At 46.9% G+C, this 71782-nt stretch overlaps 3 protein-coding genes and 1 pseudogene across 4 annotated transcripts; all 4 read right to left on the reverse strand.

The window, feature by feature from the left end:
• Window positions 1-23355: 23355 nt before the first annotated feature.
• LOC147972520 (uncharacterized) lies at window positions 23356-28851 on the reverse strand (annotated as a pseudogene). The gene is made up of 4 exons (XR_015603553.1): window positions 27545-28851; window positions 25056-25932; window positions 24790-24943; window positions 23356-24305 (listed from the first exon to the last, which is right to left on the reverse strand). The product of XR_015603553.1 is annotated as an uncharacterized LOC147972520 (transcript).
• Window positions 28852-35888: 7037 nt separating this feature from the next.
• Window positions 35889-37221, reverse strand: LOC125556525 (uncharacterized). Its single transcript, XM_048719242.2, has one exon. It carries the CDS (start codon window positions 36993-36995, stop codon window positions 36099-36101), a length of 897 nt encoding a protein of 298 aa, XP_048575199.1. The 5' UTR covers window positions 36996-37221; the 3' UTR covers window positions 35889-36098.
• Window positions 37222-39831: 2610 nt separating this feature from the next.
• Window positions 39832-42815, reverse strand: LOC125510274 (rop guanine nucleotide exchange factor 1). Its single transcript, XM_048675413.2, has 5 exons — window positions 42446-42815; window positions 42218-42334; window positions 41549-42096; window positions 40984-41331; window positions 39832-40777 (listed from the first exon to the last, which is right to left on the reverse strand). The coding sequence occupies exons 1-5, from the start codon at window positions 42666-42668 to the stop codon at window positions 40346-40348; spliced, it is 1668 nt and encodes a 555-aa protein (XP_048531370.1). The 5' UTR covers window positions 42669-42815; the 3' UTR covers window positions 39832-40345.
• A 5391-nt stretch (window positions 42816-48206) lies between these two features.
• ECH2 (enoyl-CoA hydratase 2) lies at window positions 48207-56011 on the reverse strand. Its single transcript, XM_048675414.2, has 12 exons — window positions 55774-56011; window positions 55660-55682; window positions 55469-55574; window positions 54243-54319; window positions 53974-54046; window positions 53447-53486; window positions 52434-52506; window positions 52204-52354; window positions 51821-51891; window positions 51187-51360; window positions 51007-51090; window positions 48207-48434 (listed from the first exon to the last, which is right to left on the reverse strand). The coding sequence occupies exons 1-12, from the start codon at window positions 55840-55842 to the stop codon at window positions 48398-48400; spliced, it is 978 nt and encodes a 325-aa protein (XP_048531371.1). The 5' UTR covers window positions 55843-56011; the 3' UTR covers window positions 48207-48397.
• Window positions 56012-71782: the final 15771 nt, after the last annotated feature.

Raw genomic sequence — 71782 nt, forward strand, 5'->3', positions numbered from 1 at the left:
TCCTCTCGCGGTCGCTCCCGCTCATAGCAGCCCGTCCTCAGTCTCTGGCGCGCTAGGTGGGCCTTCGTCTTTGGCTGATCTCGACGCCATCACGGTAATTACATGTCGCACCAACATATATATATATAGAATATTGCATTTTCATTGCCTTTCGGATGTTTTATGCCATAGAAACCCCGTGCATCATACTCTACTTGATAAAAGGCCAGAAGGTCGACGTGGGAAAGGGGATGATATTGAACCCCTTGAAACCCACGTTCCACAACCAGCCGATCCCCGCTGGGCACTTCAGGGTTAGCTTGTCCAGTGTGAAATTGGGGCACGAGGCATTGCCTCCTCCAATACAGCATGTGGGAGAGGATGACGAGACCCCGCCGCGGATTGGAAGCTGCAAGGGTTGGGTGCTGCTATGGTCGAAGAATCTTATTCGTCTGGAGCCGGCCGAGAGCACACCAATAACCACACATCAACAAGCATGTGCGGAGACCACCACCCCGCCTACGCAATTACCAGCTCCTGTAGTGCCGAGTGAGGGCGGCGGACGACGTGATGAAGGGGGTGCAATAGTACTGGCTGATGTAATCGGTCCTGTAGAACAGAGAATGGATGATGAGACGGAGGTCGACCCTATGGATTTCCTCAATACAAATGCGTATGACTGTGACATAGATATGATGAGTCAACCATATGACGAATCGGGCTATCAGCATGCTAATGAGGATATGGATGATACGCCCGGGCAGGAAGGTCGTTGGAAGGATTGCAAAAAGTCTCTCTTCATGAATTCCTCACAGGAGACGCCTGAAGATGTCGCCTCAACACAGGCTCAACTAGCCGGGGGTCGTACAGTGCTTAGCCCGGGAACCCTGGGGTAGGGGTTAAGGAAGGGTCTGGAAGGTGTGCCCAAGAAAAAGGAGAGGAAGAGATCGGGGAAGATAACTGCCTCCAAACAAGCCAGAGCACAAAGCAGCCAGACGATGCATTCTAAAGAGCGTGTACCCGTGAAAGGTGCGGCCATGTTCCATCTCACGGGCGAGCCGATGCTACCGCCGAAACCGCTGGAGGCACTATCAGGGGATCTCAGGAGACTGCACGACCATGTGCTGTCGACTGAGAAAATCCTACTAGCCTCAAAGGATCCAGGATATCCGACATACGCGGCTCGTGTGCCTGAGGGGAAGTGCTACGTCGAGACACGGCCCGCGGAGGTGTTCTTCCTGCGGTTTGACCATATCTTTGAGATGTTTCTGACAAGGCGGCTCGATTTTACAATCGTCCGCCTTTTTGTGCTACATATGAGCTCCGTCATGAAGAGTGAAGAAGTCTCGCAAATCTGTGTGGCGGATCCGTACTACATGCACGAGTCTTTCTTGAGTCTCGGCGACTTTGAGCGTGAAACTACTAGGGAGTACCTCCAAAACTTCATGGTACAGAATAAGGACCAGGAAATTGTCCTCGTGCCTTATCATCCAAAGTAAGTCAGTTCCGGACAACCCTTTCGTACATTTCAATCATTCCTTCTCTCTCATATGGGGAATAATTTGAGGTGTCTTTTCCCCGCAGCAACGGGCGCGCCATCCTTATCGTTCTTTACCCGCAAGTCTCTCACGCCGTGTATTTTGACCCTTCCAGAGACTACGAGAAAAAAGACTACACCCACATAATGAATAATCTAGATGATGCTCTCCAAGGCTTCAGCATTAGAGGTGGCCACATGCAGATCAGGAAACAAAGGAACAAGAAGATGGGTTTCGCGCATAAAACTAACTTCTCCTGCATCCATGTCCCAAAACCAAGCAGGAAGGATGGATTCTACATCGTCCATCTCATGATTCAGTCCAACACGGATCACCAAATGCTTCGCATGAGAAGCAGAAATGATGATCATATCCACAAGTGGCTAGAATCTCATGGAGAAGCGGATTATAAACTTAGAGATGACTTCTTTCGCATCCAAAGCGACATTGCGACGATCATCATGAAAGAAGTCGTCGATGAGAAGGGGATATTCCACCACGGCCCTATATCGCGAGCTGACGTCCGAACTCGCATAGGCATGCAACGTCTAGACCTCACGCCGTTCAAGAAGCTAGGGTCCATCCTCGATGATATGGAAGGATGGAACTTCTAGTGATTTATGATGCCGATGATGATGATATGTGTCGGTTGAACTTGTATACTTTTTGTAGCGATGAAACTTTATGATGTCCATGGTCCCTGCCGAACTTGCGTAACGCTACTTTGTTAGTTTGCGTACGATGACCTGCGTACCTCTAGTTAATTAATTTGCTACTGTATGTTGCATCTAGTTGCTAACCCTTTCTTTTTCGGTGTTGCTCTAGTATATTTTGTTGCATATATATGATTGTACATCCTCTTCATGAACATGCATCTCTAACAGGTACCTAGTTTCTTGATGGCGAGATGGATGTGCTATGTCGTGTACAAAGGAAAGGTTTCGGGGGTGTACAACGAGTGGCATGAGTGTCAGGCGCAAGTGAATGGGTTCTCGGGCGCCAGCCATAAAGGCTTCAAAAGCAGACAAGAAGGAGAAGCTAGTTACTTGAGGTTCACGCTAGCGCGAGAGAGAACTCGTAACCGCCACCTCATGTACTGCATAGTTCCGCTCTCACTCATAGTGATAGCTCTTCTCGCGTATACCTTTGTTTAGATGGATGACGTTGTAGTTGCAAGTATTCGAGACTTGCATGTATCGCTATTTTCGAGATGATGACAAGATACCACTTTGTGCTGGATGATGATTATGATGAGACTATTTGTATGTATATGATATGATTACATTTGTGATCTCGCAGGCATTTGTATGTGTATGATGATGACATTTGTATGTGCTAAAGATTCTTCTATAAAGTCTGTTCAAATACAAAACAAATATGCCGAGAAAAACAAAAAACTACTAAAATTAGCAGTAGCGAGTGGAGAAAAGTTAGCAGCAGCGCGGTAGTAGCAGTAGCGCGCACAGGAGAAGCGCGCTATAACTATTAGCAGTAGCGAGCTTCCATTAAGCGTGTTGCTGCTACACTTGTGTAGCAGTAGCGCTGATGAGCACGCGCTACTGCTACGTGTTAGCTGTAGCGCCTTATTAGTAGCACCGGTCCCCGCGCTACTGATACACCTAAAACCTGCGCTGCTGCTAACCTTTTTCCTAGTAGTGCACCTTAGTCTTGATCTTAAGAACCCTGCGGTCTCCTCACGCATTCCTTCTCTCTATTTTCTCTACAAACCGCCTTTGGAAACACTACAAACACTGTCCAATGGAAAGATCAGCGGATCAATCATTAGTTCATTACGTATTCACATTCCTGACGCCTCTAAACCCACACTGTCCTGTTGTCCACCTTATTGGTGAGAGTGCCACATGGGCATGGAAAACTGCCGAGAATAAGAAACTTGGGGCAAAACTTTGACGGGTGCATGTGTACAGGATGTCGCTCTGTGTCAACTTGGGTTGGATGTATTCTATGCAAGAAAAGATCATCGTGGCACATAGCACCACTCAAATTCCGCATGGCCGGTGTGTATCATGAAGATGATTTTTCGTAGACGGACACCAAGTGCGAAAAATCTGAATCACAACACAACTTATGGTGGTTGTCTTCAATTAATCTTCAGGACATGCACATTGATTGCCTTACAAGCCGAGGTGTTTGTTCAAGCTTTTCTTTTTACAAAAAAGCTGCAGCAGATTGCTGATTTTCATTTTTCATTGATGAAGAAGTAGGTGGAAACAGTTACAAGGAACAGAAACAGGCAAAAATAAAGTAACAGATTGCCAAGCAAGGCGCTGGGGGCCATGCCCATGTACACCGGCTCTAGAGCTCACTTGAGGGCAGCTCAAAGAAACTAGCCATTGGAGGTTGGAGCCAGGCCAGCGAGTAGCCACGCTTCCTCTCTGATTCTTCCATGAACTTGTGACACGGAGCTAGCTCCTGGGTTGAAGATCCGCTCGTTACACTCCTTTCAGATGCACCATGAGACCAGGAGGCAAGTCGCCTTCCACATCCCACTGCTAGCCCTCGGCAGTGCGAGCTATATGGAAGTTGCATGTGAATTAATTAAGTATATGTAATTTTCTACTATGTGATCTTTCGGACCCTCTGGTACTAATAATAGTTCATCCGTGGTCGTCTGTATGGTTCAGAGAAGGAAGTATTTCCGGTGCCGAGTGCTCGTGCGCACAATACGTTGTTCCACGTCCACGAACAAGCTAGGAGTAGGCTGATCAATGATCATGTCACTTAATTCTTTGTGAGATCGATTATTACCTTTACAATTTCCTCTAACGTTCCTCGTAGCTGTCTGTGTACTCTTGCAAGTGATGATGTGCAAGCAAAAGCAAAGAGGAAAGGCAAATAAAAGGTTGGTCGAGCTGTAATAAAGAAATTGATGCGTGGTGACACCCACGAGTGCAACTCGTCCGTGCTCGTCAAACCATGAAGAATCATGCCATTGGGTAGCGCTCAACTCTCTACTTGTGTCTAGATGCAAAACCAATGCTAGGAGGTGCTGCCCAAAGCGGCACCGGAAAGTGCAGTGGATCGTCAAGAAGGATTGAGGAACCATAACAAGGAGGACCTTTTCAGGACTTCAGAACTAATCGGTTCATTGAACAACGAGATGGTCGTCAGGTGTAAACATGCACATTCCCAATGCCTCCTAAACCCACAACTAATTCGGACTTTTGAATGAGTTGGGTAAAGCATGAGTTGAGGACGCCACCAATGCAGTATTAAAATAAAAAAATCATGCGGCCTACATCGATCCCATGTCTAAGGCCTAAATAAGCCTAGCTGTGAAGGCGAGTGTTGAAATATATTACCCGCCTCCCTCCATCAATTCGTACTCTTGGATGAGTTCGCTGAAGTATGAATTCAATACCACCCCCCACCCCCCACCCCCCACCCCCCCACCCGGGCATGCAAACATGCACATGCAGGCTCACCCGCGCACTCACCGACGAACACATACATATTTATTTTCAACGGTGCAACAATATTTTACCGGAGGACCTAGCTAATAAACAAAGTAAACTAGATTGGGTTATATAGCCTGAAGACCCCTAGTATAATCTATATATAGTTCCATCCTAAACCAGATATTGCACTCATGGTGTATTAGCCTTTGGGTGCCGGGAATAATGAGACTTTAATCATGTCTGTTACAAGAGAGGGGATTAGAAAGTCGGGAAGATTATCATGCCATTCCTCAGAGAATTATCTTGTGTAACTTGCTCGAGCAAGTGAATACACATCGGCATTGCTCTCCCGGGCACAATCCACTGTGGTCGCCCTACCGAAAGAGCTCATTGTCTCCCGGCAGTCATCGGTAACCATGGCTCTAGATGCTGGATACTTCAATGGATCAAGGATGGCTTGTACAATCTTAAAAATATCATATTCTATAGGGGAATAATGAGACTTGAAAGTGTTGTTGACTGTTGAGGCCACATACATGACAAGGATATTATGTTTTCTTAAAAAACAAGATATCATGCACAATATAATCACATAATAACTATTTTGTTTTAGTACACGGGTGGATATAACGCATGAGCATATTTGCTTTGGTGGAGCATGGTTCAAAACTGGGACATTAAATTGTTAACAATCCAAATTTGCGTACAAAATATTAGCTAATCTCAACGAGGCCTTTCAGTTCAGTTGCATGGACCGAATGGAGTGCTAGAATTGTCTCGGATTTTTTTTCTAAATTAACTGTTACAAGTTGTATTAGTAAGACCATTCGATCTATTATCTCTAACTTTATAAAAGGAGCCATTCAAATGCAAACAAACCTAGAAACTATCAGTAACCAATCCATCCTAGGGTAAGCCAATGTTGTGGAGGCATGAAAAGCATTAATTCATCGAATTGGAGTTCCATGAGCTTAAGCATCATGAGCAGACATATCTTCACAATCATGGAACGAATTCGTGACGGCATGTGAGTTCATCTTGAATCTATGAGGAAAAATGTTAGAGGAGGTCATGGTGTCTTCTTTGGCGATCAGTTGGCTCTGATGACGGATGTTGACTTGTCGTCCTTTAGGTACTCAGTGGAGCACATTAGATGGAGATAAGTGCGCACCAAGAAGACCCCTTCTTCGTCACCCATCTGCAAGCCACACCACATGGTCCGTCGCCATGTCTTCCAGCAAAAAAAATCCTCCATAAATGGATCCTATCTTAAGAGGGTTACAAAGAGTGCCTTTGACAGACCCAAACTTCACCGAGCCATCAGGACTGGCAAATGGTAAACGTCCATAGATGTTTTTTTTAACTGGCAGAGATAACATATTTTGTGCTTTTGTGTTTGTATGCACCTAGCTTGATTCACCTACTTTTTGCTCTCGTTCCATTTCAGTTCTGAGAAAATGCTTGGGTTTGGATTAGAAACACTTTGATATTAATATCTATGTGGATCATGTTGTCCCCGGTATTCGTAAAGTGATGATAAAATTAAGTTGCAACCATAAAAAGAAGCCAGTCAACAAACTTTTAATCATTACATGGACTCCCTTGGTTACACAAATCTTGACGTTTTTTTAATATAGTAATTGTCCAAATTTGAAAACTGTGACCATCAATATTTCAAATAGCCCCCCCCCCCCCCCAGCGACGGGCGACTTGGGCGGCCACGCCAACCCTAGGCTAGCGCCGCCGCCGGCCACCCACCCCTCTCTGCCGCTGCCGGAGGACGTCGCGGGGCAAAGCCGCGCGGCTGACGGCGGCGGCAGGGATCCTTTCTCGCGTCTTCGGGCGGCTCTCGGGCACGGGCAGGGGTCTCTTGTTGGCCGGCGCGTCGATCTGTGAGCGGGGCCTGGTCCCGGCGGCTTCCGGCTTCAGCGGCGGCGTCGTGGGGCTTCGCGTGCGGGCGCGGAGCTGCGAGTAGGTGGATTTGGGCGGAGGCTTGGGGCGCGGGGCCTCACGCACATGGGGCGCGGCGATGCTCGCTGGCTCGGCGGCGGCGTCCCGTGGCTGGCGGCGCTGGTGTGAAGGCCTGGGCACGCGCGGCTGGCCAGGTGACGCGTCGTGCGCGGTCGGTGCCGGCCCTGCTACCCCATGTTGCCCCAGATCTGGCGGGCGGCGGCGTTTCACCTGCATCCCTCCCCTTGTTCGCGTTTGCGCGGTGCTGGTCCTAATGGCAAGATCTTGTTCTGGCTGGTCCAACTTGTACGGGGGAAGGGAAGGTGGAGGGAGTCCAAGGATCACGGCGATGGTGCTCTGCCCCATTTTCCTGGTAAGTTGGGGGTGCTCTTCTCCCCTCTCGTGGCCTGCGACCGCGGACGGAGGTGTGCCAGGGCTTGGATCTTGAGGCGATTTGGTCATGTTTGGCTCCTGGAGAAATCCTTGCAAAAACTGCTGTTGATGCCGGTGACGGCGGCGCCATTTTTGGTGTCGTTCACCTCCTTGGGGGCGTTGCTGAGGAGTCCAGTTCACCCAAATCCCTCGAGAGTGTCTCCGGGCGTAAGCCCAAGATCTTGTTTTGCTAGATCGGACGACGGCGGCGTCATATTCGTCGCTACCTTCTTGGAGGCGTCATCTTGGAGACCATGGCTGTTGGTGGTAACCGACGGCTTGCGTGTGTGGCGGTTGTCGGTGGAGTGTGGTTGATGTTCATGGTGTTGCGGCCGGCTTGGGGGTCGACGGTGGGTCTGTGCTCTTCTTCGGCGATGTTCGTGCTCGAGTGCTTCTTGGTGTGTCTCTGCTAGGCGGTGCCCTGCGATTTCGCCGGTGGCACACAGGTGCAGTGGCGTTGTCTCGGCCTCGCGTGTCCTTTTGAATGTACCCCCGACACAGGTGGTGTTGTGGCGTTGTGCAGTCTCGGATGCGCAGTGCCTTTCGATTACGTCGACGGTGCAGTGCCGTGGTTTGGTCTGCTTGGCGATGCCCCTCGACGACGCCGGTGACACACAGGTGGCGTGGCGTCGTCTCGGCCTCGCGTGACCCTTTGAATGTGCCCCGTGATGCAGGTGGTGTCGCGGCGTTGTGCAGTCTCGGTTGCGTGGAGCCTTTCGATTACGCCGACGGTGCAGTGCCTTTGTTTAGTCTCGGCTGGCCGATGTCGTTCGGTTACACCGGCGGTGCTCTTTTGTTGTGTTGTGTTGTGTTTTCCTTTCTTGTTCTCCCCCTGCTGTGTGTGACGTCTTGTGTGTCGTCGGTGTGTTGTGTTGTTTTATTTTATCTCTCCTTTCATGTATCCCTTGTACCGTTCACTTGAGCCCATCTTGCGAGGCTGCAAAGCCTTATAGGCAAATGAATACAATTCAGGTGGGAGAGTTCTCTCCCTCCCCGATGAAAATTCAAAAAAATATTTAAAATAATATTTTGACTAGATGTGTTCAACTTTATATATCACTACTAGTACATAATAGACCATCGTAGACAACTCGAGATGCCCATTATAGATATGTATCTATGGCATTTGTTTAGCTGGGTCGGTCATACGAAGGTCCTTCCCAATATGCCAAGGAACCGTCTCCAGAAGGACTTCCGCAATCAGCTCGAAATATGTGACACCTGTAAATAACACAGTTTGCAAGAGGTTTTGTAGATGAGCCGTCTGGAATGACACATGTCAGATGGGAGCATCTAAGTTTCATGCTGCCTTCCAAAATCTTTAAAGCTCGCAGTTATTTCCCAACTGTCGTATCTGTATATTGGGGACGCTCCTACGAGTTGCTAATAAATTCTTCTTTTATTGCTTTCAGTATAATATTACCTCTGTTTCGAATTATACATTTCGTATATTTTAATATAGACTACATAAGCACTGAAATGAGTGAGCAAATAGGCTAAAACATGTCTACATACATTTGATCAAGTAAAAAAGTGAAACATCTTATAATACAGAACGGAGAGAGTGCTTAACAAGCCATTTTAATCACAGAACGAACTTTTTTATTTATTCTCATTCAAACATAGCGAAGAAAGTTTTACAGAAGTAGTGTCAAAAACGCTCTTATATTATGGGACGGGGGGAGTAGTTGATTAGTACAATATTCCCTAGAGTTGGAGTTGGCTGATTTGTTGGTTCCGTTGTACTTTTGCTTTTCTTTGCACACAACATTTAATATATAAAAATTATCATAGAATAATTGTTCTACGGTTTCGGTTTCGGGGTCAAAAAAGTATATAGTTGATTCAAACATCAACAATATGACAAAAACAAATCACAAGTACTAGACTAGATGTACAGCAACAGATGCTATGAACACGGGGTATTTTTAACTTGTGAATTATTGTTGCCTTTTGCCTTTGGCTTATCATGAGGTACTTCCTCACTTCGTTGTTTTTAAATCCAGTGAGGTAGTTAGTACACTGGAGAGTTTTTCTGCCGTCAGATACTGACGATGTAGATATTGTACCCTGTAGAACTATATCATGCGAAAGTTGATCGAATTCAGGGAGCTGGTCAATTTGTTTATCTGGCCGATGCCTTTTAGCCGTCCCTGATCAGCAGGCGCACGTATAGCTGGTTGATCGTGATAGACCCATTTGGATCGTGGTAGGCTAGATCTTTCCAGTAACTTATCTTCTTTGGGTGCGGATGAGCTCGATCCAGAGCCGGCCATGATGATGTAGGGGCCGGTGATGGCAGAGGGATTGAAACGGAGAGGTGGAAGTGGTGCTTCCCGTGAGCACTGTGATTGCCCTAGATCGGAAGGGGATTTCGGTGGGGAGTCTGGCGGCGCGGTGAACCTCGTACCGTGCGCCCCGGCCCCCACCTCTTTATATATCGCAGGTCACAGGGACCCACCAACCATAGAACGGTTGGGCGCCCATGATCAGGGCGCGAATAGATCAGGGCCCGATGGGCCATTGAGCCCACTCGGTGGAGAGATCAACCTAACATTCTCCCCCTTGATCTCAACTTTTACTTTTAACCTTATACTTTCTAGTTTATTTGTTTCATCACATATTGGTACATAGAGCATGTTTCATCGTCACAGCTTAATTGCCGTTAGAATCATACAGCTACAACATACGTTATGATCAGAAACAAATTCTGTTCCTTTTGGGCCTATCCAGGAATCATAAGGCTTTCTCTTAAACCCATGCCAGCTATGTGTTCCTTGAACACATTGGGTGGTAAGCCTTTCGTTAGCGGATCCGCAAGCATATCCTTTGTCCTTATATGATCGAGACTTATAGTTTGATCCTGGATTTTATCTTTCACAACATAATACCTTATCTCTATTGTTTTGGCAGCATTACTCGACTTGTTGTTGTGAGCGTAAAATACTGCGGGTTGGTTGTCGCAGTACATCTTTAGTGGTTTGTGAATACAATCTACCACTTTCAAGTCGGGTACAAATTTCTTTAGCCATATCGCCTGCCCCGTGGCTTCGAAGCATGCTATGAATTCTGCATACATCGTGGATGATGCAACTATCGACTGTTTGGAGCTTTTCCACGAAATAGCTCCCCCAGCGAGAGTGAAGACGTATCTTGACGTGGATTTTCTATCATCTCTATCCCCCGCAAAATCTACGTCTGAATACCCTTTTATCTCTAGGGAATCAGTTCTCCTGTATATTAGCATGTAGTCCTTCGTGCCTTGCGCATAACGCAATGCTTTCTTTACCATCTTCCAGTGCTCCATGCCTGGATTCTCTTAATATCTACCGAGTACCCCGGTGATAAAAGCTAAGTCAGGGCGAGTGCACACTTGTGCATACTGTAAGCTGCCAACTGCCGAAGCATATGGTACTGCTTTCATTTGATCGATCTCGTACTGGTTCTTGGGACATTGGAATTTCCCAAAACTATCGCCCTTGACTATAGGAGCAGGTGTGGCTTTACTCGCATGCATATTATACTTTTTAAGAACCTTTTCTAAATATGCTTTCTGCAATAGTCCTAAGACTCCATTGTTCCTATCTCGATGAATTTCTATGCCCAAAACATATGATGCTTCACCAAGATCTGTTATGTCAAAATTTGAGGATAAGTATTTCTTTGTTTCTTGTAGTAGACTAACATCACTACTAGCAAGCAGGGTATCATCCACATACAAGATTAGGAAAATATATTTCCCATTTTTAAACTTTGCATAAATGCAATTATCCTCAACATTTTCTTTAAATCCAAAACTTTTAATCGTTTGATTAAACTTTAGATACCACTACCGAGAGGCTTGTCTTAATCCATAAATGGATTTCTTCAGGCGGCATCCCATATTTTCCTTGCCTTCCATGATAAAACCCTTAGGTTGTTTCATGTAGACATTTTCTTTTAAGTCACCATTTAGAAATGTCGTCTTAACATCCATTTGATGTAACTCTAAATCAAGATGAGCAACTAATGCCATTATGATTCTGAAGGAATCCTTACATGAGACTGGAGAAAATGTCTCATTGTAATCTATCCCTTCTCTTTGTGTAAATCCTTTTGCCATGAGTCGTGCTTTATACTTTTCTATATTCCCTTTAGAGTCATACTTAATTTTGTAGACCCATTTACAGCCTACTGTTTTGGCTCCTTTAGGAATTTCCTCTAAGTCCCAAATATCTTTGGAACTCATCGATTTCATCTCGTCTTCCATTGCCTTCATCCACATCGATGAATGAGGGCTTCTCATGGCTTCTTCATATGAGGTGGGATCTTTTTTCATATGAACCATTTATGTGTTATAAACTTTAAAGTCAGTAGAAATAGCTGAATTTCTTGGTCTTGTAGACCTTCTAAGGGCCTCAGTTTCTGGCACGTTCTGTGCCTCAACTTCTGGCACTTCTTCTAAAATTTGCTGTTGCACCTCCCTTTCATGCTCAACAACGGGTTCAGTCGGCTCCTGACGGACAGGTTCCGGGTCTACCCCCAAGGTTGTCATGGGTGGAGTTGCAACTGGTAGTGAGAAAAATGGCTCCTGAATCATCGGATTAGGTGCATGCACCCTCTTCTCCTCAAGATCAATTTTCCGAGCTACCAAGCTCCCCCTCATCATTTCGTCCTCAAGGAAGACTGCATGTCTTGTTTCTACAAACTTTGTATATCTGTCTGGGCAGTAGAAACGAAAACCTTTTGATCTGTCTGGATAGCCAATGAAGTGGCAACTAACTGTTTGGGGATCTAACTTTGCAATGTTTGGATTAAACATTTTGGCCTCAGCAGGGCACCCCCACACCCTGAAGTGTTGTAGGGAGGGTACCCTTCCTGTCCATAGCTCGTACGATGTTTTGGGCACCGACTTGCTTGGTACTCTATTGAGAATGTGAATGGCGGTTTTAAGTGCCTCCATCCATAATCCCAATGGCAAGTCGGAATAACTCATCATGTTGCGCACCATATCCATAAGTGTACGGTTGCGCCTTTCGGCTACTCCATTTTGCTGAGGTTCACCCGGCATTGAATACTGGGCAACTATGCCAGTCTCCTGTAAGAACTTTGCAAAAGGTCCAGGGACTTGGCCATATGGAGTGTGCCGACCGTAGTACTCTCCCCCACGGTCGGACCTTACTATCTTTATTCTTTTATCATGCTGATTTTCAACTTCGGCTTTGAATATTTTAAATTTATCCAACGCTTCAGATCTTTCTTTGATTGGATAAATATAACCATAGCGAGAGTCATCATCTGTGAATGTTATGAACGAGTCATATCCATCCACACTTTTCACCGGAAATGGTCCACAAATGTCGGTGTGGTTTCTAGTGTGCTTGAGCTATGGATTGCACCTTTTTTAATTTGTTTTATATACTTTCCTTCAATGCAATCTACACATTATTCTAAGTCTGAGAATTCTAACTGTGGAAGAATTTCACTTTTGACTAATCTTTCTATTCTCCCCTTCGAAATATGGCCCAAGCGACAGTGCCATAATTTCGATGAGTCAAATGTTCTCTTTCTTTTCTTTTGTTCTTTATTCGACGCAGAAACATGTTCATTCACATTGCATACAGAATGCACTTCTTCACGAAGTGATAACAGATAAAGCTCATCATGTAGTAAAGCATTACCAACATAAGCATTATTATACCAGATGGCACACTTGCCATGTCCAAAATAACACTCATAATTTTCTTTGTCCAAACATGGAACGCTAATTAAGTTTCTATTACATGAAGGAACATAAAGAATATCTCTAAGTAGAAGCTTGAATCCATCAGCTAACTCCAAGGAGATGTCGCCGACAGCTTCAACTTCTGCTTTTATTCCATTGGCTACTTCAATGCCTCCTTCTCTTCTTAGCGTACATTTTAATCATTCCTTCTCTCTCATATGGGGAATAATTTGAGGTGTCTTTTCCCCGCAGCAACGGGCGCGCCGTCCTTATCGTTCTTTACCCGCAAGTCTCCCACGCCGTGTATTTTGACCCTTCCAGAGACTACGAGAAAAAAGACTACAGCCACATAATGAATAATCTAGATGATGCTCTCCAAGGCTTCAGCATTAGAGGTGGCCACATGCAGATCAGGAAACAAAGGAACAAGAAGATGGGTTTCGCGCATAAAACTAACTTCTCCTGCATCCATGTCCCAAAACCAAGCAGGAAGGATGGATTCTACATCGTCCATCTCATGATTCAGTTCAACACGGATCACCAAATGCTTCGCATGAGAAGCAGAAATGATGATCATATCCACAAGTGGCTAGAATCTCATGGAGAAGCGGATTATAAACTTAGAGATGACTTCTTTCGCATCCAAAGCGACATTGCGACGATCATCATGAAAGAAGTCGTCGATGAGAAGGGGATATTCCACCACGGCCCTATATCGCGAGCTGACGTCCGAACTCGCATAGGCATGCAACGTCTAGACCTCACGCCGTTCAAGAAGCTAGGGTCCATCCTCGATGATATGGAAGGATGGAACTTCTAGTGATTTATGATGCCGATGATGATGATATGTGTCGGTTGAACTTGTATACTTTTTGTAGCGATGAAACTTTATGATGTCCATGGTCCCTGCCGAACTTGCGTAACGCTACTTTGTTAGTTTGCGTACGATGACCTGCGTACCTCTAGTTAATTAATTTGCTACTGTATGTTGCATCTAGTTGCTAACCCTTTCTTTTTCGGTGTTGCTCTAGTATATTTTGTTGCATATATATGATTGTACATCCTCTTCATGAACATGCATCTCTAACAGGTACCTAGTTTCTTGATGGCGAGATGGATGTGCTATGTCGTGTACAAAGGAAAGGTTTCGGGGGTGTACAACGAGTGGCATGAGTGTCAGGCGCAAGTGAATGGGTTCTCGGGCGCCAGCCATAAAGGCTTCAAAAGCAGACAAGAAGGAGAAGCTAGTTACTTGAGGTTCACGCTAGCGCGAGAGAGAACTCGTAACCGCCACCTCATGTACTGCATAGTTCCGCTCTCACTCATAGTGATAGCTCTTCTCGCGTATACCTTTGTTTAGATGGATGACGTTGTAGTTGCAAGTATTCGAGACTTGCATGTATCGCTATTTTCGAGATGATGACAAGATACCACTTTGTGCTGGATGATGATTATGATGAGACTATTTGTATGTATATGATATGATTACATTTGTGATCTCGCAGGCATTTGTATGTGTATGATGATGACATTTGTATGTGCTAAAGATTCTTCTATAAAGTCTGTTCAAATACAAAACAAATATGCCGAGAAAAACAAAAAACTACTAAAATTAGCAGTAGCGAGTGGAGAAAAGTTAGCAGCAGCGCGGTAGTAGCAGTAGCGCGCACAGGAGAAGCGCGCTATAACTATTAGCAGTAGCGAGCTTCCATTAAGCGTGTTGCTGCTACACTTGTGTAGCAGTAGCGCTGATGAGCACGCGCTACTGCTACGTGTTAGCTGTAGCGCCTTATTAGTAGCACCGGTCCCCGCGCTACTGATACACCTAAAACCTGCGCTGCTGCTAACCTTTTTCCTAGTAGTGCACCTTAGTCTTGATCTTAAGAACCCTGCGGTCTCCTCACGCATTCCTTCTCTCTATTTTCTCTACAAACCGCCTTTGGAAACACTACAAACACTGTCCAATGGAAAGATCAGCGGATCAATCATTAGTTCATTACGTATTCACATTCCTGACGCCTCTAAACCCACACTGTCCTGTTGTCCACCTTATTGGTGAGAGTGCCACATGGGCATGGAAAACTGCCGAGAATAAGAAACTTGGGGCAAAACTTTGACGGGTGCATGTGTACAGGATGTCGCTCTGTGTCAACTTGGGTTGGATGTATTCTATGCAAGAAAAGATCATCGTGGCACATAGCACCACTCAAATTCCGCATGGCCGGTGTGTATCATGAAGATGATTTTTCGTAGACGGACACCAAGTGCGAAAAATCTGAATCACAACACAACTTATGGTGGTTGTCTTCAATTAATCTTCAGGACATGCACATTGATTGCCTTACAAGCCGAGGTGTTTGTTCAAGCTTTTCTTTTTACAAAAAAGCTGCAGCAGATTGCTGATTTTCATTTTTCATTGATGAAGAAGTAGGTGGAAACAGTTACAAGGAACAGAAACAGGCAAAAATAAAGTAACAGATTGCCAAGCAAGGCGCTGGGGGCCATGCCCATGTACACCGGCTCTAGAGCTCACTTGAGGGCAGCTCAAAGAAACTAGCCATTGGAGGTTGGAGCCAGGCCAGCGAGTAGCCACGCTTCCTCTCTGATTCTTCCATGAACTTGTGACACGGAGCTAGCTCCTGGGTTGAAGATCCGCTCGTTACACTCCTTTCAGATGCACCATGAGACCAGGAGGCAAGTCGCCTTCCACATCCCACTGCTAGCCCTCGGCAGTGCGAGCTATATGGAAGTTGCATGTGAATTAATTAAGTATATGTAATTTTCTACTATGTGATCTTTCGGACCCTCTGGTACTAATAATAGTTCATCCGTGGTCGTCTGTATGGTTCAGAGAAGGAAGTATTTCCGGTGCCGAGTGCTCGTGCGCACAATACGTTGTTCCACGTCCACGAACAAGCTAGGAGTAGGCTGATCAATGATCATGTCACTTAATTCTTTGTGAGATCGATTATTACCTTTACAATTTCCTCTAACGTTCCTCGTAGCTGTCTGTGTACTCTTGCAAGTGATGATGTGCAAGCAAAAGCAAAGAGGAAAGGCAAATAAAAGGTTGGTCGAGCTGTAATAAAGAAATTGATGCGTGGTGACACCCACGAGTGCAACTCGTCCGTGCTCGTCAAACCATGAAGAATCATGCCATTGGGTAGCGCTCAACTCTCTACTTGTGTCTAGATGCAAAACCAATGCTAGGAGGTGCTGCCCAAAGCGGCACCGGAAAGTGCAGTGGATCGTCAAGAAGGATTGAGGAACCATAACAAGGAGGACCTTTTCAGGACTTCAGAACTAATCGGTTCATTGAACAACGAGATGGTCGTCAGGTGTAAACATGCACATTCCCAATGCCTCCTAAACCCACAACTAATTCGGACTTTTGAATGAGTTGGGTAAAGCATGAGTTGAGGACGCCACCAATGCAGTATTAAAATAAAAAAATCATGCGGCCTACATCGATCCCATGTCTAAGGCCTAAATAAGCCTAGCTGTGAAGGCGAGTGTTGAAATATATTACCCGCCTCCCTCCATCAATTCGTACTCTTGGATGAGTTCGCTGAAGTATGAATTCAATACCACCCCCCACCCCCCACCCCCCACCCCCCCACCCGGGCATGCAAACATGCACATGCAGGCTCACCCGCGCACTCACCGACGAACACATACATATTTATTTTCAACGGTGCAACAATATTTTACCGGAGGACCTAGCTAATAAACAAAGTAAACTAGATTGGGTTATATAGCCTGAAGACCCCTAGTATAATCTATATATAGTTCCATCCTAAACCAGATATTGCACTCATGGTGTATTAGCCTTTGGGTGCCGGGAATAATGAGACTTTAATCATGTCTGTTACAAGAGAGGGGATTAGAAAGTCGGGAAGATTATCATGCCATTCCTCAGAGAATTATCTTGTGTAACTTGCTCGAGCAAGTGAATACACATCGGCATTGCTCTCCCGGGCACAATCCACTGTGGTCGCCCTACCGAAAGAGCTCATTGTCTCCCGGCAGTCATCGGTAACCATGGCTCTAGATGCTGGATACTTCAATGGATCAAGGATGGCTTGTACAATCTTAAAAATATCATATTCTATAGGGGAATAATGAGACTTGAAAGTGTTGTTGACTGTTGAGGCCACATACATGACAAGGATATTATGTTTTCTTAAAAAACAAGATATCATGCACAATATAATCACATAATAACTATTTTGTTTTAGTACACGGGTGGATATAACGCATGAGCATATTTGCTTTGGTGGAGCATGGTTCAAAACTGGGACATTAAATTGTTAACAATCCAAATTTGCGTACAAAATATTAGCTAATCTCAACGAGGCCTTTCAGTTCAGTTGCATGGACCGAATGGAGTGCTAGAATTGTCTCGGATTTTTTTTCTAAATTAACTGTTACAAGTTGTATTAGTAAGACCATTCGATCTATTATCTCTAACTTTATAAAAGGAGCCATTCAAATGCAAACAAACCTAGAAACTATCAGTAACCAATCCATCCTAGGGTAAGCCAATGTTGTGGAGGCATGAAAAGCATTAATTCATCGAATTGGAGTTCCATGAGCTTAAGCATCATGAGCAGACATATCTTCACAATCATGGAACGAATTCGTGACGGCATGTGAGTTCATCTTGAATCTATGAGGAAAAATGTTAGAGGAGGTCATGGTGTCTTCTTTGGCGATCAGTTGGCTCTGATGACGGATGTTGACTTGTCGTCCTTTAGGTACTCAGTGGAGCACATTAGATGGAGATAAGTGCGCACCAAGAAGACCCCTTCTTCGTCACCCATCTGCAAGCCACACCACATGGTCCGTCGCCATGTCTTCCAGCAAAAAAAATCCTCCATAAATGGATCCTATCTTAAGAGGGTTACAAAGAGTGCCTTTGACAGACCCAAACTTCACCGAGCCATCAGGACTGGCAAATGGTAAACGTCCATAGATGTTTTTTTTAACTGGCAGAGATAACATATTTTGTGCTTTTGTGTTTGTATGCACCTAGCTTGATTCACCTACTTTTTGCTCTCGTTCCATTTCAGTTCTGAGAAAATGCTTGGGTTTGGATTAGAAACACTTTGATATTAATATCTATGTGGATCATGTTGTCCCCGGTATTCGTAAAGTGATGATAAAATTAAGTTGCAACCATAAAAAGAAGCCAGTCAACAAACTTTTAATCATTACATGGACTCCCTTGGTTACACAAATCTTGACGTTTTTTTAATATAGTAATTGTCCAAATTTGAAAACTGTGACCATCAATATTTAAAATAGCCCCCCCCCCCCCCAGCGACGGGCGACTTGGGCGGCCACGCCAACCCTAGGCTAGCGCCGCCGCCGGCCACCCACCCCTCTCTGCCGCTGCCGGAGGACGTCGCGGGGCAAAGCCGCGCGGCTGACGGCGGCGGCAGGGATCCTTTCTCGCGTCTTCGGGCGGCTCTCGGGCACGGGCGGGGGTCTCTTGTTGGCCGGCGCGTCGATCTGTGAGCGGGGCCTGGTCCCGGCGGCTTCCGGCTTCAGCGGCGGCGTCGTGGGGCTTCGCGTGCGGGCGCGGAGCTGCGAGTAGGTGGATTTGGGCGGAGGCTTGGGGCGCGGGGCCTCACGCGCGTAGGGCGCGGCGATGCTCGCTGGCTCGGCGGCGGCGTCCCGTGGCTGGCGGCGCTGGTGTGAAGGCCTGGGCACGCGCGGCTGGCCAGGTGACGCGTCGTGCGCGGTCGGTGCCGGCCCTGCTACCCCATGTTGCCCCAGATCTGGCGGGCGGCGGCGTTTCACCTGCATCCCTCCCCTTGTTCGCGTTTGTGCGGTGCTGGTCCTAATGGCAAGATCTTGTTCTGGCTGGTCCAACTTGTACGGGGGAAGGGAAGGTGGAGGGAGTCCAAGGATCACGGCGATGGTGCTCTGCCCCATTTTCCTGGTAAGTTGGGGGTGCTCTTCTCCCCTCTCGTGGCCTGCGACCGCGGACGGAGGTGTGCCAGGGCTTGGATCTTGAGGCGATTTGGTCATGTTTGGCTCCTGGAGAAATCCTTGCAAAAACTGCTGTTGATGCCGGTGACGGCGGCGCCATTTTTGGTGTCGTTCACCTCCTTGGGGGCGTTGCTGAGGAGTCCAGTTCACCCAAATCCCTCGAGAGTGTCTCCGGGCGTAAGCCCAAGATCTTGTTTTGCTAGATCGGACGACGGCGGCGTCATTTTCGTCGCTACCTTCTTGGAGGCGTCATCTTGGAGACCATGGCTGTTGGTGGTAACCAACGGCTTGCGTGTGTGGCGGTTGTCGGTGGAGTGTGGTTGATGTTCATGGTGTTGCGGCCGGCTTGGGGGTCGACGGTGGGTCTGTGCTCTTCTTCGGCGATGTTCGTGCTCGAGTGCTTCTTGGTGTGTCTCTGCTAGGCGGTGCCCTGCGATTTCGCCGGTGGCACACAGGTGCAGTGGCGTTGTCTCGGCCTCGCGTGTCCTTTTGAATGTACCCCCGACACAGGTGGTGTTGTGGCGTTGTGCAGTCTCGGATGCGCAGTGCCTTTCGATTACGTCGACGGTGCAGTGCCGTGGTTTGGTCTGCTTGGCGATGCCCCTCGACGACGCCGGTGACACACAGGTGGCGTGGCGTCGTCTCGGCCTCGCGTGACCCTTTGAATGTGCCCCGTGATGCAGGTGGTGTCGCGGCGTTGTGCAGTCTCGGTTGCGTGGAGCCTTTCGATTACGCCGACGGTGCAGTGCCTTGGTTTAGTCTCGGCTGGCCGATGTCGTTCGGTTACACCGGCGGTGCTCTTTTGTTGTGTTGTGTTGTGTTTTCCTTTCTTGTTCTCCCCCTGCTGTGTGTGACGTCTTGTGTGTCGTCGGTGTGTTGTGTTGTTTTATTTTATCTCTCCTTTCATGTATCCCTTGTACCGTTCACTTGAGCCCATCTTGCGAGGCTGCAAAGCCTTATAGGCAAATGAATACAATTCAGGTGGGAGAGTTCTCTCCCTTCCCGATGAAAATTCAAAAAAATATTTAAAATAATATTTTGACTAGATGTGTTCAACTTTATATATCACTACTAGTACATAATAGACCATCGTAGACAACTCGAGATGCCCATTATAGATATGTATCTATGGCATTTGTTTAGCTGGGTCGGTCATACGAAGGTCCTTCCCAATATGCCAAGGAACCGTCTCCAGAAGGACTTCCGCAATCAGCTCGAAATATGTGACACCTGTAAATAACACAGTTTGCAAGAGGTTTTGTAGATGAGCCGTCTGGAATGACACATGTCAGATGGGAGCATCTAAGTTTCATGCTGCCTTCCAAAATCTTTAAAGCTCGCAGTTATTTCCCAACTGTCGTATCTGTATATTGGGGACGCTCCTACGAGTTGCTAATAAATTCTTCTTTTATTGCTTTCAGTATAATATTACCTCTGTTTCGAATTATACATTTCGTATATTTTAATATAGACTACATAAGCACTGAAATGAGTGAGCAAATAGGCTAAAACATGTCTACATACATTTGATCAAGTAAAAAAGTGAAACATCTTATAATACAGAACGGAGAGAGTGCTTAACAAGCCATTTTAATCACAGAACGAACTTTTTTATTTATTCTCATTCAAACATAGCGAAGAAAGTTTTACAGAAGTAGTGTCAAAAACGCTCTTATATTATGGGACGGGGGGAGTAGTTGATTAGTACAATATTCCCTAGAGTTGGAGTTGGCTGATTTGTTGGTTCCGTTGTACTTTTGCTTTTCTTTGCACACAACATTTAATATATAAAAATTATCATAGAATAATTGTTCTACGGTTTCGGTTTCGGGGTCAAAAAAGTATATAGTTGATTCAAACATCAACAATATGACAAAAACAAATCACAAGTACTAGACTAGATGTACAGCAACAGATGCTATGAACACGGGGTATTTTTAACTTGTGAATTATTGTTGCCTTTTGCCTTTGGCTTATCATGAGGTACTTCCTCACTTCGTTGTTTTTAAATCCAGTGAGGTAGTTAGTACACTGGAGAGTTTTTCTGCCGTCAGATACTGACGATGTAGATATTGTACCCTGTAGAACTATATCATGCGAAAGTTGATCGAATTCAGGGAGCTGGTCAATTTGTTTATCTGGCCGATGCCTTTTAGCCGTCCCTGATCAGCAGGCGCACGTATAGCTGGTTGATCGTGATAGACCCATTTGGATCGTGGTAGGCTAGATCTTTCCAGTAACTTATCTTCTTTGGGTGCGGATGAGCTCGATCCAGAGCCGGCCATGATGATGTAGGGGCCGGTGATGGCAGAGGGATTGAAACGGAGAGGTGGAAGTGGTGCTTCCCGTGAGCACTGTGATTGCCCTAGATCGGAAGGGGATTTCGGTGGGGAGTCTGGCGGCGCGGTGAACCTCGTACCGTGCGCCCCGGCCCCCACCTCTTTATATATCGCAGGTCACAGGGACCCACCAACCATAGAACGGTTGGGCGCCCATGATCAGGGCGCGAATAGATCAGGGCCCGATGGGCCATTGAGCCCACTCGGTGGAGAGATCAACCTAACATTCTCCCCCTTGATCTCAACTTTTACTTTTAACCTTATACTTTCTAGTTTATTTGTTTCATCACATATTGGTACATAGAGCATGTTTCATCGTCACAGCTTAATTGCCGTTAGAATCATACAGCTACAACATACGTTATGATCAGAAACAAATTCTGTTCCTTTTGGGCCTATCCAGGAATCATAAGGCTTTCTCTTAAACCCATGCCAGCTATGTGTTCCTTGAACACATTGGGTGGTAAGCCTTTCGTTAGCGGATCCGCAAGCATATCCTTTGTCCTTATATGATCGAGACTTATAGTTTGATCCTGGATTTTATCTTTCACAACATAATACCTTATCTCTATTGTTTTGGCAGCATTACTCGACTTGTTGTTGTGAGCGTAAAATACTGCGGGTTGGTTGTCGCAGTACATCTTTAGTGGTTTGTGAATACAATCTACCACTTTCAAGTCGGGTACAAATTTCTTTAGCCATATCGCCTGCCCCGTGGCTTCGAAGCATGCTATGAATTCTGCATACATCGTGGATGATGCAACTATCGACTGTTTGGAGCTTTTCCACGAAATAGCTCCCCCAGCGAGAGTGAAGACGTATCCTGACGTGGATTTTCTATCATCTCTATCCCCCGCAAAATCTGCGTCTGAATACCCTTTTATCTCTAGGGAATCAGTTCTCCTGTATATTAGCATGTAGTCCTTCGTGCCTTGCGCATAACGCAATGCTTTCTTTACCATCTTCCAGTGCTCCATGCCTGGATTCTCTTAATATCTACCGAGTACCCCGGTGATAAAAGCTAAGTCAGGGCGAGTGCACACTTGTGCATACTGTAAGCTGCCAACTGCCGAAGCATATGGTACTGCTTTCATTTGATCGATCTCGTACTGGTTCTTGGGACATTGGAATTTCCCAAAACTATCGCCCTTGACTATAGGAGCAGGTGTGGCTTTACTCGCATGCATATTATACTTTTTAAGAACCTTTTCTAAATATGCTTTCTGCAATAGTCCTAAGACTCCATTGTTCCTATCTCGATGAATTTCTATGCCCAAAACATATGATGCTTCACCAAGATCTGTTATGTCAAAATTTAAGGATAAGTATTTCTTTGTTTCTTGTAGTAGACTAACATCACTACTAGCAAGCAGGGTATCATCCACATACAAGATTAGGAAAATATATTTCCCATTTTTAAACTTTGCATAAATGCAATTATCCTCAACATTTTCTTTAAATCCAAAACTTTTAATCGTTTGATTAAACTTTAGATACCACTACCGAGAGGCTTGTCTTAATCCATAAATGGATTTCTTCAGGCGGCATCCCATATTTTCCTTGCCTTCCATGATAAAACCCTTAGGTTGTTTCATGTAGACATTTTCTTTTAAGTCACCATTTAGAAATGTCGTCTTAACATCCATTTGATGTAACTCTAAATCAAGATGAGCAACTAATGCCATTATGATTCTGAAGGAATCCTTACATGAGACTGGAGAAAATGTCTCATTGTAATCTATCCCTTCTCTTTGTGTAAATCCTTTTGCCATGAGTCGTGCTTTATACTTTTCTATATTCCCTTTAGAGTCATACTTAATTTTGTAGACCCATTTACAGCCTACTGTTTTGGCTCCTTTAGGAATTTCCTCTAAGTCCCAAATATCTTTGGAACTCATCGATTTCATCTCGTCTTCCATTGCCTTCATCCACATCGATGAATGAGGGCTTCTCATGGCTTCTTCATATGAGGTGGGATCTTTTTTCATATGAACCATTTATGTGTTATAAACTTTAAAGCCAGTAGAAATAGCTGAATTTCTTGGTCTTGTAGACCTTCTAAGGGCCTCAGTTTCTGGCACGTTCTGTGCCTCAACTTCTGGCACTTCTTCTAAAATTTGCTGTTGCACCTCCCTTTCATGCTCAACAACGGGTTCAGTCGGCTCCTGACGGACAGGTTCCGGGTCTACCCCCAAGGTTGTCATGGGTGGAGTTGCAACTGGTAGTGAGAAAAATGGCTCCTGAATCATCGGATTAGGTGCATGCACCCTCTTCTCCTCAAGATCAATTTTCCGAGCTACCAAGCTCCCCCTCATCATTTCGTCCTCAAGGAAGACTGCATGTCTTGTTTCTACAAACTTTGTATATCTGTCTGGGCAGTAGAAACGAAAACCTTTTGATCTGTCTGGATAGCCAATGAAGTGGCAACTAACTGTTTGGGGATCTAACTTTGCAATGTTTGGATTAAACATTTTGGCCTCAGCAGGGCACCCCCACACCCTGAAGTGTTGTAGGGAGGGTACCCTTCCTGTCCATAGCTCGTACGATGTTTTGGGCACCAACTTGCTTGGTACTCTATTGAGAATGTGAATGGCGGTTTTAAGCGCCTCCATCCATAATCCCAATGGCAAGTCGGAATAACTCATCATGTTGCGCACCATATCCATAAGTGTACGGTTGCGCCTTTCAGCTACTCCGTTTTGCTGAGGTTCACCCGGCATTGAATACTGGGCAACTATGCCAGTCTCCTGTAAGAACTTTGCAAAAGGTCCGGGGACTTGGCCATATGGAGTGTGCCGACCGTAGTACTCTCCCCCACGGTCGGACCTTACTATCTTTATTCTTTTATCATGCTGATTTTCAACTTCAGCTTTGAATATTTTAAATTTATCCAACGCTTCAGATCTTTCTTTGATTGGATAAATATAACCATAGCGAGAGTCATCATCTGTGAATGTTATGAACGAGTCATATCCATCCACACTTTTCACCGGAAATGGTCCACAAATGTCGGTGTGGTTTCTAGTGTGCTTGAGCTATGGATTGCACCTTTTTTAATTTGTTTTATATACTTTCCTTCAATGCAATCTACACATTATTCTAAGTCTGAGAATTCTAACTGTGGAAGAATTTCACTTTTGACTAATCTTTCTATTCTCCCCTTCGAAATATGGCCCAAGCGACAGTGCCATAATTTCGATGAGTCAAATGTTCTCTTTCTTTTCTTTTGTTCTTTATTCGACGCAGAAACATGCTCATTCACATTGCATACAGAATGCACTTCTTCACGAAGTGATAACAGATAAAGCTCATCATTAGTAAAGCATTACCAACATAAGCATTATTATACCAGATGGCACACTTGCCATGTCCAAAATAACACTCATAATTTTCTTTGTCCAAACATGAAACGCTAATTAAGTTTCTATTACATGAAGGAACATAAAGAATATCTCTAAGTAGAAGCTTGAATCCATCAGCTAACTCCAAGGAGATGTCGCCGACAGCTTCAACTTCTGCTTTTATTCCATTGGCTACTTCAATGCCTCCTTCTCTTCTTAGCGTAGTCCAGGTCGAATGGAATCCCTGTAAACAATTTGCAACATGAACAGTTGCCCCTGAGTCAATCCACCAAGTAGATTTTGAAAACTGTGTGTACAAGGATTCATTTACTAAGGAAACAATGTTGTTACCTTGCTTTGCCATTAAGGACTTCGGCCAACACAGGGCAGTCTTTCTTGTAATGCCCGGTCTGCTTACAGTGGAGGCAAGTGTCTTTGTCCATTGGGAAAGACTGTTGCTGACGCTGATGCTGATAGGGAGCTTTTCCTTGTGGTTTGAAGGAGAACTTTTGTTGTTTTGATTGTAGTTCTTTTTCTTATGATCCTTCACATAGTTGAGTGTTCCACCACGTGAAGCTTTTAGTCTGTCCTTTTCTTGGACACACATAGAAATTGTCTTTTCTATGTCCCATGTTCCAGGTGACATATTATAATTCACAACAAAAGTTTCAAACTCCTTTGGCAGTGAAGCCATGACAAGGTGGACCAGGAGCTTTGGTTTGATCTCCAGATCCTCATCCATAGGCTTTAACTTTGCTGCCATATTGCTCATCCTCAGGATGTGCTCTCTTATTCCACCACCTGTGTATTGTTCCGTCACAAGTTGTTTTAACACCTGGGTGGCATATATCTTTGAAGAGTCAGTGAACTGGCTCTTTATCTTTGTCAGCAACTCCGCTGTTGAAGCGCACTCTGCAATGGAGCCCACAATGGTGCTCTCAATTGTATTCTTTATAAAGGCCATGCATTTTTTATTTGCATTGACCCACTTTTGGTTGGCTATGATGTAGGACATCTCCAAAGGAGCATAATCCCCCTTCCTTTTAGCCCATGCAGCATCATCCTCAGTAGTCTCTCTTACTGGCTCTGTAGGTCTGACCGGTTGTGGTTCATCCAGAACCCAGTCCAGATCAGCACAAACAAATGCCAGTTCAACTTTCTTCCTCCACTCAGTGTGGTTGTCACCTCTGAGTGTCGGAACTTCTTTTAGGCAACTCATCAAGTGAAAGCCTCCTTAAATCACAATTTAAGTGACATCAATATAACAATCATATGCATTAATCTAACGTTGGTCAAATTAAACATATAATTGTCTATGCAATTAAATCTATATTACTATTGGGCAAAATATTAGAAATAAATGCACCTTTAATTTCAATAATAAAATATGGTCATGTTATTAACAACGTTGGTCATAAGAATAACATAAACATATTTATTCTAATTATAACTTTAACATGCTCTTTTAATAAAACTCTCTAAACTTTTATTTTCAAGAAAAAAAGAGCAATATTAATTCTGTACACAGCGGAAAAACAAGAATAAAATCATGAACTTTTTATTCTTGGCGGAAACTTTTCTTTGATCAAATGAAAAAAATTCATGAAATTATTTAATTTCTTTATAAAAATTCATGAACAATTTGGAAATTTTCTTTTTATATATTTCCAGGAACTTTTCTACTTTTCTATTTTCTAAGCAAAAATTTCGTTGGAAAAACTTTGCATAGAAAACAATATTACAATCTATCCAAAACTCTGGACAGAAAACCAAAAAAAATTAAACTGCAGCGCAGCTACAGCCTCTGCCGGACGCGCGAGGCCCGAAACAGAAAAGGCCGGCCCACAGTCTGGCCTGAGCTCTACGGCGCGCGAGCCGCTGTGACACGGCCTGGGCTGACCGTGGCTGCGGCCTCTGTGCTTTTCGGCCCAAAAGCCCGCTGTGGCTAGGGTTTTCCTCAGGACCGCCGGATCAAATCGGACGGACGCCCGGTGTCCTCGCTGGATCAAAACCAAGACCCAGCTCTCTCTCGACCGAAACCCTAGTCATTCTTTTCTCCTCCCCCGCGCCGCTCTTTCCATTCCTTTCTCTCTCAGCGGCGAGGCAGAGAAGATCTGCAGCGCTCCGGCCGGCCGCCCCGGCCGCCGGCGACGGCGGCGACAGACACCGGGCGAGAGCACCGGCCGCCGGCGACGGCGTCTACCACCGCGCCGTGTGTGCCTCTCCCTTCCCTTTCCTTCTCTTTGCGTGAGCCTCCTGTGGCAGAAAGAGAGAGAGGAGCCGTCTCCGATCTGTCTCCTCGCCCTGTCTGTGATGCAGCGGGTCGGGGCTCCGCCGGCCGCCGGCGACGACAACGCGCCACCGCGCCGTGCGAGCACTCTTTTCCCCTTCCCCTTCTTTTCTTTTTACTGTCTCCATCCACCTCCTCCCCACAGAGAGAAAGAGAGGCAACTGCCGCACAATGGCGACCTAGATGGACGGAGAGGCTTCGCCCCTGCCGACCCCTTCGCCGGTCGCGCGTTCCCCTTGCGGTGAGCGCGCCGCCGTCGAATGGATCGGTGGTGGTGATCTTTGCCCCTGAAAAGGGGTGGTGTTCTTCTTCTCGATGCCTCGGATTGCCAATGCGCATCGAGATCGAGAGGAATGGCGCGGCCTTGCGGCGGCGCTACTTTTTTCGTTTCCTTGAAGGATTCGTTCTTTGCCCTGCCTAGGGTTCTTGGGGGGAGGGAATCTCTATTTCTTTCTCTGTTTTATCTTTTTACCGAAAAACATCTAACCAAGATGGCCTGATACCATTGATAGACCCACTTGGATCGTGGTAGGCTAGATCTTTCTGGTAACCTACCTTCCTTGGGTGCGGATGAGCTCGATCCAGAGCTGGCCATGGTGATGTAGGGGCCGGTGATGGCAGAGGTATCGAAACGGAGAGGTGGAAGTGGTGATTCCCGTGAGCACTGCGATTGCCCTAGATCGGAAGGGGATTTCGGTGGGGAGTCTGGCGGCGCGGTGAACCTCGTACCGTGCGCCCCGGCCCCCACCTCTTTATATATTGCAGGTCACAGGGGGCCATCAATCATAGAACGGTTGGGCGCCCCCGATCAGGACGCGAATAAATCAGGGCCCGATGGGCCGTTGAGCCCACTCGGTGGAGAGATCAACCTAACAGATCGATGCATGGCTGGTAGGGATTACGCCTTGGATTAATTTCTCAACGAAGTTTTGGACCACACTTGTTCTGACTCAACATCGATCCAAAATTAGTAATAGGACAAATACCTATATGTGTTCAGTTCTAACGGCGATTAGACAAGCAACATGTATACTTCTTAAACGAATTCCCAAATTGCCGCTAATCTTTGGCCTTGCCTCCCTATCATACCTAAGTTGCCGATATTTTACGGACTCCTCCTGGTCCTAAGTTATGCATCTAAGATGCCGAATTGGTAGCTACGTTGCTCAGCACTAGGGTGCATCCAGCTCTGCCCATAGACTACCCTCGATCAGCTCTAGCCCCCTCTCTCCATTTGCACAGGCTTCGTTAATGAAAGCTTCTAAGATGTCGTGTGAATTCGTTCATTCAGATAAGCATGTAAGTTCCCATTGCCTCTCGATCCTACCTAGCTAGCGATATTCTACGCACCCTACCTAGTTACTTTGCTGAGCACCCTAGTGCATGTCCTCAATCAGCTTGTGTCTCCTTCATCTATCGACGCCGATGTGGCACTCTATCTCGTGTTGCTTTTATAATGCCACGTTATGCAAGCATGCATGTCTCCTGTGTGTCCTTCAGCCAAGAGTTACTTAATCACCATGTTGCTATTAGTAGACTTACAACTACCATTGCAACTTAATCACCAGAAGAAAAAAAACACTGCAACTTAAGTAGTCCCTCTGACCATCCAACATGCTGCCAACTGCTAGACGCTTTGCCATTATCATGCTCCCTTTGTTCCTATCCTTTTCTCTCGTTTTTGTTTCCTTCAAAACCAACTCTGCAACAAGACAATGGAAACCAACTATCCACAGAAATACAAATAGTAAGCTATATCTTGAACTATAAAAAGTAGTAGATGCCACCATAATAATCTAATTAAGCCTCAACAAATGTGTTTTTGCGCTGAAAGGCGCTGTCCAACAATATAAACAATTGGGTGCAACTACTAATTCCACATGGGTCAGATATTCCTTTGTAGCTATTAATAGAACATTTCTTGAGTTTTCTCCTGGGTATTTGGCTTACCAAATTTACATCCATTCTTTCCTTGTTGCACCACAGATTCGAAAAAAATGGATCGAAATACCTTGAACGTACAGTGGTATATATGAAAAAGCAGAAAAATAAAATGGTATAAGGGGAAGCTCCTAATTGATCCCGAGCACTAGTTTCAATTTGTACTGCCAGATTAATCGCTGCTTAAGTGACAATGAAAGGGTCCAATATAGGGCCATTCCGCGTTAAAATAGACAACTCTGCAGGCAGCATCGTCATTCATACTACTTATGAAACTCCAGAGAAAGCATGAGGTAATATAACATGAAAAAAAGAAAATAAATAAATCTGGCAGATGGTGAAGAGTTGAAGACGTCCAAAACTCCATTACCCATATTGCAAGTCGAAAGCAAACGTTATAGCATTCTACAAAGTGAGAGACCGTTGATATCATTTTCGTACAACTAATGTGCAACAAGGAGATGAATCGACAGATTTGGGTTTGGGTTTCATCCAAACAGGTAGGCTACCACGCAATGATCGAGAAGAACTCAATGTACGTCCCTTCAGGCCGTTCCTTAGCATCGCGCCTACGTCTATGAAATCAACTGCTACCACGTCTTAGGCGATGTATGTGCAAGCTGATCCGTATGCACCTCCAGCGACCATGCCTCGCGAAACTCGCGTGTGTGATTTCTCGATACCTCCCATTCCTATTCGTATAGTACCGTTGATGAGACCTGCTAGCTAGGTACAAAACCACTACTATTAAGAAAGGGAGGTGTGCCGCTCGAGCATATGCACAAACTAAGCACACCAATGTAAGTACTAGTGCTTATGCTTTGCACTTGCTCGTTTTAAATAAGTGTACGCTTGGATCCGTGCGGTCATCAATGGCCCGCTTATACAAATTGAAGCAGCAAGGGCATCTTCAACACAGATCCTTAAATTGCCCCCAACCATCCGGACCGTGCGGTCCAAATGTGTTTTGCCATCTAATATGGTTTTGTATCGGTCCACTCGATGGTTCTGAGGTTGAAGTTATTTTTCGCACAAACCGCGCGCGGGGGGAGGGGGGGGGGCGTCTGGATCGCAGCCAAATGGACGTCCGGCAACCCTCGCCCACCCAAAAACTCTCTCCATGGCCAGCTTGGTTTCCCGCCCAAAGCGGTTAACGTCGCATTCATGCCAGTACAAAGCAAACACGACCTGTCACCAGAGCCGACATTGAAAGCGGCGCACCGGCCGAGAACGTCTCTCATGCCAGGTGCACGCGCCTTCTTCGTGTTCAAATAGCAACACGTATGTCTGCCTCCCTCCATTAAATGTGTGCGGTTGCCGAGGAACCTACTCCGACGCCCTCATGTGAACCCCACCCGTCCGTGTGTGTGTGTCGGCCACCATTAACCACCTCGCCGCTTGGCCTGCCTTCCGGTCTCTATTTGAACATTAGTCCCCGGCAACAGCCGCATCCAACCTCCTTTGCTCCCTATCTGCTCTCGGCAACACTCTCGCCATGGCTTCTGTCGGCTCCAAAGCCCTATGGACATTCTGTTGTCGAGAAAAAGGAGATCGCCGCCATTGTGGTAGACGACCTATGGACATTCTGTTGTCGAGAAAAAGGAGATCGCCGCCATTGTGGTAGACGAACCAGCTCTCCAGAGGTAAGCACGGGAGACAAGCCAATTGCAGAGGCGGCCGACGATGAGCCACCGCCACGGTCCCTACTTAAACGAAACAAACACGGTTCATTTTATAAAGAATACCTAGAACTATTCTAGCACAGCTGGTCTTCTGATCCAATTGGTTGGTACGCTCCCTACTTAAACGAAACAAACACGGTTGGATTCACAGCGAAAGCACTATTTTTTGGATTTTAGAAACAGAAAAACATAATAGTAGAAGGAAGTGGGATGGGCCGGCCCGCAGTGTACAGGGGGTGTGCGCCCTGTACCAATTTGCCTGTATTCGGCGCTTAAGGCGCCGAATAGCATTTGGCTCGCTAACTTGTAGGCTGTAGACTCCACGCTCCTTTTATTTAGAAAAAGCTTCCACGCTCCTGGTCCAAGCGCCGTGCCAGCCTCTAGCTCATGCGCTAGGCAGCCCAAGGCCCAGGCCCAAATGCCAGCCTCCAGCTCGTGCGCCAACCGCGTTGCACAATTCAGTACCACCTTGTGGAGCGAGCAACAGCGAGATGGGTGGATAGCTATAAAAGGAGGGGTGACGGGAAGGATCGGGTTAGCTCTTCGGTTGTTTAACACACACCGAAGCTAGCTTTGGTTATTTCGGTTTAACTAAAAACCGTCCGGTTTCTAAGCGAAAAAAACGAATGTTAAACGGTTTCTATATTTGGGAACTGAACCTGAAACCTGAAAAACCCGAAATTTCTGTTCGGTTTGGTTTTTTGTTTTCGGTTCGGTTTTGCACACCCTGAGCCAACTGCCTAGATGAGTTGCCGGCATCATGCTCCCTTTATTCCTACCCTTTGGTTTCTTCCTTCAAGAGCACAACAACAACAACAACAACAACAACAACAACAACAACAAGACAACTAAACCCAACAATCTACATAAATACAAACACTGAGATAAGAAAATAGCGGAGATCAAGTTCGAGTTCTTGCAAAAGAAAGTTCATTACTAAATAATGGTATCTTGAACTATGAAAAGCAGGAGATGCTAGCACAATCTGAGTAAACATTAACAACTGTGTTTTTGCGATGAAGTGTGTTGTCTGACCATATAGCAAACACTTGGGTGCCTCTAAGAGGGAGAACCGGACAACATAGAAGCCATGTGACTATGTTCCCAAAATAAACATATATAGGAGGTCTGGATACAACGCCACAACACGCACAATGACACCTAAGCTCCACGACAACGACCCTAGGAGGGAGAACGGTGCAAAGCGTCTGAACTGTCGAGTCCGAAACAAACAAGTGTCTTCACCCAAAACCTGACACGAAGAGGAGAACTACGAAAACATTCTCAAGAGGAGAGTGGCATCCTGGGCGTTACCGCCGTCGGCACCAAAGCGCAAAGCTTTGGCTCGGAAGCTGCCCCATGTCAGCACGAGGCATCTAGAACCGCCGCAGCGAGCACAAATCTCCAGACCGGGATTTGGGCGTCACCACTGCAACCGACATCGAACGAGCCCAAGCTACCCGCAGCGACACCCCTGGCCGCCCATACGACCAAGACGCATAGCTGCCACCGCTACCACGATGCCTGTAGAAGGGCCAACCATGCGGACCGCCATCCGCGGCCGCCGCCCCGGCATTCATTTCTGGAGACACCACCAACCATCTATATCATGACACACCACCACACCAGCTTAGCGCTCTAGCTAGCTGGTGACCTCGTGCTGCTTTTATAAAGCCTCATTACGCAAGTATGCTTGCTCATGTGCTTTCTTCAGCCAATAGTTAGTGCTAGTGGTTGATAAACTAGCAAAGTTACCCGAGGAAACTGCATAAACCCCAAACTGTGACTGTTGGTTTTGCATAGAACATCTACCCTGTGGGTTTTGCATGAGCCAACTAAAATTGCAAATATCTCCGAAACGTGTGCTCCAAATGAGATCGATTTTTTTATCACACTAGTAGTGGGTATCATTATGATTTACTGGGATTTTTTTCATTTTTCAAATTATTGAATTTTGAAACAAAATTTTGAATGAGCTCGATAAGGAACATCACGCCTGGTGCGACGGAATCAATTGGTTGCCCATGCCAACCAACTTGATTTCTCACGCCTGGTGCGCGGAATCAAGTCCGCTCTATATCAACGTCAGAACCTACTGGGATGTGGACTCCTGCTTAGAGAGGAAACGAGCATGTCCATACTGTTCTTCAGCTCGCGAGCTAAGTTTCTCAAGCATAATCCAAAGCCAACTCCCAAACTGTCCATCACGGACAAGAGACAAGAGTATTTGTTGACAACGAAAAGCTCAACGTCGTGCAAACTGGTTGATTTTGTTACACATCTAAGTTCCTATTGCCTCCCAATCCTACCTAAGCCGGTGAAAACTTTACAGACTCTAGCTATAGCTCATCACTATGGTGCATGCGCTTTGTTGCTCTAGCTCGTGGCCTCCTGCTTTTATAGAGCCACGTTATGCATGTCTCATGTGTGTCCTTGACACAATAGTTACTGCTAGTTGATACGGTGGATCGCAGCTTGCCTGCGTATACACATGGATGCCTCATCAGACAAACACACATTTTCAACTTTCCATAGATGCACTACCTTGCACGCATGCATCTTCACAATAAAAGTAGAACTAGCAAACGCCGGCATGCAGTTACAATTACCATTCACCATTGCAACTTAAGCACCGAAAAACAAAAGTTCAACTTAAGCAATCGCTCTGACCATCGAACATGCAGCCAACTACTACTTCGATGATTTGTCATTATCATGCTCCTTTTGTTCTTATGCTTTGCTCCCAGATACTTATACATATTCTTTATATATTACTGCACAATTATTCTCCCATGTCCATAGCTTCCATCCACTGAAATGAGCTTACCTAGGACCCAATTCATCCCAGCCAAATTTAACTCAACTCTATTTATATCAAGCAGATCTCGGAAACATGCAAACTGGTACTTCATCCATCCCATAATATAGGATGTTGTTACAACCTTTTTTTGGCGGGTGAAGATGCTATTACAACCAATATATTAGTACATTTGGCGTAGGAAGTAGTTTTTACCCTCTAGGGTTGTGAAAAAAGATGTATCTGCTGCAATTGCAGGTTCAAGTCCAAATTGAAAAACGATATCTGTATATGTAACTGGAAAAGATGTACCATTAAGTAGTTGGACAGAACAAATGAAGTTGAGGTTGTGCAATAAGTAGTCAACCAAAATGACATGTGCAACGAAAAATATTCTGGACTTCGGACTTTTTCCAGAGATCATAGAAAAACACACATTAGCTAAATGTACGGTGATGATGCTTGGTTTCGATGCCACTGTATATATAGCTTTCTTGTGGAGTCTGTATGAATTTCTTTCGCCTATGAATGCATTACCACTAGTAGAAAAAGGGCCTTTAGTCCCGGTTCTGGTTTGAACCGGGACTGTAACACCAACCGGTACTAAAGGAAATTTTCTGATTTTTTTTTGAAATTTTTTTAAATTTTTTTTTATTTTAACCTCTAATCTCTAATCACCCCTCCTCAATTTAATCTCTAATCACCCTTCATCATTTCAAATCATCTAACTTCCCACACGGTCACCCATCCTCCCACTCCCCCAGCCTGAGCACGCTTAACTTCCGGGTTCTATTCTCCCTCGTTTCCAAGTCTGCACTCGTCGTTTTCCTGACAATAGTAAGATGTTAATCCTATTAACCCTCAGGAGTTTAGCTTGAGCATGAAGTCACACATTTCACTGTTTGATTTTGAAACTATTGTTCTAAAAAACAATAATTTTTTAGTAACACTAATATTTCTTGAATAAGTAGTTTGACCATTGTTTGACCACAGTTTGACCATAGTTTGACCAGATTTGACCAAAGTTCAAAAAAACTGAAATAATTATTTAATAACACTAATATTCTTGAATAATTATTTAGTAACACTAATACTTCTTGAATAAGTAGTTTGACCATAGTTTGACCAGATTTAATGAAAATTTAAAAAAAACTGAAATTTGAGCATAACTTTTTTTCCTTTTGGAATTTGAGGATTCTACAAATTTGCAAACAGGCCGTAGGCGGTCTCCATCGGATGTAACTTTTCGAGTAGATGATTTTTCATATAAAAAACTTTTTAATCCGAGTTCGTATGCAAAAGTTATGCCCATTTTACAAATTCCAGAGAGATTTTGTAAATAAAGTCGAAATTCATATTTGTAAATTTTCCCAACAACTAGACCACATATCACATGGGAAACTTATTTTATTTTATTTTTTTGACATTTCCATCATTTTCTTTTGTTTTTTCTAAAACTGAAAAGGCGGTCCACAGGGGGGGGAGAGAGTTTGAAAATGGGACCTTTAGTACCGGTTCGTGCCATGAACCGGAACTAATGCCTCAAAGCCCATTAGTCCCGGTTGGTGGCACCAACCGGGACTAAAGGTCTAACCTTTAGTACCGGTTGGTGCCACCAACCGGGACTAAAGGGTCCAGGTGAACCAGGACTAATGCCTTAGCCGCACGAACCGGGATAAATGCATCCATTGGTCCCGGTTCTGGACTGAATCGGGACTAATGGGCTTACCCGGCCTGGACCAAAGCCCCCTTTTTTACTAGTGTACCATGAGCATGACTCGGATAGATCTGATCATTTGAAAGCATGTCAGATAGACAGTGGAATGAAACGTCATAGCATTCTCGTCCTCTCTCTAATAAATTGGACCTTGTCCTATATATATATATATATATATATATATATATATATATATATATATATATATATATATATATCTTTGAAACTATGTTGAGACACGTTGAGATGTTTCGTACCTCAGGTTGATTATTCCTCCCTGGGTTCATATGAAATTTTGAAGATTTGAGTCTGAGCACTTGAGAAAAGATCTCCTCCCTAGGTTCAAAGGCCCCTTTTGATAACATGGGCAATACCTAAGACTCAAGTGATATTGGATCCTAAAAAGTCAAGTCCTTAATATCAAATTCTAAAGGGCCCGGGGGCCGGGGTGCCCTTTGTTGTGTTGTGTCCCCCATCGTCATGTGTTATCGGTATGTATTTTTCGCTTTATCTCTTCCTTGTGTGCCCCCTATTTTTCTGGTTCACTTGAACCCTTGTGTTAGGCTGTAAAGTCTGTAGGCAAAAATGAATACAATTCATATGGGGAAAACTCCCCTCCGGTGAACATTCGAAAAAACAATTCTAAAGGGCCCACGTGCCCATCGCGGGAGAAGCAAATGAAAAATAACAACAAATAACAAATTCTAGAAACATCCAGAACTTTTGGTTAGTCTTTTGAGGCCATCTGCTGACGCAGTCAAATTTCCACAAAAGCACTCGCTCGCTGTGCATGTGCTTGTATTCAGAGATGAAGCTTTTTTTATTTACAGTACAATATTAGCATAAGATTGATACGTGTGCTACGTTTAAACATGCTTCATGTACAATTCGGTATGTATGGTTATGTATTATACCATCTCCTCGGCCTCTCAGTTGCGCTTTCATGGTGCTCGGCCCCTCGCTCGTTTGCTCTCACTCGAGCCTGTCAATGGAGACGCCGCCGCAGAAGACGTCGGTGAGCGCCGTCTTGGACTCGAGCGCGGCCTTGAGCAGAAGCACGGCCTCCTTGTGGCCGAGATCGACGGTGAGCTCCTCCAGGGCGGAGCAGTCGGCGACCTTGAACTTCTTGAGCAGCATGATGGCGGAGATGGTGGACATGGGCTCCACCGTGAGGTCGTCCATCACCAGGTAGCTCACCACCTCCTTCACGTACCCTCCTGCTCCTGCAGACGCCGCCGCCGCCGCCGCCGCCTCCTGGGCCGCCGCCTGCGCCAGCTTGCCGTGCGCGTCCCCGGGGCTCCACCGCATCTCCACCGTCATCGGCTGCCGGCACACCGGGCACGGCAGGCCGGCCACGTCCGTCACGCACGTCGGGTTCCCGCGGCACGACGTCCCGTACGGGCCCGCGCACCGGAAGTACCGCTTCGGCGGGGCGGGCGTGGCGGGCGGCGGGGTGGCGGCCGCCGCCGCAGCCGGCTCGCCCTCGAGCAGCAGCGCGAGCGCGGCCGAGGGGATCGCCGGGCAGAGGACCGCGTCGCGGTCGGGCGCGGCGGCGACGAAGAACTCGTCGCCCAGTGCCTTGGCCCCGGCGTAGAGCGTGCCCAGGGAGCCCGGCGCGGCGTGCGCTTCGTCGGCGTGAACGTCGCCGGCGCCATCTGCAGCGCCAGCGGCGTGCTTGGCGATGACGCGCGCGGCGAGGCCCGCGGGCACGCGGAGGAGGCCGACGAGGAAGTCGACGGCGTCCTTGCGCGCCTCCGCGTACAGCACCCGCCGCGACCGCCTGTCCACCAGCAGCTTCATCTGCGTCACCGCCACCGCCGCCCCCTTCTTCTCCGCCGCGGACGCCGCATCCTTGGCCGCCGTCGCCATGCCAGTCAACGGGGTGAACCGCTGCTTCTCTCTGTCTGTCTCCGGCAACTCGCTGCCGTCGAACTACGCGGACAGGAGAAAGAAGCAACTCGCAAAAGCTTGGAGGACCATGGCCTCGCACTGCCCCTACTTATACGAGCTGGACAGAGGAAGCAAGTTGCATTCCGGTTGCAAGATCAACAGGCAGGAGACTTGCGGTGCAGGGACAAGTCACCGTCCATGCAATGCAAGATGCTGCATGCCTCCAAGGCAAGGCGTATGATCAGACGAGAGGGAGGAGAGGAAGGCCACGCTTGGTATATTTGCGGTGCAAGTATACCACTTTTTTCACCTGAGGTTTCGATGGCTTTGCCGTGTGGTTCAGTAACAAAGGTGTCCTTTGCTTCCTCCATGGAGAGGCCAAGCAGGTCCACACAGGCCAGAGAGAGAAACACAGGGTGCAATCGGGTTCCCAGCCGCCGGCCCCAGGATCACCTCCAGACGTCTTTTTTTAATATTTTGTAAAAAGATATTCGGTCAAAATTTGGCAAACATGATGTAGATTAGGCGTTCCATAGTTTTTTATATAGAAAACATAAATTTCACTAAAAAACAAAAGGGGCGCGCCTACAGGCCGAAGAACTCGCTGAACGCGACGTAGTCGCCGTTGTCGTCGTCGCCGTCCTTCTCCTTCACGCGGCCGTCCCTGCTGGACCCTTGGCCGGGGTCGCCCTAGCGGACTGGTTTGGCCGACGGCGGCGCGTCGTCATTGATGTCCTCGCGCACGATGACGCCGCCCTCGTCACGCCCACGGCGGCGCGCGGCGATCTCCTCCAGGGCGCGGCGCTGGCGCTCCATCTCCAGTCGGGCCCAATCTTCCCGCGCCCACTTCATGACCGCCTTGTCATCGTGCTCACTCTTCACGGCGAGCCCCGGCTCCGTCTTCGACTTGACGAGGTGGGAAGGAGCCGAGGAGGAGGCACGGCCGCCCTCGTTGATGACGAGAGCGGCGTTGCGGGTGCGCCGGCCGAGCGGCGTTTCCACGGTCTCGGGCTTGACGCTGACGAGCGCTGACGACCCGGAGGAGTGAGAAGAGGAGGGGAAGGAAGACCCACCCAGCATTCGCCACGGGCCGACACTCCGACGGGGGGTCGGGGCCGCCGGGTACTGCATCGGCGGATCGTTTCAGCCCTCGAGGTACTCGAGGATGGCGTGCAGCATGCGGCCAGGGGCGCCCCACCACAGGCGACGGCCGTCGCTGTTGTTGCGCCCCCTGACCATCGGCGCGTTGTTGACGGAGGCGAGCCGCTCCGCCTGCCGGCGTTCGAAGTACGCCACCCATGCTTCGTGGTTGCCAGCGTCGTACTCCGGGAGGGCGTGCTCCTCCTCCGTCAGGGAGGCCCGCACACGCTCGATCTTGGTGTGGAAGTATCCAGGGTGTTCGACTTCGGGCAGAGGGGGGACTAGGACGCCCTCGGCGCTGAGCCTCCACCGCCCCGGCGCGCGCATGTCGTGGGGCGCCGGGTAGTTCGCCTCGTGGAGAAGGTGAGCTTCCCACTCGTGGAGAGAGCGGTGGCCGAAGCCGTTGGCCGCCGCTGCGTCGCCGGGGAACCGTTCACCCATCGGGTTGTGCGTGCACGCGGTGGCTAGACAGGGAGAGAGGGCGTCGGCGGCGAGAGAAGGAGGGTTGCGGGCGGGTGATTCCACCGGCGAGGGAGCCCCGCCTGCCGCACCTGAGGAATCAATGGAAGGCTGACCGGCGGCAGCATTGGCATTCATTCCCCGCGGGAAACTGAGGCGATGAGGACGACGAGGCTCGGGGTCACTGACTCGGCGGGCCCGCCATTGTTTCGCGCCAAAAACGATTGCCCCGGCGCCCCGGGCACCCCCCACCCCAAGCGCTAGGTTCGACCTGGGTCCACCGTCGCCAATTTCGGATCTAACCGGCGAAAAAAGGACTCCTGAGGACGCGACTAGACCGTTTTTTGGGCGTCGGCACCAAAAAAAAAAGGCCGGGGGCCTATTGGGGACGCGGCTCGAGATGCTCTAAGGCCAAGTGGCCAACCAAGCTTTGGCGGGCTAAGTAGCATGTTGTTTGGTTGCCTGACTTGCATGTAGAAATGGGGCCGTACGAAACTTAGGCCTCCTTTGGTTTAGAGGAATCTTGTAGGAATTTTATAGTATAGGATTTCTATAGGAAAAATTTCTTTAGAGCCCTTTGGTTTGTAGGAATGGGATCCTATTCCTATGGAGGAATTCTTCCTATCCTCCACATTTCATAAGAAAATAAACATTAGCCTAGACTCAATGAAAAAAATCCTATGATGTGAACCAAAGGGCATCTTCTTTCCCATTCCTACTCATAGGATTTAAGATACATGTCATCTCATTTTCTATGACTTTCTTATTCCTACGATTTTTCCACCCTATGAATCAAAGGAGGCCTTAAAGCGCCCTCAACCTGGCTCGCTAGGAGCGCTCAAAGTGGCCCTTTTTTAAGATGCAAGTTGGGCTTTGTGCAATTTACACCACAGGGATGCAAGTTGGGCTTTGTGCAATTTACATCACAGGGAGTATGAGAGTTAGGCTTAATGCAGGCAACCAAACTACATGCAGACGATGGCCCAGAGCCTGTATACTGAACCAGGCTCCACGGGGACAGGCTCCGCTGAGAAACTAACCAAACGCGCCCACAATAACTGTAACCAAACCAATTTGCATACAACGGCACCAATGAACGAGCAGTGCCACTGTCACTGCGTACTCATTCCAGAGATGAATGAAGTGACCGTTGATCAGTTCAACGGCTGCGATCAGATCAAATCACAGTTAATAACAGTACCAGTAGGCAAAGATATGAAGAAACTAGCGTCAGATCAATTCATCAAGGAGCATGTAAGTACAGACAATTGTCAGACATCAGAATGCACGGCCACCGGAGTACAGTACAACAAACATCCCACTGCAGCTGCAGTTAACTGTCACAGCACCACCGGTGGCTTCAGGATCAGGGACACAAAAAACCTACAGCAGCAGCAGCAACCACATCTCAAGTTCACTCGGCTGCTGCCCAACCCGACCTGCTAGCTAAGCTAGTATAGACATGAACAAGGGGTGGTACACACAGCTGACTGACAGAGAAACTAGACGCCATCAAGAGTTCACTTACTCCATTACTAGGTGAGCACTTAGCACTGAGCAGGGAGGGATGGTACACGGTCCGCGGATCGATCGCGCTAAGAAAGCACAAAAAGAATGACTGATGTTGCTTCTGTACAGGGAAGCTCTAGCCCTACCGACAGGATCAGTATCTGTCGAATGAAGATTGATACCTGTCTGTCGACCTCGCCGAGGAGGCGCACGCCAAAAACTCAGTCCCTTTCAGGAGCGTCTCCGGCTTCTTTCCGCGCGCTCAGGTTTCCGGCATAGGTCCACACCTTCTCTACATCACCGGAGAAGAGCTTCTCGACTTTGATCTCGGGTTTCGCTGGCGGGTTCTTTTTGCTCGGTGGAGGCTGCGGTGCTCTTCCGGGGCTGTTGCCATTGACTGGGGTGGAGGAGCAGAAGGTGGGTGTGGCGAAGGGGGAGGCGTATGGCGTGTGCTGGATCGAGAATGGGCTTGGGGAGATCTTCTTCTGGACTGGTGCGCCCGTGCCGCGGTTGAAGATCGAAACGGTCTCCGCCGCGGCAGACTTCTTCGTGGCGTCGTCCACGTAGATCACGTCGTCAATCCTCGCAATTGTGTTGAACGCCAAGCTCTCCAGAACCCTCGAGTAACTTTCAAGTATGGACTGGCCAACATCCTGGGCAAGACAAGGCAGGAACAGGGTGAAACTTTGTTTAAGCAAGTCATGTAGAAAGTTCAGTGATGTTAACAGAGCAGGTTTCTGATGATAATTGTAAGCTCCAGGTCTAGCTAGAATCAGTTTTGAATGGACAGATAAGAATGCAAGCAATCACTTTCAAGGCCATAGTTTTCAAACTGAGTAGGGTGTGAAGAATTGTTAACCTTGTTATACTGGATCTTGTTCATGTCAAGGGAAGTCTGTGGCAAGCCAGGGTGTCGCAATCTTAAGCTCTGTAGCAGACCGTCGGCTCTCTGGGACAGCACTTGGCTCTTTGTATCTCCAACAAGACCCTTCACTTTTCCACCCCAAGATTTCTTTGACTTTGCCTGAGGCGCCGTTTTCTTTTGGCCCTTTAGTCTCCAGACATGGATGGCAGCCTCTATTCTGTTTGCTACTTCAAGTGTATGGTGCTCCGATGACAGGTCCAAGCAGTCCAGGAGGCATTCAGGTGAGAATTGTTCGGCCGTTATGTACCGGTAAATTATCTCACCCAAGCAAGATCGGCCACTCTGCAGAAAGAAACAAGACATTATAATGGATAAACCTATTCACAGAAATATACTGTATAATTTTTTGGCGATTCGACCAACAATTGATAGAAATATCCATGACCCAAAACAAGTACTTCATGCATTTGGTACACTCTTATCAGCAACTTAAGTTTGCATAGCAGCTCAGTGACAGTTAGTAGTACCACTGAATGATACTGAATTTTGAAGTGTTTACCTTTGGCAAGGACTCCAGGTACGCCTCCGGGATCTCCATCTCAGCAAGCACGTCGCTGTTGATCGCCATGGCCGCCTTCAGAATCTGATTGGCGCAGTCCCTGCTCTGCTGCAGCTTCCTCCGGGCCTCCTCGGGCAGCCCCTTGGGCGGCACCCGCGGGCAGGGCAGCCACCACTTCTCCTCCTGCCGCACCGACGACGGGCGCCCGCAGGAGGAAGACGAGGAGGACGGGCAGGGCCCCCCGCCGCCGTCGTCGACGACGATGCCCCTGTCGACGTACCAGAAGTCCGTCTCCTTGAACTCGTCGATCATGGCGAGGAGCATGGCGTCGAGCTTCCTGAGAGCGGGGAGGTTCATGTAGAGGTCGCTGCGGGGGCGCGGCACCATGACCTCGAACTGGCCGCCGCCGTCGGGGAGCTCCTGGAGCGAGGGGATGAGCTCGACGATGGAGTCGGCGACGGAGAGCAGCCAGTCCATCTCGCGCGTCCACATGGCCTTCCTCGCCGGCGCCAGCGGCTCCAGCCGCCACAGCTCGCCGAACACGGTGGCTGGACGGGTTCGGAAGGAAACAAACAAACAAAACAAAACAAACGCGGCATTCAGCACGTATTTTCAGCGGCAGAAATCACGGGAATGCAGGTGAAGTGATTGACCGAGGGAGACGCGTACCGGAGAGGTTGGTGATGGCGTTGGAGACGGCGAGCGCGGTGCAGACGCCCTTGCCGCTGCCGGACATGTCCTCGCCCAGCAGCAGCTTGGCGAAGCGCTCCTTCATCATGTCGATCTCTGCCACGGCGAACGCAGCAGAAAAGAAGGCTCTCCCGTCAGAAACAGAAAAGCGCCGGTACTGGTGCGGAGTGGAGTAAGATCTAAGCAAAGGGTGGGCGGGGTACTTACCGGAGAGGTCAGAGGCGGGGGTGGAGGGGTGGAAGGCGGCCGAGGGGGTGGGGAGCTGCGAGGAGGAGGAGGAGGCGAGGCCGCGGGAGGAGGAGGAGAAGGGGAAGCGGCGGGTCGGGGCGGAGCAGTCGCTGGAGGTCTCGGAGCCGCTGACGTCGGCGCTGGGGCTGTAGCTGCCGCAGCAGCGCTCCGAGCCCGCCTCGTCCTCCGACGCGCTCGCCATTGCGGACCGCCGGAGCGAACTGCTACGCGCGGCGGGACTGGCGGCGCATCTGGCGGGGGGACGGGGTGGGAATGGAATGGAATGGGGGCGATGTGGATGCGGAGGAGGGGAGGGGAGGGGAGGGGAAAGCGACGGGAGTCCACCAGCGCAGGCGGGGGAGGGGCAGGAGTACCGCCGACTGATGTGGCCGCGCTCCTCTTTTCAGATCTTTTCTATGCGCAACTGTATAGCCTGGACCGGCGTGCTTGTGCTGTGTGACGATGATGCTAACGGAAGCTTGTAAATAAGATTTCGGATGAGGAGATTGCCACAGGTAAATATGGTTCACATTGATAGCCTCGCATTAAGGCTTTCTTCTTCTTTCTTACAATGCGTGTATACCAATCATGAATGGATCTCATGTTTAGATCAAACCGTCGTGTTTAACGGTGAGTTGGAAGTGGTTGTTCGTGTTGTTCGGGCGCCCGAGAAGTAGCAAAACCGGTAGATTTCTTCCATTTTTGTGCTGATGGTGTCAGTACAGTCGGAGAGGGGTAGGAATCGAATTTTGCTTCTTTGGAAAACCTTAACGTAGAAGCGCAAAATGGAGAGTGGGTGTTTTTCTAGAAACCCGGCGTCGATTCCAGGCAAAACACAAAAAAGGAGCGGCGGTTTTCGGCGGGAACCTATGTAAACGAAATTGCCATATTGACGCGAGGAGGAATGGAGGGAGACCAGGACCTGGGGGGGTAGAAGGACCAGAAGAAGGATGGGAAGAGCTCGGGAGTCGAGACCTTCCATCTACTGATTTCTTAGGATGGCGGAGCGATGTAGAAGGGCAGTGAGTGAATGGAAGCTGAGGGGCCGTTGTATATAAGACGGGTCCAAGGACCCCCTCTGGCAGAGAAAAAAACCCTAGGACTGATCCACTTCAGAAAGACCCCACTCTCCGCCACCAGGCGGACAGGGTTGTAACCACCAGGATAGACCTTGACCTTGATGTTGATCCCCTAGATATTCGACGACCATAACAACACTGAACGTAGGAGTAGTGTCTTTCCTTCTCCCCAAGGGGCCTGACCTGGGGTGAACTCGCTGTATCTTCGCCCTCGCCCTTCAATCGGCCGTTGTCTGTCCCTACCAAACAGTCATCCCCCCAATGACAGTGTCACACGAAACTCCGACTCACATCTATAAGTATATAAGAAAGTCATGTTTACTCACGAGTATAGTCTAACCCTGAATATCTCTTGTCACGATTCTCATTGTAACGTCACACACACTAAAATGTCGTCTGGTGGAAACATGCAGAAATAGAGCATCAGCTTTGGCGGGAACGTGCAGAACCGGCATTGCCGTTTCCGCAAGTATATAACGGCTATGTTTGCTTATGAGTCTAGCTTAACCCTAACTCCCTGATTATCTCTTGATTTTTCATCCTTTTCTAACATCGCAATTTTTGACCTGTAACCCGCGATGACTCCATGAATCATGAGTCTTATGTTTAGATCAAACTTTAGTACAGGTAGAGAGCGATAGAAATATATATTTGATTTCCGGGAAACCTGATGTAGAAGTACGAGGTGGAAACAAGGTATTTCGAGAGTTGGCGGGACTGATGGCAGTGGCGCGTCTGGAGGGGGATGCGTATGCGGGAGAGAGGAGTGGAAAGCGACGGGAGCGCAAGAAAGAAGGGGAGGGGGAGTAGTAATGCTGACTGATGTGGTCGCGCTCTTCTTTTCATATACTTTTAATGTAGTTTGTACCTATGTATTTGTGTGACGATGAGGTTAACGGAAGCTTGTAAATAGATTTTCATAGTTGCTAAGCTAGATCAACTTCGAAATATGGTTGACATTGATAGTCGTCACATCAAGATTTTCTCGTTTTTAATGTGCACATGAACCATGGATTTTATGTCTATATCGGACGATGGTTTTCAGCAACTTAGAAATAGTTGTTCTTATATTTCTCGGCCGTTTGAGAAAAACATATACATTCTATGTTTATATTTGCTGAGGAAGAAGGACCAAAAGTCATATGGGAAGAGATCGGGAGTCGAGTCCTTCCATCTATTGAATTCTCATGCGCTCCCACGAGAGCGTTGTAGGGAGGGCACTGAGCGAATTTAACCTGCGGCCCGCTGTATATAAGGTGGGCCCAGGGACCCATGCGGGGGAAAGAAAAAACCTAGGACATATCCACTTGAGAAAGACCCTACTCTCCGTGGCCAGGCTAAGAGGGTTGCAACATCTAGAATGAAACGTTTGCTGATGAGTCTAGCCTAACCCTGACTCTCCCTGAGTATCTCTTTTGCTCACGATTATTATCGTAATGTTGTGTGCACTGACATTTCATCTTGTGAAAACATGCAGAAAAAGAGCATCCATCTTTGGTGGGAACCTGCAGATCAGTATACAATGGATATGTTTGCTTACAAAAACCTAACCCTAACTTCCTAATTATATCTTATTTTTCTATCCTTCTCTAACATCGCAGTCGGTGACCCGTCCCCCCGATGACTCCACAAATCATGAATCTTATGTTTACATCAAACTCTACTGCTGACGAAGAGGGATAGAAATAGATATTTCTTTTTCAGGAAACCTTAACATAGATGTACGAAGTGGAAATGGAGTGTTTTTCTATGGGGAGAGTAGAAACATAGCAACATTTTGGGTGAAAAATGCAAAAGGAGTGGCAGTTTTTGGTGGGAACCTATGAAAATGAAATTGACACTTTTATAAGTATATATATAACTTCATGTTTGCATATGAGTCTAGCATGACCTGGACCCCCTGATTATCTCTTGATTGTGATTCTAATCGTAACATGGTTTTAGAAAATACCGATTTGCTTTAGATTATTCCAAGTTACTCTATTTATGTTGGTTTTTATTTCTGTGGCATCGATTGAGCTTACAATAAAAACAGGAAACCAAATGGAGAAGCAGGGTGAAGAGGAAAAAAAACAAGAGAGGGGGTGAGGGAACCTATTAACTCCCCTCTAATACCCCCTTCGTTTCTTTTTCACTCCGCATGAAAATTTTGTCTGGAGTCAAAGTTCGTGAACTTTGACCAAATTTATGTTAAATGATATCGATATCTACAATATTAAAGTTATATGATACAGAAATTAAATGATGCATCATAATATTGATTTGGTGTTGTGAGTGTTGATTTTTTCCTATAAACAAACTTTATGATGTTTGACTTTAGACAAATATTATATGTGAAGTAAAGAAACCGAGTGAGTAATATTATAGATAGAGATAGAGATAGAGACAAAAATAAAGATAAGAGATAGCGATGGAGAATAGAGATAGAGACTTTGCAAAGTCAGATTGTAGCTTTACCAATATGAAATACTCCTTCCGTTTCTAAATATAAGACCTTCAAGAGGCTTTAACACGGACTATATACGAATGCTATATATACATATTTTAGAATGTAGGTTCACATTTTGCTCCGTATGCAGTTCGTATTGGAATCTCTATATGGGCTTATATTTTAGGGGGTGTTTGTTTCCAGGGACTTTTTTGTGTAGGGACTAGAAAAAGTCCCTTTTATAGCCTTTTTTACCAAACGGGAGGGATTTTTTAGGGACTAAACTAGGCATTTGAGACTAAATGAAGAAGACTCTCAAAGAGAGTCTTTTTTAGGACTTTCTGGGACTTTTCCAATAATGCCCCTCCATGCATCCATTGGCCCGCCACCCCATGGTGTTGTTTGATTGTTATTTTTCTATATACTAGGGGCAACATGATCATTTAACAACCTCTAGGAAAGGACTAGGGACTTTTTAGTCTCTGAAAACAAACAGGGAGGGACTTTTTAGGAACTAGAGACTTTTTAGTTGGGACTAGAAAAAGTCTTACGACTAGAGAACCAAACATCACCTTAGAAACGGAGGAGTGCAACTCTATAATTTTTTAACTACAAAAGAAATTGATTGACTCGTACGTACTCGAGCAGGAAGAGACATAGGAAGTGCAAAAAAGTAAGGGCCTGTTTGGTTTCAATAAGTCACCCGACTTATAAGTCAGGTGACTTAAAACTAGTGACTTATAAGTCACGCCTGTTTGGTTGTCACCTGACACATCTTTCCACACCAATCAACATCATGCAGGTGGTGGGACCCATGCAAAAGGGGGGTGACTTATAAGTTTTAAGTTGAGGTGGAGCAACTTATGACTTATAAGTTGGGGTAACTTATAAGTCGGGTCTGTTTAGCAAAATAAATCACTTTTTTCACTTTTCGACTTATAAGTTGGTGATTTATTTGGAACCAAACATGCTCTAAGATGTGGCAGGTTAACGCTAACCACGCGGCCGGCATATTCTTTTTCTTTTTGAACTTGGTCATGAATGAAGTTGGCGTGCCACGCTGGCGCCAAGGAAACAGGATGGGAGGAGAAGGCTCCATTCCATTTCCATTGAGTGGGCGAGGACCACCACGTGAGCCGGCATCAGTTATTACGGCATGGATTATTTGGCTGGTCGCGCCTCGAAATTCGCGGCCCGTAACAGCGGGTGGGTGGGCCTCCGTTCCGTTGAGTGAGATTGCGGGCCCTCCCGCGCGTGACCGAGTTGCCTGGGCCCGCGTGTCTGTCGGCTTCGTTGATTGATTGACTGGTGTCCGTGAAAAGCTTGACCGGCTAGTTGACCCGCGTCTCCTCTGTTTTTTTTTCTCTTCCGTCGAAGGAGTGGGTGTGGGAGCGGAGTGTAGACTGTAATAGGCCCAGTGGACCGACGCAGCCCATTGGATGGATCTTGCGACTCTTCTTTACTGCTGTCGTCTTCTCTTCCTTGGAGCTTCCTCAGGAACGCGCGTAAACAAACAATCTGTGTCACGGGCCCCGATCGAAAATATCGTGTTAGCAGCACTCCGACTGATGATTGCAGCCTGCTCGCAGCGTTGTATCAGTAGAAAAAAAAAGGCTCGTGTTTGTTTAGCCGGCAGGCTCTCTCCCTCCCTCTTGTCCGTCGGATGAGCAAGATTTCTGGAGCATATCTTATACGGTAGAGTACACTGCTATAGTACTAGTACAGCGTAGAGTACGTACGGCGTGGGGACAGGCATGCATGCATCATTGCGAGAGCCCCCCGCGCGCGCCCACTACCGCTACCGCTACGTACCCGTGCCCTTTCACGTGCGCTTCGGCATACGCATCGCATGCATACAAGATGGGTCGATCCTGGAATCTTCGACATGGCGCGGCGTACCGTGGGGCGCGGGCCTAGCCAGCCATAGCCATGGACCGACGATCGATCGACAATGGAACGTAGGTAGAGCGAGCCGGTAGATGGGCGATGATGATGATAGTATGTACTCTATGTGTGTATGAAACGTACTGGTGGTAGTAGTACCAGTACCACCACGTAGCGCTGGCTGGGTATAGCTAGGACAAGTACTGCGTCCGAGTGTACACCTACGTTTGTCCCCCGCCCAAAACCGGCTGCCTTGCAATTGCATTATTTATTTTCACTCTGATATATGTATGTGACCAGTGTTGTGGACGCGCCGAATTTGCTGCTCGGATGCATGAGCAGACGCACATGCATGCAAATTATACTTTATTTAGACTTAAATGGGTCACACAAAGTGTGATATGTGATACACAAAACGTGCCAGTCGGCCTGCTCCGGCGCCGTCACTTTTGTCTCTCGCGGTGCATCTTCTCCGGCCGAGTTAATTGCCCCGAGACTTCCTCCTCCTCCTCCTCCTCCTCGGTGCGGCGGCTCCTACTCCTACAGCCGGCCTCCTCCATTATCTGCATGTGAAGACCTGCCATGCCCACAAGGGATTAGCAAACGGGCCCTCCTCTTTTACACGGTCAAATGGTGAATGAAATATCTCTGTATAACATTATGCATTCATATGATGCCGACGGATTAATAATAAAAAATTCTACTGTCATGCAAAGTGCAACATCTGGAGGGATCACATCTGATGTTGCTGGTGTGTGGCGTGGTGGGCTGCAGCTGCTAGGTGTTGTTTCTGGCGGCGACATGCATGCAGGTGTTAGACATGTACACACGCATTCACACCTGACCTGCTTGTACTCTAGTACCTTGATAAAAGCAAAATAAACGTCTAAAAAATAAAGCAAAAGATGTGTAAACATGGAAGCTAATAAGACCGGCAGCCCGCTAGCCATAGCTAGTGCTCTGTCACTGTTCGGCAACACAAAGGGCGGCAGTAGTACTAGCTAGTTAAGTTAGCTTGCTCTTCTTTTGAGAGGGATGGGGATTGGTGTGGATGATGAGGCCTTTTTCCAGTTTACCTTTTGATTATATTTGCATTGCAAATGAAAACAAGGAAAAGCTATTGTGATGCGCCAAAAAAGAATGTGGTAGGTAGGCAGGTGCATCGATGTGGATGGGATCCAAGAAAGCATGAATGATTAGCAGGACAAGGACCCCGAGCTTGGGGTCGGCTAGCTAGGCAGTACACTGTGCAGCTAGAGTTGGCTAATGGAGCCGCATAATTTTGATTCCTAGGAAAAGCGGAGGAAAATCAGGGATAAACTAGTTTTCTTTTGATCTGATTGCAATATTCAGCTTTTGTCTCAAAAGAACGGAGAAAAGTAGAGGTTGATCTCAGTTTCAGAGAAAGAAACACCAATTTCACAATTTATTTGGACCTATTTTATTTACGGACAATTCCCATAAAAAGGAAGTATGGACTATGCCAGGTGTCTAGTGCCATAGTACCATTGTAGTGAACATAAATGCATGCGGTTTGACTTTTAGTAGCCTTTTTGTGTGTGTGTGAACTTAATCATGTGCTACATAACTGTAGTATCGTATTTTGCGCATGCATGTATCTATCAATTCTTTTTAAGTTTTTTCTACTCCCTCCGTTCCTAAATACTTGTCGTTCTAGGCATTTCAACAAATGACTACATACAGAGCAAAATGAGTGAATCTACACTCTAAAATATGTCTACATACATCCGTATGTAGTAGTCATTTGAAATGTCTAGAAAAATGAATATTTAGGAACGGAGGGAGTAGAAGCGCTCCCTCCGTCCAGAAATACTTGTCATCAAAATAAATAAAAGAGGTTGTATCTAGATGTATTTTAGTTCTAGATACATCCCTTTTTGTCCATTTTGATGACAATTATTTTCGGACGGAGGGAGTACAAAGCAAAGCAAAAAAAAAAAGAAAAAGAAGACCATGAGCATGCTTGGAACGGCTTGAAGCAAATATTTTTCCAAATGAGACCTAACTCCCTACGACGAAGGCTGCGCTACTATACTCTCGTGGGTGGACTGAATTTGACGATCGATCGATGCATATTTGACATGTGCCGGTGCCGGGTAAACGCTGGTGTCTGCTCGCATTTTGACCAATTTGTTACGCACCTCATAAGTGGGCGTTCTATTGGTATCCAATCATGGAGTATATGTATTACGGCACCTTTGATAAGTACCACTAGTGATCTAAACGCTCTTAGAGGGAGTACCAGGAAGAGTTTATTATTCCGTTTGCGGAGGTAAGAGCGAGCGTGGAGCCGCTGGGCCATATGCATGTGCCTGTTCATCGGTCGTCACGACCGCGAAGGCGCCGTAGGATCCGATCCAGGCGGGCAACTAGTAGTATTGCCTTGCGCCAACTCGAGAGAAAAGCTTCAAAAGCATCGCGATCCTCGCACGCACGTAGGAGACCGTGCCCGCCCACGGTGTTCTACGCTTCGATCGGGGTTCAGGTCCATCGGATTCTCTCCCGCTGGCTTCCCCTTTTGCTTTTGCTCCGGCTTTTTCCCCCCTTCCCTTCCGTTCCATTCCACCGCCGGATATTCCCTCGCTGAATACCGTGAACTGAGCCGTCGAGATTCCGGTACAACACGATTGGTTCTTGGTCTTCAGTCGTGAAACTAATTATTAAGAGCAGGCAGTCGCAGCTACGTATCGCTCCCTCTGTAAACGATCTTATATTTCTTTAGGAAGACTATCTTATAGTATTTCTTTACGGAGGGAGTACTCTACGAGCGCGACCCGTTCCATTCTGCGCGTCTCGACGTCGCAAGTTTCAGAGGGAGGAAAAAACGGAGATTTGGTATATTTTACCTTCCTCGTGGATATAGTTTGCGCACTAGCCACAATCCATGAATTTTGCAAAAAAGAAAAAGAAAATGCTCGGTCTCTTTTTTCCGTTTTACGTTCCAACTTCGCATTAGTCAGTTTCACGAACAAAACAAAAAACAAGTACTAATACGAGTTTATCATCTGCACAACCGTGTCATCTCTTAGGAGTATATATAGTTTACAACGGAAACCATCCTCTCTTCAGACCACCACAGTTAACTAATCAAATCGCCGATTAAAAAGTATGATCCTCACAGCACTTACAATGATGATGGGATGTGTTTGAGCAGCACGTATCCGGAAAGCACGGCGCGGTCACGCTCTTTCGCCTTGGTCTGGTACTGCACCCTGCACAAGCCAATCATTCCAATCCCATGGGTTTGCTTGTTGTCAACATCAGCGCATTTCAGTAACCAACTGGTGGCGCTAGAGAGCAACACTTACCTCTGGCCGTCGACCCACATCTCGGTGACCAGCGTTTCGCCGGGGTAGACGTGCAGCAGGAACCGGCCGAAGATGTTCCGCACCGCTGCTGGGTCCCCGTTGCAGAAAGACTTGATGACTGCCCTGGCCGCGAACCCCAGAGTGCAGAGGCCGTGCAGTATTGGACGAGTGAATCTGCAGAGGTTATCATCAGATAAAAGTCTTCGGAAGGTAACCTGAGCTTTTTCAAGCACGGGAAGCTGGGCCCTGATAAAACAAGATCTTGCGGTAGCTACAGCATATTGAGAAGCTTTTGTTGGATCGTGTGAGCATGAAAGCCCTGGAGATTTCACTGAGATAGGGACTCCAATCGTAATCATCTCAAAATGAAATGTACGCGGTCATTCTGGTAGCTACCGTTAGTTTTCATTCGCGCAGGAACATTGTTCGCCTATTCTTCAGGATATATAAAAGCATTGTTTGGACTTTCGAGTGAACATTGCTCTGTACATCCTTCATCTATGGCTAGTTACTACCCCTACCGCATATTTTGCTAGGAACTAGAAACTCTAATGCAAGATCTGGCCCAAGTATTTTCTTCGATGTCAGGATTCGAAAATAACAACATAAGAATGATCAAGTTGAAGTGACATACCCTGCAATCTGTGCAACCACAGGGTCTGAATGCAAAGGATTATAATCCCCAGATAACCTGTATAAGAGTGCCTGTGTTGCAAATGAGAAGGAATCAGGCTGACAGAACAATTGCATGTTAATAAAATGAGAAACTGATTTCTTCTGCAGAACAAAATTCAGCATGACTCAGTACCGATTGGACAAGCATCAAGACAAAATGGTCTACTTAGGATTATTACTGTAAGATGAGCGGTTGAGCATATAATTCATAAAACAACACATGTCATAGTTACAACTTATATGGTTATCATAGTTTCTCCGAGATACAAGGTGCACGTTATTACCAAGAATGACGAGTAACTGCACAAACAAATAAAATAACAAGCAGAATGAGTAGCATGCCTGGGATTGTTGTGTCTGGTCTTCATGCACTGCGGAAGGTGCGGAATTTGGAATGGAAATGCGAGAAATCTGGTTGGCAGGATAAGTTGTATACGAGTATGGCCGGGAAGAGTCCGAAAAACCTCCCGCACCACGCAAGAAAATAGTACTCCTGCATTAACATGATCACTTCTTTGTAACTTTACAGAAAGAAAACTGGAAGACTCCAAGGTTATAGCCATATCACAGACCTGTTCATACATAACACTTCGCCAGAATCCTTGAGACTGGTCGTAGTTTCAATCTCAAGAATTGTTGCTTTCCCTGCACATTAAAACAGTGACTCAATAAAATGATTCTCAAATCTCAGTATAATCCCTTAGGTTTGTTTTTGTATTGCTCCAAATAGGTGGTCAAAAGATTTGAAGGATGTGAATGATGGTCACTCAAAACTTCATAGCTATTGGATGGCACTATGACTAAACACTCCTGCAGGAGTGGATGGACACTGACAACTGAGGGACAAAACGAAAAGGTGATCTTTGTTAAGCATCATGCACTAGCCAACGCAACCAAAAGTCTGAACTTATGGAAAGGGCTCGGTAATCCACATATACACTTCAACACCCCCTCTCACGTATGACGCGGGAAGTCAACACGTGAATAGACTCAGAGGTACGGCTCAAGAGGCCTATACGTGGACATAGAGGGGGCCAGGGGGAGACTCTGATACCATGTTAAGCTTCATGCACTAGCCAACGCAACCACATATACACTTCAACAATCTTGATACTAGCATAGGATGAAATGGACCAAGAGATTGTTATTCAACAGAGCACTTATTCCTACAATAGTGGAATTTACGACAACGGAGTTGATGGTTCAATAGAGTATGAAAAGTTATATGTGAGGAGCTCCACAGGAAGGACTCAGCACATTATGCTTCACTATTTCTCAGAATATGTTGTGTAGTTGTTACACTCGTCGTACTTAAGGAAAGCTGCGGTGCTTTTTTTTTCAAGATACTGTAGTAAAGACTACTGTTGGTCTGCAATTGAAACAAAATGTTGGAGAATGCTATTTACGAAATTTGTCCTAGTTCCACCAGCTGTAAGATCATTCAGATATAGCAATTGAATGGATCAAAGCAATGATAAAACTAATAAAAACAGGAAAACATGCAGTAATTTTCAGAATAGAAAAGGCAATGAGCACAAATTATCGAGTATGTATGCACCATGGAATGATCAAGCATTTATTGTACCTTTGTCGTGCAAACCAGCTACCTTAACCTTGTTTACAACCTGAAGAGAAAGAACAACAGGCAATTGTTTCCATGAGTGCGCGCCAGAGATGAGGGCTCTGAAGAATATTCCATCTTAAAACCAATAACTTAAAGCAATCTTCAGTACATAGTACCAGCATACAGCTAGTTTTTCCAATAATGCTGGATTAATTAACATTTAACAAGGAAAGGGAATATGTTCTCTCTTTTAATTCAGAGAACAGCCTCAACAGTAAGCTATAATATCCTCAAGTCAGAACTAACATGCACACACATGCAAGTCAACTAGAAGAGTTGATTATCAGTGGAGTTCTTTTAGCATGTTTATATGTATCCACATAGAAAAAACAACTTGGCAATGGAGTTAGTGGGAATTGTTCAAGCCACTTCTAGACAGGAAGAAGTGGATAAATGTTGGGTCAATCACTCTGCACCTACCTCATGCATAGTTTCCAAGCACAAGGATGTTACAATAAAACATTTGAGAACGTTGGAAAGCTACTTACACTGGCACATGAAGGAATTGGCTTGTAGATCTCTATGTATTGTTGACCGTGCAATAGAAGGCTTTCATCGAAGCTGGAAAACAGAAAACAAGATAAAGTGCTTGTAAAATAATATGTATGTTAACATATTTGAGCTGCTTAAAATTCTAACTCACAAAACCTAGACAACTGAAAAACAAGGACCAAGAAGAAATGTGCAAAGTAGGGGAAGTTTGCGAATATACAGAATAGAAAGAAAGTAAATCTTAAAAGTGACATGTCAGTCTTACTGAATGCCAGGCACATTAACAATTCCACGCCCATTGCTGTTCTTGTTAGGAAATAAAGAAACAAAGGTAGGAAGCACCTGCAATTTAATTGAAGAACAAAATTATGAGTGTCAGAGTCCGCAAGGGTATTGCTTTCATCATGGTGATTACGACTCAATTATTCAAACTTATCATGCACAGTTTATGGATGACATGTGAAACATTACGACTGTTTCATGCACAATTTATGGATGACATGTGAAACAGATGCCAACACAACTACACAATAGACGAGAACCAGATGAACTCACTGGATGAAACATAATTCCTGAGTACAGTTGCTTTGGATTTCTAAGCTACACAGTTAGCTGAATTTCATTCTCAAGTCATTCAAAGGCACCAAATGTTGTTTATTGGCCAAAAAACTGAATGATGTCTAGCGGTTACTCCCTCCATTCCAAATTAACTGAAGTTCTAGCTTTGCGCAAAGTCAAATTTCTCTATATTTGACCAAGCCTGAAGAAATATATGCTAATATAGGAATATCTATAACATCAAATGTATACTATACAAAAATATATTTATGATGAAACTAAATTGGTGTTGTAGATGTTGATATATTTTGTATATACTTGGTCAAACTTGAAGAAGTTTGACTTAGCATAACGTTAGAACTCCAATTATTATTATTTTTGAACTGAACTTCAATTAGTTTGAAATGAAGGGATTTTTACTGGATTGCTAGTCCTGGGATCAAACTAAAACTAAGGTCAGCAATGACATCAGCTGGTGAACACTGAAGCTCCTGGTCCATCTAATTTACTTACTAGGGGTAGCTTAATGACATCTAAGTCAACATAAGACCTGGAATGAGCTGTCGAGTTATCGGTACTAGTCAGCCGTGGAGTAATCTCAAGCCTAAGCTCACAAGCAGGAAACTGTCCTCACTACTAACAGTTCAAATCAACCGGAATTCAGTAAAAAATAATATAGGAAAGGAGGATTATCCCCGGCCTCTGCATCATTTCGATGCACTCGTCCCTGCACGCGCAGGTGGGAAGATTGTTTGCGTAATTGCCTCCCTGCTTAACTAGGAGCTACTATATCAGTACAGTTCTACTTACAAAACAATGTGTCCCCAAAAAATCAATTCCAGCAGCCAAATCGGTACGATTTGGGCAACCAATTCGCGCAGAAACGAGAGGGGATCGGATCGGGGGAGGGAGGGAAGGGGCGGGGCGGGGGACCTTGATGTGGCGCTGGCTGTCCCTGTGGTGCACGAGGTGGAGCTCCTTGTCGTCGACGGCGTCCGCGCCGCAGGCCCCCACGCCGAGCGCGTAGAGCGCCACGTCCCTGCAGGGAGCACGGAGACGGCGTGAGCACGTACGGGATCAACCGACCGGCAGAGCCGCTCCGTGGAGCTGAGGTCCGCACGCACCTCTCGTCGTAGGCGAAGGAGACCTGCGCGTATCAGCAGAGTAGAGTAGAGTGAGGCGGAGGAAGCGGAAGGGGGGGAGGGGCCGCGCGCGGGCGGGTCAGTTAGTTGGTTTACCTCGGGGAACCTGTAGGCGAGCGCGACGTCGGGGTCGACGGACGCGACGGTTCTCTCGTTCGTCGCCATGGCCGCCGTCGAGATGCGCTCCGCTGTGTCTGCCGCCGGGGGAGCGGCGATTGATATAGAAGGGGGAGGAGAGCGGTGGCGTGAAGGATGAAGCGACAGGAGAGGGGGAGAGGGAGAGGGGTCAAGGAAGACGGAGCCGCCGGCGACCGGTACGTGTCGCCCTGACCAGGCGGGGACAGCGCAACACAGCACAGCACATGGTTTGCCTGGCCAGATAGGCAGCCGGTCTAAGTTGACTTTGTCAAATACTCCATTTGACAAGATAAACTACTCACTCCATTTCATAATCCGTTTGAGGGTGTATACTACGCACCAGTGGCCAATCTTGCACAAAATTGAAGGGTAGGCTCAAAACATCAAGTTTCTAAGTCTACTGAGCAAATTCATTGCAGTTTACATGTTAAACACCTCAGTATAATTCTCAAGTTGCATGTTTAGCTGAAATATGATTTTTGGAGCGTAGGCTTCAGCCTATTGAAGCCCCCCTAGTGGAATCGCCACTGCTACACACTAGGAATTGCAAATTTTGCCTTAAGCCAAATGTTTCTGCTCATGTTTCTATGTTCAACCAGATTTATGGCAGAAACATGATCATTTTACAGAACCAAATCAGCGTCACTTGATCATGAAATGTGCTTTTATATACTGTATCAATTTGATTATGTAAATGATAAACTTTCCTGTGAGCTTCCTCGAGCTCTATAAGTTTACAGATGTTGATAAAAGGTGTGCAACGCACTCGTGTTTGACAGAGAGAAAAATAGTTTTTGACATTTTCTAACAGTTGTTCAATAGGCACAGAAGCAGATATATACGAAGTAATCTAGCTTTACATCGCGCAAAAAAAAAAGTAATCTAGCTTTACTGGGGCTCGCAGGCTCCTATGGTTTATCAGGCCCCTCGGTGGCATCCTGTAGGGATCTCCAATGGAACATCCAATTGTAGAGACTCGAGACCTTGACTAGAGAGTTCAATCTAACTTCAAAATTCAGACTCAACTTGATAAATATGTAATAAAGAATCGTCGGGTAATCCCACAATCAACAACAATGCACAGATCGCCTAACATAACAGCAACATCAAAAGTGTCACAGATTTCCAACAAAATGCAATAATCATACTTCCTCCGTCCCAAAATTATTGTATTTGTCTAGATATGAATGTATCTAATACTAAAACATGACTTGATGCATCCGTATTTAGACAAATCTAAGACAAAAATTTTAGGACGAAGGGAGTACTTTTCTTGTCTCATTGATAGATGATGATAGAGGCAACAAACGACTTGCTTTGCTTGCTGGGGTTTCTCCAATCCATGTGTTTGTCTACATTGCCAACTATAGACGGTTTTGTGGTGATTGGTGAACTCCAAACCGTATTTTTGTCTCGGTTGCAGTTGCAGCATTACTTCACCTTTTATTTTCTCAACCTCAAACCATATGCTTTCGTCTCCATGGCCCATGACAAGGCACTTGTCTCTTTCCTCAGACATGTGAAGTGAACGTGTTAATCTTGTCATTGTCAACTAGCTAGTATAGATTACGATTGATTTAAGACAGTCTCATGGTTACTACATATCCACCTCCGTCCCTACCTGAAAGCACACACATACACGTTGTCCTCTTGGGCGATGGACAGACGACTTGTTGTTTCCCTTGTTGTCTCATTCAAATGCCTAACTCCGACCTGTAATTTCTTAGCACTGATTTGTCTTTAGCGCATGGGCTCAAACGCTCTCAACTTGGCAAGCTCTTGTACTCTTCGCACATGCCACACTTCAGATAACAACATGCAATAACGTCGATATAATACGTACAAAGAGGGGCAACTGCATTTAATTCATCCATCAAAATTCACGAAAACCGTGTCCCCATGTTTAGGGAGGAGACCAAGTGTCCACTCTGACCGCCCATCCCATGCCCTGCTCGCCACAACTGAAGATGGTCGATGACGCTCCTCAAGTGCTAGCCTATACGCACTACACGCTGTAAAAGACGATGTTTCGCTCGGGAGCACAAGCCAGGAATCATCACCAAGGCGAGGTAATGATGAATCTTGAGGATCTCATGCACTTCAGTCGGGAGGAAACTCATGGAAAGCAAGCCTGTGCGCCATACTCCATGTTCATCAAGAAGTTCCGAGATGCGCCGCAAAAGACACCGGTCCTGTAAAAATATCAGTCGACCATCTCGACGAGGAATCTTATTGCCACACCAAATTCTGATGGAACGATGTTCCCAACATGCCATATAAGTTCCTCTTTCAATAAGCCAACATGATGTGTTACACAACTTGCCAGTTAGGTGATGCCGTTCTAGAGAACACAATACCCCTCCAGCTGGCTAGCAGGGTAGTATCAAGCTCTAGAGATCCGAGCATCCTTGTCCATTCTCTTGCTTTCGAGAGTGCCATTAGCCTTTCGGTGTCTGCGCTAATTGGTTCTCTCAAGTACCGGGGTCCAAACACCTCGACCACCACATCAGCAAATCTGACCATGGCATCTCTGCATGTGTTCTCAGACATTCGGAGGTACTCGCACCACAAATCTGCAGCCGTGCCATATGAAAGCATCCGCAATGTAGCCATGCACTTTTGGTAACTAGAGTATCCAATTCTTCCAATGGCGTCCTTTTTTTTAAGATGACCCTTGATCTATCCCTTGAAATTCAGAACATACTCTTCCACACGCTCCGTGTATGCATAACCTCCTCGTCGGATGACTCAACGTAGAGCCCATACATGTTTGCGGGGAAACAGACGCGTGAACTGATCCGCAGACCGATACAAGACGACATTGGACGGCAAAGTGAGTCCCGTCAGTGCGATCTGGACGATTCGTGGGCGATTTGAAGGCCCACTTTGAATATGTCCTCATTACATTATCACCAATAAATCATCACTTTGTAAATAGGGTTTCCTTTGTGAAAATTATAACAAATTTAATGGAGCTCAGATTTGCGACATACTCTTGTGCTACTATTGTCACATGATTTTTTAAAGTGTTCACATTTATCTTTTAGGGCGAAGTGTTGACTTTTAATTTTTAGATACAAAGAACTGCTCCTCCGTTCATAAATATAAACAAACTCTCCCAACAATTGAACAACACAACCTCTTTGAGAACACCAAACCGAGAGGACGTCTTCTTGTCTTTGCACCTGACACACTTCTCCTTTCGGACGCCGGTCTGAGGACAATCACCCCCCTTCTTGTTTTTGCCTTTGATTGTCGTCCCCGTTAGAAGGCAAGCAATCGCTCTTTGCAATCCATGATTAGCAACCTCCTCGTTGCCTTGGGCACCGTCAATTTTTGTTGAAATTCTGTGGCGGTTTCCCTGTTTTATTTATGGACTTGTACAACAGCACTATTATTCACAGTCCATGTTCTGTTTACCACGTATAATCATACCCCCTTCATTCCATATTAATTCTCGCCGATTTAGTACAATTAATATGAATCGGAGGGAGTACTACTACTCCTATTTGACTTGTACACACATGAACCGTTATGTATTGACCATCACATATGAAGTTGTTGATTGACCCTCATCACTAGGAATATCGACATGTGAGGCTTCTCGATTTCTTAGGCGTCATCTGATAATCTCTGTACTGACCGTCGTTTCATTGAGTCTGTTTACCCGTTATCTGAAGACTCCGCTTCTACAGATATGTCAGCCTCCTAGCAACAGCAACAGAGCATGCAAAGCAGCAACCATAGCCTCCTTTCTAGTAACAGAGAAGCTCTTCATCAATCGTCGGCGATCCGTCGCTGGATGATGATGATCTAGAGCTTCCTCCTGCACAGGGGGCACGATCCATGCTTGATCAGCCAGCCGACGATGCAGGGCGCGTGGAACACGTGCCAGAAATTGGGCAAGCTCCACAGCTTCTCACCAATATGGAAAACCTACAAACCACCAGAAACAGCATCATCAAATGAGTAGTTGACAAAAAAACATCATGCAAGGACTTCACAAAAAACATTTACATCACTCTTAACGACCAGCGAGATGCAGATACAACATAATGTGCAAGAACTCTGAATATTTACATGACAGAATGCAGTGACAGTATGGCACCGCACGATGATCCACTGCAACCGCCGGATCGACCCTCTCGCGCACAAGCCTGCCGGTGAGGAGGCTGTAGATCATGCTAAGCTGCATTGCCAGTAATTAGAATGGTTGTGTTATGCTCAATTAGACCTTAAGATTTCAGCCAAATTAATGCAGGCTGTGAAGCATCAGAATATATGTTCATTCGGATATGCCGAGTCGTGCACACCACTTGGAAAAATTTAATGTGAGATTACTACAAAAATAAAGCCCACAGATAAGGAAGCACAGACGAGCAGAGTTGCACGAACCTATGGCGCGAATATGAAGGTGATGACGCCACGGAGCACCCTGCGCATCATCCGGCACCGGCCCTCCCCCATCCACTCCCGCTCCTCACCAGCGACGCCGGCGACACGTTGCCGGAGCTCCGCGAGAACGCCCTCGTCGGATCCATCCGCCCCCACCTCAGACCCCCTCACTCCCCATTTCACACACACACACACACACACACACACACACAGAGGGAAGTCACCAACGACCAGGAGCTCTGCAAGAAGGGTGCCGTCTCCGAGGAGTAGCCTTGCCTGTACCGCATAGGGAGTGTCGTGTTGCCTAAGTTAAAATACAGGTTTAGGGTTTTGCATGGTTGGTTGACATCCAGCCTCACGTCTCAATATATAGACGATCATAATTACAATTACATACGTATACAAATACGTGTACAAGGACAATATACTAGACCCTACTTTACATGCCCCCTCAATCTGAACTACATACAAGATTCAGATTGGTTCTAAAACGGTCTAGCATCTGTCTAGTAGCGGGTTTAGTAAATACACCCGCTAACTGATCATCTGTAGAAATAAACCTGACTTCCAGTTCACAAGCAGCTACTCGTTCTCTCACAAAGTGAAAATCAATCTCAATGTGTTTAGTCCGAGCATGAAACACTGGATTCGCCGTCAGGTAAGTTACCCCTAAGTTATCACACCACAATATAGGAGTGCGCTGCCGTGGGGCTCCAAGTTCTGTGAGAACTGAGTCTATCCAAATGGCTTCAGCCGCGCTATTGGCCAATGCCTTATACTCTGCCTCGGTGCTTGATCTCGAGACTGTGGGTTGCTTCTTCGAGCTCCAAGATACAAGGTTAGGTCCAACAAATATAGCAAAACTACTAGTGGAGCGCCTATCATCAACACAGCCTGCCCAGTCTGCATCGGTGAATATACTCACTCCAGTAAATCTGGACTTACGAATCCGTAGTCCCATGTCTAGCGTACCTTTGACATATCTCAGAATACGCTCGACTGCTTCCCAATGATCCTCCGTTGGCTGAGACAGAAACTGACACACTTTGTTCACTGCGAAGGAGATATCAGGACGAGTGAGGGTCAAATACCGAAGTGCTCCAACCACACTGCGATACCGAAAGGAGTCATCTCTACCCAGTAGTGCACCACTATGACGTGAGAGACTCTCGGATGTAGCAACCGGAGTGGAAGTGGCCTTGCAGTTCTCCATGTTGACGCGCTGAAGAAGATCCAAAGCATACTTTTTCTGCGTCAAGGTCATGCCCCCTGAATGAAAGGACGCTTCCAAACCAAGAAAGTACTCGAGGCGACCCAAATATTTAATGGGAAAGCTAGCAGACAACGACTGCACAAGATGATCCACCAACGGGGGGGGGGGGGGGGGGTAGAGCCAGCAATCACAATATCATCAACGTACACCGGCATGTATATCTGTATAGTACCCTGGGAGAAGATGAACAGAGATGCATCTGATCTGGAGGCAACAAAACCGAGCTGCGAAAGGCGCTGACTCAAACGAGCATACCAGGCACGGGGCGACTGCTTGAGACCATAAATAGACCGCTGAAGTTTGCAGACATGAGAGGGATAAGTGGCATCCTCGAACCCAGGTGGCTGCTGCATGTACACATCTTTGGCCAGGAACCCATGTAGAAAGGCATTGCTCACATCAATCTGTCGGAGGCTCCAGCCACGAGACACATCAAGAGACAGAACCAAGCGAACCGTGGCAGGCTTCACCACGAGGCTAAAAGTATCTCCGTAGTCAATCCCATGCCGTTGAGTAAAACCACGAGCAACAAGACGAGCTTTGTGCTTATCAACAGACCCATCCGGACGATGCTTGGTTTTGAAAATCCACTTGCAGCTCACAATATTAACACCAGGTGGTCGAGGCACCAACACCCAGGTGTTAGTGACGGAGAGCAGCAAACTCCTCGGACATGGCAGCACGCCAGGCAGGTTCACCCAGAGCATCACGATGGGAAACTGGTGCGGCGAAGAAGGCACGGCGGCGAGAGTCATACCGAACCGTGCCATCAGTGTAAGACTTCTCCTTGCGCGTATGATCACGATGGCGCGTAACCATAGCATGCGCCAGAGCTGCATCGCCAGTAGGAGAAGACGACGGCAACGAGGGCTCGGCCGAGGGTGTCACAGCTGATGGGACCTCAGCAATGGGCGACATGGGCCTAGAGATGATGGTGTGCTGGACCGGCACAGGTGAGGGTGGCGGCCCGAGCGACGAACCGGGTGAGGGTGGCGACCCAGGCGCGCCGGGCGAGGGTGGCGACCCAGCCGCGTCCGCGGTCGTGTCATCGGGCGAGGCAGCCACGCCTGCGTCGGGCGGCGCGACATGCACGTCGGGCGCATCAGGAGGCGTCGGAGCAGCAACATGTACCTGGGGGGAACTCAAAGCAATATCACCTGCAAAAGACAAGTTAGATGACAAATAGGACAGATCATATTTACGCACATGGACATCCGGAACCAGTTCATCGGAGGGAAAAATGAGTGCATGTTCAAGAGAAGCAGGATCAACCAAAATGCCGGGTTGAGAGTAAGGGAACACAGTCTCGTCGAAAACAACATCACGAGAGATGTATATCCGACCGGAGGTACGGTCAAGACACTTATAGCCCTTATGCAAAGGACTATAGCCAAGGAAAACACACATCTTGGACCGAAACTCAAGCTTGTGAGCATTGTACTTGCGGAGACTAGGCCAGCAAGCACACCCAAAAATCCTAAGGGAGGAGTAGTTGGGCTGAACATGAAACAGACGGAACAGAGGTGTGTCCTTGTTGAGAACCAGAGTGGGCATACGGTTGATGAGGTAACATGCCGTAAGAAAGGCCTCATCCCAAAACCGAAGTGGAAGAGAGGAGTGCGCTAGCAAGGCAAGACCGGTCTCGACCAAATGTCGGTGTTTGCGCTCGGCAATACCGTTCTGCTGGGAGGTATGTGGACATGACACTCGGTGAGAGATGCCCGTGTGTTGAAAGTAGCGATGGAGTTTGTGGTATTCACCACCCCAGTCGGACTGAACGGCCTTGATTTTATAATCCAGAAGGCGTTCGACATGAGCCTGAAAGTTGTAGAAAACTTGCTCAACATCAGACTTGTGTTTAAGCAAATAAATCCAGGTGAAGCGCGTGTAGTCATCAATAAAACTAACATAATACTTGTACCCTCCCGACGAAGCAAGAGCGGGACCCCAAACATCTGAATGTATTAATTCAAGAGGTACAATAGTGATATGAAACGAAGTAGAATAAGGGAGTTGATGACTCTTAGCACGCTGACAGGCATCACAAACTAACGGTGAATTATTTGAACTAGAACACGGAAGCTCATGACTCCGAACAATGGAAGTGACCACATTATTTGTAGGATGACCAAGGCGTTGATGCCATTGCGACGACGAAAGTCGAACACCGGAGGAGGCACAGCGAGACGATGAAGATGACGCACGAGCAAAGGGGACCGGATAGACCCCCCGTAACTTCTACCGTGAAGGATGACGCTCCTGGTTGCTTTGTCCTTAACAAGGAAAAAACGACGGTGAAATTCAACAAAGACGTCATTATCACAGAGAAGACGATAAACGGAGAGAAGATGCTGGCTGATGTGTGGAACATGAAGGATGTTACGCAGTTGAAGAGATGAACCGGGTAAACGCGAATGACCAATGTGTGAAATAGACAAACCTGCACCATTGGCTACCTGAACCTGATCCTTGCCGTCATAGCGCTCGTGAACCTGGAGGCGCTCAAGATCATTGGTCAAGTGATCCGTAGCCCCGGTATCCAGCACCCAAGGGAAGTCGACGGTGTTGGTGGAGGCCGAGTTTGCGGTGCGGGAGTTGTGATCCTGATCATAGCGCTTGCGGCAGTCGTCGGCTTCATGGCCCCAGTTCTTGCAAATTTGGCACCGGGGACGCCAGCGATTGCGACGCCCACCTCCTCCACCGTTGTTGTTGCCGGTGTTGCCCCCTCCACCTTGCCGGCCATTGCCGGCATAACCAGCATTGCGGTCACGGCCGCCGGTGTTGCCGCCATTACCGCCCTGGCGGTTCTGCCCTGGCTGGCCATGTCCATCAGCCGGGCGCCCCCCACCATGGGAGGGATATGGATCGGAGTAGGGCGCGCGTCCGCCCGCGCCGTACGAACCCGAGCGGGTCACGGCGTTCGCGGAGGGAGACCACCCCTCCACCGCACTCTGTTGTGCCTGCAGCGCCTCGAAGGACAGAACCAATGAGTAAAAACTAGAGTAGGGCATGAATGCGTTACTCACGCCCAAGGAGGCGGCGATGGAGTTGTAGGCGGAGCCGAGGCCGGCGAGGATGTGATCGATAAGCTCATCATCGTGGATCGGAGAGCCGGCGGCGGCCATAGTGTCGGCCAGGGCCTTCATCTTGTGCATGTATTCCGCGGCAGACATATCGTCCTTCCTCAGCGACTGAAGTTGCCGCCGGATGTGGCGGACATTGGCGCGGCTCTGGGCGTCGAACATGGCGGCGACGACTGTCCATACCGCATGCGCCGACTCGCAGCCAATGAGTTGGCATGCAATATCCCCATCCATGGAGGTGAGACGAAGCCCCTTGACACGTTGATCTTGAACCCACCATTGGTGGTAATCCGGGTTGGTGACGGTGGTAGCAGCGTCGCCGGTGCCGACAACGAGTGTTTTGGCCGGTGCCATCGAGGTGTCCGTGGAGGTTGGCACCGGCAAGAACGGTGCTAGTGATGCCCCCCCCCACAGCATGAAGTTGTGACGACCAAGGCGGACGGAGATCGTCGGGACGGCGAGCGCGACAGGGATCGAGGCGGCAGGGGAAGAGACGATGGCGCCAGCGGTTTGGACATCGGACATAGCGGCGGACGACATCGCAGCGGCGGCGCGGATGGGGACAGCGCGCGGCAGCAGCGGAGCAAGATGCGGCGGCGGCGCGGAAGATGGCTCGCGCGGCGGCAACGAACGAAAGCAGTGGCAGCGATCGGAAGCGGCGACCATGTATGGGCAAAGGTAGCCAGCTAGCAAGCAGCTAGATGGTTCCTGCGCGTAGCTAGCTAGCAGCGGCGGCGACGCGGATGATGGGATCGGGCGGCGGCGCGAGGGACATGCGGCGGCAGCCCGACCTGGCTGATACCAAGTTGAATTCATGCTCCAGCCAACTCATCCAAAAGTCCGAACTGATGGAGGGAGGCGGGCAATATATTTCAACACTCTCCCTCACGTCTAGGCTATTTTAGTCCTTAGACGTGGGATCGATGTAGGCCGCAGAATCGTTTTATTTAATACTGCGTTGGCAGGGTCTTGAACTCAAGACCTCTTGGCTCTGATACCAAGTTAAAACACAGGTTTAGGGTTTTGTGTGGTTGGTTGACATCCAGCCTCACGTCTCAATATATAGACGATTATAATTACAATTACATACGTATACAAATACGTGTACAAGGACAATATACTAGACCCTACTTTACAGCCTAGCTAGTTCCTTAGGATGAAGTCATGTGGTTAGATCTGAAGATCTCCTGTATCTGTTGCTCGGTCGCAAAGCAATGCCTGCTGGTGCTAGTTTTGTAACTGAATCGTTCTGCCCTTTCAATCTCCAATGTGCTCAACCGTTTGTCTGGGTTGATTGTATGCCAAAGTTCGTCACTGCATCTTGATCTTGGGTGTTTGCCTATGATGCTGTTCCACCGGATGAAATTAGAGTGAGAGCAATTTCATTGGGGTCACAGGGCAGGCCTCCAATGAGTCATTTAGCGCTTCAAATCTCCACTTTGTTCAGTCATTTGCCTGAATCGATTGGATGCCCACATGTTGTTATTGATACAATAATGGATCTTGATCTTTGGCGTGCCCATGCGATGCTGCTTCTTCCACAGATAGATCAGCTTGGCACTGCCTTTGGTTGTCTGATTGCTGATAACTGAAAAGAAAACAGAGGTGAACATGATGGGTCAGCTAATTTTTCTTCCCCAAACGACACCGTATCATTAGCAATGTTTCTTTGGGGTTTTTGGTCAGCGTTAGAGCTGGGTCAGGAACAATTTGTTTTTACCGGGTCTGGAGAACAAAATTGAGGCCTTGATCTTAGAACTTCGGTATGGCACAATATTCCATTTAGAACCTGGCAACATGACAAGATTAATTCTAGTAGGCCAATAAAAAGATTACCATTGCGCTGTACTTACTTAGTATCATAACAAATCCTGTCAGACATATCACTTGCTTAGGCCAATTTAGAACGAGATCAGGTATTTAGTTCCCATGCATTTTGCATATATCTGGTCATCCTTATATGGTGTCTCCCCTTTCCTTTTGAAACATGAACGGTATGAAAGCAAAGAAGTGAGGGTGGTTAGCATACCACAAAGTTATGATGACTAATTTATCGGAACTGATCATGCTGGATTTTGTGGAGAACAATTTTGTGATGTACTCATGTAATTTAGACTTTATCATGCTCTATGTACCTCAAGTTCCTGCATGCTCGAGGTTATGTAGGTGCATTACCATTCATTATTTATGATACAAAAGCTTCTATAAATATCCCGATTGGTTTCGTTTGCTACTTGATTGCACGTCAAGTTAGCTAGCTAGCTAGGACCAATCTTTGTGCCTTGTTATTCTCCTCCATGTTATTATTGGGTTGTATTAGTATGTCTGCAATGTGGTGAGAAATTGGAGGAAACCAAAATGGTAGCTAGGAATTGGTTTTGCAGTTGTATATAAACAGGCACATACACATGCCACTGCAACTACAGTCATCATACCTAGAAACAAATTACAATGGTGATTTATGCTGCCTTGGCGAGGAGCATGGTGCTGCTTCTGGCCCTCGCGCCGGTGGCGGCATCGACTACACTACCGACGACCTGGCAGCGGAGGAGTCGATGTGCAAGCTGTACAAGCGATGGTGCGCCTAGTACCCGAAGGGGCGGGGCTGCTACCTTGACAACAAGGCCAAGAGATTCGAGATATTTAAATTGGTGCTTTGAACTTGTAGACCTTGTGGTGAACTTATGCTGATGATAGTTGTTATTTATGTTGATAAATATCCTATTTTTTGTTGTAATATGAGGTATAATTTCATTTTTCTGTCATACCCTGTATATAGTAGAGCATGCAATTGTAAAGCATAGTGGTGCACAAACCAGAAGGATTAGCAATTTAACATGCGTGGAAATGAAACTGAAACATTGAGATGACAAAACTCACTAGTGCAGAACCGGGCAATAGCACCGGTTCGTAAGACACTTTAGTGCCGGTTTGGTAACCGGCGCTAAAGTGTAGGCACTAAAGCCCCCCTCCTTTAGTACCGGCTCAGCACGAACCGGTGCTAAAGGGCAACCACGTGGCACGAGCCAGCTTCGGGGGCAGGGAGCCCTTTAGTACCGGTTGGTGTCACCAACCGGTATTAAAAGGTTGGGGGGGTTGGGTTTATGATTTCTTTTTTATTTAATTTTGTATTTTTCATTTAATTCTTTTTCGTTTGCTGGTATTTTACGATACTACATATTGTACACGTTATGCATATATACAATTTCTCCTAATTGGTGCCTTCGGAGCCAGTGGCATTAGCCTAATTGGTGCCTTCGGAGCACGATAACAATTGGAAGTGGTTCATGGGGGCGGTAGAGGGTAATCGTATTCTCCTTTGGGATCTATGACCTGGTCGAGCAAAAATCCCGCTATTTCCTCTTGAATTGCTTCTATGCGCTCCTCTGTTAGGAGCTTCTCCCGCACCTCTTTGAACTGTTAAGAAGGAGATCAATATGCATGTGTATTAGTTGTGTGACTAGATATCGATGATGGTGTAAAAATTGTGAATAGTGTTCTAACAAACGTACCCACTCCTGTCTTTGAGATTTGCTTCTTTCGGACGTCATCATGTGAATGTTCTCGCAAACGTAGTATGCACACAGATTATTCCCCGGCGTCTGCTTCAGGGCCTTTACGAGAATGGAATTTGATCAGATAATAATTAATCAAGCATGATAATTAAAGAGATGGCAGCTAGCTAGTACTACTTAATTACTTACCTGGGGTCGATACCATTTCAGATTTTGTTTCCATGGGCCTGGAGTGACCCTGATGAACTTTGCCCAAGCCCTGCCCGCCGACAAAGAAAATGAATAAATGAGTTATTAAATAGTTGTTATCAGAAAATGACAAACTAATTAAATAGGTCGAGATATAGTTAATAATGATTGAAATTACCTATTGACTATCCCCTTCACGATGGTGTAGTCACTTACTTTCTTAAGTAGTGAGTCTAGTACTTCAACTCTTCCTTCATCAACTTTAATAATTAACAAGATCCAGTGAAATCTGCATGCACACACGTTTGCATGTCTTATTTAAGCGGGCATATGTAAGCAAAAACATGTAGCTAGCTAGTAGGCAAAAACAGAATTTGTAGTACAAGACAGTGTGACTCACTCGAAGTTGTAAGGAAGTAATATATCTTCATTGTATTTGAGGTGCTTGAAAAACTCTAGCATGCTTTCCTCTACACTTTTTTTGTAATATGAATCTATTTTCCATGTGTATTCATTAATGGTATTTGGGTCAACGAACCCAATGCCATAGCGTCCACCTTTTTTCATTTCATAAATCTTCATCCTGCATAATACCACAGAAAAGAATATAGTGAGGATAATTACAGGTAATGGTTGATCAAAATGATCACTACAGCTAGCTTGAGACTTAAATTACAGAAAGAAATCACTTACAGACAATAGCAACTGACGATAGATTTGTCGACTGCGTCTTGATTGTATAGCTGAAATAGTTCTGAATACTCAACGGTCACAGCTTTCTTATGGTAGTAATGATCCTTCTTGACATTCACCATGAGGAACTCTCGATTGAAAATCTTGGTAATGTCCATGTACCATTGATGCAATTCATACATTCTCATTAGGAGCTTATTGACCTCGTCTGGCTCGACCAAAGGTTGGCCCCGGACATATTTCTGTTTTATTTCCTCCTCTCTAGTCGGAGACATGGGCTCGATATCGAGGAGTTGTCCAACAGTGATCCCGATCGTTTCAGCCTACGCAATATGCTCCTCGGTTATTACCACATCGCCCACCCCGGGAACGTTAACGGTTTGCCCACAATAATATTGGGCGCGCCTACTCTCATGTGTTGTTGGAACAACAAGCGGGGGGATTGATTGCGCCGCCTGTTCTCCCAGCTGGGGAACGGTTTTACCGCTCCTTTTGCCAGCTGATTTGCTCGAGCTCGAGCTCGCCTCTTTCTGTAGACGTGCTCGATTTAACTTCTTGATGTGGCGCTCATAGTCTGTGTCAACAGGCTTGGGAGCTGGTGCTCTAGCCATACGAATGAAGTGGTCAATCCTTTCCACAGGCACTTTCTTCCTTGGAGGTGGTGGCGGTTTCGGTGCAAAATGGGCTTCCACCTCGGCCTTCGATATGGCTACGTTTTCCTCCTCAGACTTGTCGTAAGGCCTCTGCGGAAGAGGCACGAGGCTTGGACCATATTGAAATCGCTTGCCTCCGCCTGTACCTCCAGTAGTACCTCGACTTGTACCGCTACGCACCATAGCTGAGGCGGCTCTCTTCCGTGATTGCTGAGGCGGCGAAGACGGCTGACGTGGCTGAGTTGGAGGAGGAGGAGTGGCCTGAAGCTATGCCGGACTTGGAGGAGGAGTGGCCTGAAGCTGTGCCGGACTTGGAGGAGGAGTGGCCTGACGCTTTGCTGGACTTGGAGGAGGAGGAGTGGCCTGAAGCTGTGCCGGACTTGGAGGAGGAGTGGCCTGACGTGTTGGTGGACTTGGAGGAGCGGGAGTCTGCTGACTCAGTGGCGGACTTCGACGAGGAGTCGGATGACACGGTGTCGATGGCCTTCGAAAGATGATGCAATCCTTTCTCCATAGGATGATACGATGGTTGGCCTCTCCCGGTGTGTGCTCATCGTCACCTCCAGGAATGTCAAGCTCTAGCCCCGAATATTGGTCCACCACCTCATCAACCAAGACATGAGCATAGCCCGCTGGAATCGGGTTGCAATGGAAGGTTGCCTCAGGGGGATTTGTAAAAGTAAGGGCGTCCGCCACCTTCATGGATATGTTCTTCATTTTGAAGTGTAGCTCGCAGTTAGTGTTCTCCATAATGTCATCCACTGGGTAGCTATCCAGCAATGCGTCGCCCGGGGCAGAACCCACGCTGCTTCTCGGCATGGATGGGACGGTGCTATCCAATGGTGGATCATCCGCTAGCTGCTGAGACCCCCTTTGCTGGCTAAGTGAGTCGATCTGCTCTTGCTGCTGCTGGAATTTGACTGCCAAGTCCGCGTGCGCTGATTCTAGGCCTTGAAGGCGTTCATAGTCTAGCTTCCTCTGCTCCTCCTCCATCTTCCTCTTCTTCTCCTCCGCAATCTTCTTTCTCGCACGGGTTCTGTAGTCGGCATTCCAGTCCGAAAACCCCTCATACCACGGAATAGCGCCCATGCCTCGTGTTCTTCCCGGGTGTTCAGGATTTCCCAGGGCACGCGTAAGCTCGTCGTTCTCTCTATTGGGCTCGAACACTCCCGATCGAGCCTCTTCTATTGCAACAAGTAGCTTATCTTCGGCTCCGTCCAGACATGCGTTCTTCGAAACTTTGCCTGTCTTCGGGTCCAACTCCCCCCATGCGCATAGAACCAAGTCCTGCACCTGGGGGGCCAGCTCAATGTTTCTGGAGTGACACCTGCATCCAGCATCTCTTTCTCAGACTTATCCCACTTAGGCATTCCCACCGCATAGCCACCTGGCCCCAGCTTATGGAACTTATCCTTTTTTGCGGCATTGGCCTTGTTTATTCTCGACCGTTCCTTAGATAATTCCGAATCCTTGAATTTCACGAAATCGTCCCAATGAGCACTTTGCTTCTCTAGTGTTCCCTCGAATACTGGAGTCTTCCTTCCTCCCTTGACGTACTTGGCCCATTCACGAATCTTGTGGTTCTTGAATGCAACCGCCATCTTCCTAAGAGCAGCGTCCTTGACTTTCTCCACATCTGCATCTGTGAAATGATCTGGTAGGGTGAAATGTTCCATGAGCGTTTCCCAAAGCAGAAGTTTTTGTCTGTCGTCGACAAAAGTAACTCCTGGACGTGGCTTTGCTGGCTCTCTCCATTCTTGAAGGGAGATCGGGAGTTGGTCCTTCGCAAGAACTCCGCACTGATGAATGAACTTGTCCGCAATCTTCTTAGGCGCTAATGGTTCGCCATTAGGTTTGATGGCCTCGATATTGTACTTTACGCCCTCCTTCAACTTTTTGTTCGGGCCTCGTTTCCTGTTGCCTGAAGATTTGCTCGATCCGGATGGCTGAAAGAAGAAATATCGATTCGTTAATATATCTTCAAGTCATTTAAAACATGTCATGATCACCAGATGCCTGCTTATATAAATATATATACCTCGCCGGTCTTTGTTGTTTCAAGATCAACATTTTCTTCGTCATGTTCATAGTTCATGACTTCATCAATTCGGTCATCGCGATCGAATATCATATCACCCTCCCCGGTGTTGTTTAGATATTCGGAGC

The sequence above is a fragment of the Triticum urartu genome, chromosome 5A (assembly GCF_056163025.1).
Source record: "Triticum urartu cultivar PI428250 chromosome 5A, HENAU_Tu73, whole genome shotgun sequence".
Classification (NCBI taxonomy): domain Eukaryota; kingdom Viridiplantae; phylum Streptophyta; class Magnoliopsida; order Poales; family Poaceae; genus Triticum; species Triticum urartu.

Bases quoted from the DNA above. Each gene is read 5' to 3' on its own strand.
- LOC125556525 (XM_048719242.2), bottom strand. From the start codon at position 36,995: ATGGCGACGGCGGCCAAGGATGCGGCGTCCGCGGCGGAGAAGAAGGGG.
- ECH2 (XM_048675414.2), bottom strand. From the start codon at position 55,842: ATGGCGACGAACGAGAGAACCGTCGCGTCCGTCGACCCCGACGTCGCG. The intron at 55,575-55,659 runs GTGCGTGCGGAC...TGCTCCCTGCAG, and splicing joins TCCTTCGCCTACGACGAGAG to GGACGTGGCGCTCTACGCGC. The intron at 48,435-51,006 runs GTAAGTGCTGTG...TGGGCATGGCAG, and splicing joins AAACACATCCCATCATCATT to GTCTTCACATGCAGATAATG.
- LOC125510274 (XM_048675413.2), bottom strand. From the start codon at position 42,668: ATGGCGAGCGCGTCGGAGGACGAGGCGGGCTCGGAGCGCTGCTGCGGC. The intron at 42,335-42,445 runs GTAAGTACCCCG...TCGCCGTGGCAG, and splicing joins CCCCGCCTCTGACCTCTCCG to AGATCGACATGATGAAGGAG. The intron at 41,332-41,548 runs GTAAACACTTCA...TTCTTTCTGCAG, and splicing joins ACCTGGAGTCCTTGCCAAAG to AGTGGCCGATCTTGCTTGGG.